Source organism: Bos indicus x Bos taurus, chromosome 24 (assembly GCF_003369695.1).
Source record: "Bos indicus x Bos taurus breed Angus x Brahman F1 hybrid chromosome 24, Bos_hybrid_MaternalHap_v2.0, whole genome shotgun sequence".
Taxonomy (NCBI): domain Eukaryota; kingdom Metazoa; phylum Chordata; class Mammalia; order Artiodactyla; family Bovidae; genus Bos; species Bos indicus x Bos taurus.
The window spans coordinates 12,817,402-12,889,490 of NC_040099.1; the positions used below are offsets into that span (position 1 = coordinate 12,817,402).

The 72,089-nt window shown below is 36.7% G+C and overlaps 1 protein-coding gene across 1 annotated transcript; it reads left to right on the forward strand.

Annotated features, from left to right (window-relative positions):
- The first annotated feature begins 40,122 nt into the window (after positions 1-40,122).
- SYT4 (synaptotagmin 4) lies at positions 40,123-49,960 on the forward strand. The gene is made up of 4 exons (XM_027525809.1): positions 40,123-40,420; positions 43,196-44,010; positions 45,644-45,764; positions 47,277-49,960. Exons 1-4 carry the CDS (start codon positions 40,387-40,389, stop codon positions 47,582-47,584), a joined length of 1,278 nt encoding a protein of 425 aa, XP_027381610.1. The 5' UTR covers positions 40,123-40,386; the 3' UTR covers positions 47,585-49,960.
- The last annotated feature ends 22,129 nt before the right edge of the window (positions 49,961-72,089 follow it).

Below are 72,089 nucleotides of genomic sequence, written 5' to 3' on the forward strand. Positions count from 1 at the left end.
AGCAAATATATGTTGCTGCAAGAGAGTAAATTCTATACACTCCTGTAGCTCAAAGCTTTTTATCAAAAAATTACTTAATTTGAGCATTGGATATTCAAATCAGTTATACTTTCCTTATTTGAATTCCAGAAAGCAGAGCCTTTCAGCCCACAGCTATTTCAGGCAATACTACTTCTCTGCTTCTAAGTTCAGAGGAGGGGCCATATGCACTGCTTGAGGTTTTCTGGTGAGCACATATATTATTACTCTGCTACACCTTTTCTTAGCTAAATGAATTTTCAGATATTGAAGCTAGATATCAGGAAAAACAAAACCAAATAAAATGAGGAAATGCACATTATTATTATTATCATCATTATTATTTAACTCATATTCTGCAACAATATCTTAGATGCAGCCTCAGTATTTTGAACCATCCACCAAAGAGTGCTATCAGCTAAATAAGGATGGAATCATTTATGCTGTATTAAGAGAGTAAGGATAAAAATATTTATGCTGTATTAAGATTGCTGGGAGAAATATCAATAACTTCAGCTATGCAGATGATGCCACCCTTATGGCCAAAAGTGAAGAGGAACTAAAGAGCCTCTTGGTGAAAGTGAAAGGAGAGTTAAAAAGCTGGCTTAAAGCTTAGCATTCAAAAAATAAAGATCATGGTATCTGGTCCCATCAGTTCATGGCAAATAGATGGGGAAACAATGGAAACCATGACAAACTTTATTTTCTTGGGCTCCAAAATCACTGTGGATGGTGATGCAGCCTTGAAATTAAGACAATTGCTACTTGGAAGAAAAGCTCCATGATCAACCTAGATAGTATTAAAAAGCACAGACCTTACTTTTCTGAAAAAGATCCATCTAGTCAAAGCTATGGCTTTTCCAGTAGAAATGTATGGATGTGAGAGTTGGAACATAAAGAAAGCTGAATGCCAAAGAATTGATGTTTTTGAACTGTGGTGTTGGAGAAGATTCTTAAGAATCCCTTGGACTGCAGGGAGATCAAACCAGTCCATCCTAAAGGAATTCGTTCCTGAATATTCATTGGAAGGACTGATGCTGAAGCTGAAGCTCCAATACTTTGGCCACCTGATATGAAGAACTGACTCATTGGAAAAGACCCTGATGCTGGGAAAGATTGAAGGCAGGAGGAAAACAGGATGACAGAAGATGGCATCTCCGACTTGATGGACATGAGTTTGAGCAAGTTCTAGGAGGTGGTGAATCATTGTTTTCAGAAAAATTGTTTGTGTTATAACTTTATGACTTTGGAAGACATACGAGCTTGAATCTTTGTTTTCAGAAAAACTGTGCTTCTCTTACTGTGACCTACAATAATTTGATAAATTATGTCTTTATAAACAAATATAAACATTTATTGATTTATTAAATTTTATCAAGCATTTTCACAGAACAAAATGCTGTGAGACTAATATCATTTACTAGTAAACAACTAGTGTTTGTAAACAACACAAAAAGAAGGAGATTAAACAATACATTTCTAAATAACGAACAGGTTACTGAAGAAATCAAAGGGAAATCAAATGACAATGAAAACACGACAATTCAAAACCTATCATTTCAGTTCAGTTGCTTAGTCGTGTCCTATGCTTTGCGACCCCATATACTGCAACACACTAGGCCTCCCTATCCATCATCAAGTCCAGGAGTTTACTCAAATTCATGTCCATTGAGTCAGTGATGCCATCCAACCATCTCATCCTCTGTCGTCCCCTTCTGCTCCCTCCTTCAATCTTTCACAGCATCAGGGTCTTTTCCAATGAGTCAGTTCTTCACACTAAGTGGCCAAAATATTGGAGTTTCAGCTTCAGCATTAGTCCTTCCAATGAATATTCAGGACTGATTTCCTATGGATGGACTGGTTGGATCTCCTTCCTATCAAAGGGACTCTCAAGAGTCCTCTCCAACACCAAAGTTCAAAAGCATCAATTCTTCAGGGCTCAGCTTTCTTTATAGTTCAACTCTCACATCCATACATGACTGCTGGGAAAACCATAGCTTTCACTAGATGGAATTTGTTGGCAAAGTAACATCTCTGCTTTTTAATATGCTGTACAGGTTGGTCATAACTTGTCTTCCAAGGAGCAAGCATCTTTTAATTTCAGGATATCAGTATCATCTGCAGTGAATTTGGAGCCCCCCCAAAATAAAGTCTGTCACTTTGTCCACTGTTTCCCCATCTATGTCCCATGAAGTGATGGGATCAGATGCCATGATCTTAGTTTTCTGCATGCTGAGTCTTAAGCCAACTTTTTCACTCTCCTCTTTCACTTTTACCAAGAGGCTCTTTACTTCTTCTTTGCTTTCTGCCATAAAGGTGGTATTATCTGAATATCTGAGGTTATTGATATTTCTATTGGCGATCTTGATTCCAGCCTGTGCTTCATCCAGTCCAGCGTTTCTCATGATGTACTCTGCATATAAGTTAAATAAGCAGGCTTACAATATACTAACTTGATGTACTCCTTTCCAGATTTAGAACGGTCTATAGTTCCATGTCCAGTTATAACTGTTGCTTCTTGATCTGCATACAGATTTCTCAGGTGGTCTGGTATTCCCACCTATTGAATAAATTTCCATAGTTTCTTGTGATCTACACAGTCAAAGGCTTTGATATAATAGTCAATAAAGCAGAAGTAGATGTTTTTCTGGAACACTCTTGTTTTTTTTTATGATCCAACAGATGTTGGCAATTTGATCTCTGGTTCCTCTACCTTTTCTAAATCCATCTTGAACATCTGGAAGTTCATGGTTCATGTACTGTTGAAGCCTGGCTTGGAGTAATTTGAGCACTACTTTACTGGCATGTGAGATGAGTGCAACTGTGTGGTTGTTTGAACATTCTTTGATATCGCCTTTGGGATTGGAATGAAAGCTGACCTTTTCCAGTCCTATAACCACTGCTGAGTTTTCCAAATTTGCTGGCATATTGATTGAAGCACTTTTACAGCATCATCTTTTAAGATTTGCAATAGTTCAACTGGCATTCCATCAACCTCCACTAGCTTTGTTCGTAGTGCTGCTTCCTAAGGCCCACTTGACTTCTCATTCCAAGATATCTGGCTCTAGGTGAGTGATCACACAATCGTGATTATCTGGGTTGTGAAGATCTTTTCTGTACAATCCTTCTGTGTATTCTTGACACGTCTTCTTAACATCTTCTGCTTCTGTTAGATCCATATTGCTTCTGTCCTTTATTGAGCCCATCTTTGCGTGAAATGTTCCCTTGGTATCTCTAATTTTCTTGTGGAGATCTCTAGTCTTTCCCATTCTATTGTTTTCCTCTATTTCTTTGCACTGATCACTGAGGAAGGCTTTCTTATCTCTCCTTGCTATTCTTTGGAACTCTGCATTCAAATGGGTATAGCTTTCCTTTTCTTCTTTGCATTTCGCTTCTCTTATTTTCACAGCTATTGTAAGGCCTCCTCAGACAACCATTTTGCTTTTTCACCTTTCTTTTTCTTGGGGATGGTCTTGATCTCTGTCTTCTGTACAGTGTCACAAACCTCCATCCATAGTTTATCAGGCACTCTGTCTATCAGATCTGGTTCCTTAAATCTATTTCTCACTTCCACTGTATAATTGTAAGGTATATAATTTAGGTCATACCTGAATGGTCTCGTGTTTTTCCCTATTATCTTCAATTTAAGTATGAATTTGCCAATAAGGAGCTTGTGATCTGAACCACAGTCAGCTCCTGGTCTTGTTTTTTATGGCTGTATAGAGCTTCTTCATCTTTAGCTGCAAAGAATATAATAAGTCTGATTTTGGTGTTGTCCATCTGGTGATGTCCATGTGTAGAGTCTTCTCTTGTGTTGTTGGAAGAAGGTGTTTGCTATGACCAATGCATTCTCTTGGCAAAACTCTACTAGCCTTTGCCCTGCTTCATTCCGTATTCCAAGGCCAAATTTGCCTGTTAACTCCAGGTGTTTCCTGACTTCCTACTTTTGCATTCCAGTTCCCTATAATGGAAAGGACATCTTTTTCGGGTGTTAGTTCTAAAAGGTCTTGTAGGTCTTCATTGACCGTTTACCTTCAGCTTCTTCAGTGTTACTGGTCAGGGCATAGACTTGGAGTACCGTGATACTGAGTGGTTTGCCCCGGAAATGAACAGAGATCATTCTGTCGTTTTTGAGATTGCATCCAAGTACTGCATTTCAGACTCTTTTGTTGACTAGATGGCTACTCCATTCTTTCCTAAGGGATTCCTGCCCACAGTAGTAGATATAATGGTCATCTGAGTTAAATTCACCCATTCCAGTCCATCTTAGTTTGCTGATTCCTAAAATGTCGACGTTCACTCTTGCCATGTACTGTTTGACTACTTCCAATTTGCCTTGATTCATGGACCATATTCTAACACACATATACGGAATCTAGGAAAACAGTAATGAAGAATTTATTTACAGGGCAGCAATGGAGAAACAGACATAGAGAACAGACTTATGGACATGGGGAAAGGGAAGGAGAGGGTATGAAAAGAATAACATGAAAACTTACATATCATATGTAAAATAGAGAGCCTATGGGGATTTGCTTTATGCCTCAGGAATCTCAAAAAGTGTCTCTAGACCCCACCTAGAGGGGTGGGATGGGAAGGGAGATGGGAGAGAGGTTCCAAAGGGAGGGGATATACGTATACCTGTGGTTGACTCCTGTTGAGGTTTGACGGACAACAAGAGGAAAAAAAAAGAATGAAATAATGGCATTTGCGGCAACATAGATGGACCTAGTGATAGTCATACTAAATGAAGTAAGCCGGAGAATGACAAATATCATATGATGTCACTTATATGTGAAAGATAAGGGAAAATAGATAAAAATAAATTTATTTACCAAACAGAGATAGATTCACACACATAGAAAACAAATTTATGGTTACCAAAGAGAAAATCAGAGGAGGAATAAATTAGGAGTTTGGTGTTAATATGTACACATTATTATATATAAAACAAATGACAAATCAGGGCCACTATAAAAGCAAACAAAAAACAAACAAACAAAACCTCACATATTCTCAAGCTCTGGGTATTAGGATTAGGATGTTTTGGTTGCCATTTTTCTGCCTACCACAGTAAATGATCATCAGACAAATCAACTACAATCGTGTAACTTCATAAGAATGAGCTGTAGCCACAAAACATTAAATGGAAATGATTATCCTGAAAATATTATGCATAACTTGATGTCCTTTTTATAAAGTTAAAAGAATTTAAAATGTATATATTTAAAATACATTGAAGCATTTTAGAAATGTGAGTTTGGAACACTCTAATGGTATTGCCAAAAGAGGTTGATGGGACTGGAATGAGCAAGAAGAAATTTTGGAACCTCTACAATGAAGCTTCATAAATAATTTATTTTGTCTTGCTCATCATGTGAGTTTTAACAGTAAGCTGATGATTCTCTGTGACATGAAACATTTTATACATCTCATAGAAAATTTAAAACAATATTATTGCCATTCAGGACAAAAATACATACATCAAACTTTATATATGCAACTCCATATATGGAAATAATTGTTAGAAAATATAAAAGTAGATTAAGTAATTTGAAAGCAATGATCTGGATTTTCAGAGTCAGGCCATACAGCATCATCTTGGTGAGTGCTCACATTGCATTTTGGTGCTTTTCTCAGTGCAATTAATCTAATTTAGACCTGAGTGGATGGAGTTATAGATAAGATTATTATTGACTGGCTTTCAACTTAGTGTTTTCCCTTTGAATAGTCATACACAGGAGAATATCTCCATATTACAGCGTGAGAGGTAGGATTAAATGGGACCATGTGCTAACTCTCTCTTCAGAATATCTGAACATAGTTTCATCTGTTCAGTTTAGTTCATCTGTACTAGTAAAAATTTCAGAAACTGTGCATGAAATCACTTGCATGTTTAGGAAGCAAGATATTTAGTTCAGAGTGGAGGTATCAATTTAAATTACTGGTCACTTAAGAGTTCTGGGCATCCCCAAATTATTTTATAATTACTTGTACACATAACATATGTCATGCTTTTCAGTGTTTTCTCAGTTCCATTATCTTATTAGGACTATCTAGTGATCTGTTATGATGGCTGACGAAGCATAATTAGTACCATTCTACAAATGAGGATGCTGAGATATGGCAAGACTAAATACTTCATATGAGTTTAAACCTCATCACCATCTGATGATACAGTTCATACTAAAATTCAAGTCTTTCACGTCTTCAAAATTCTAGCTATATTAGTTAATATTTGTTACAACAAATACCAAAATTTATAGTAGTTTGCATATAATAAAAGTCTTTCACTTAGAGTCCAAAGTAGGTCCTCCTAATTGGGCAATTTTCTCCAAGTGTGAATTAAGGACACAGACTTTATCAGTAGTTTTTAAAGAGATCATCCCTATCTGCATCAAGCAAGTATAAGAGAAAAGAATGTGGAAGATTTATACAGTCCAGCCCCAGAAGTGGCATGCATCATTTCCACTCATGTTAAACTTGTAGAGCTCAGTTTAATTCCCCCAAAAGTCTGAGGAATGTCATCTAGTTGTGTCCCCAGGAAGAAAAAACTGCTCATAAGTTTGGTGAACAGGTAGTCTATTTTTGCTCTACTGGCCAAGCACTCTTTCTACTATTCCAAGTTACCACCCAGGTTAATTTATACCCGTCTTCTCCACCAAGGTCATGAAAACCTGAAGACTGATGTTTATTCTTTGTTAGAATCTCTAGTAGGCCTAGTGGTGGTTTAGTTGTTAAGTTGTGTCCAACTCTTGCAGCCCCGTGAACTGTAGTCTACCAGGCTCCTCTGTCCATAGGATTCTCCAGGCAAGAATATTGCATGTTCTTCCTTTTCCAGGAGATCTTCCTCACCCAGGAATTGAACTCGGATCTCTGGCATTACAGACAGATTCTTCACCGACTGAGCTATGAGGGAATAGCCCCAGTGACCATGTTCAATAAGTGGTATTAGTGTGTTTGTTGACACAGATCTAAATGGGGTTCTCCAATAAGCAGACACGGTTAATGTTAACCTTACCATGGTTAACATTGCAATGGCCACCTGAATACAGACATGGATAAGTAGATTGTTCCATTTCTTTTCACAACACTCTGACACCAAATGTGTGGGGGATTTTTTAATTCACGCTAATTGATTCTCCAACTCTCAATACTAACTGGGTGATCGACAATTCAATTCTGCTACTTACTACCCAGAGTAATAGATGCATAGGACAAGGTACGGTGAAAAGAATGCAGGCCTCCCTGTCCTCTCCAGGTGAGTCACTTTCCCAGCACCTAAATGTGATCACCACTCTGCAAGCTCTGCAAATCCCGTTTAGAGTTCTTTTGTTTTTGTTTTTTACAAGGTTACCATTATACAGTTATAGTCAATTTAATCATTGGTCATTGATAATGGAACTCACTGTCCTCCCTAAAGGTCTGGAAATAGGGTTGAAAGTTCCAACCCTCTAATCATATGATTGGACTTTCTGGTGACCAGCCCTCTTCCTGAAGTTATCTAGTAGTTCTTCAGCAAATGAATTCCTCAGCCAAATCTGATTAACTTACCAAGGCACTTATCATGCATTCTAAAAATTTCAGGCACTCCTTTTCAGACACCAGAGGGAAAGTCGAGACTTGTATAACATAGGATGCTCTTAGAGTCTCTATCAATTAGGAAATTCCTAAGGTTTTAGAAGCCTTTTTTGCCAAAAAACATGGACTAAGATTAAATATATATTTCTAATTATATCACAATATCAGATACACACACCAGTTTTATAGATGTTACACATAAATGGTCTCCCTGGGAAGCACAATTGTAAAGAATCTGCCTGCCAATACATGAGATGTAAGAGACGTGGTTTCAATCCCTGAGTTGGGAAGATCCTCTGGAATTGTTGTTATTCAGTCACTAAGTTTAATGAGTTAATATAAGATCTCTGAAGATGGAAGAAGTTTCTTCATGATATTGCATTTAATAACATTGTCCATTTTATTAAGCATATTTTATATGTCAGATAGAGTTCCAATACTTAGCAGTAGGGTGAAACAAGAGGGAAATACAGTGACATGCTATATCACGCACATGGACAGGATGTGTATGTTTGCCCCACTGCAATTATATCATTGATCTTGACTTTTCTTAAGGACCTTATGAACAAATAAATACTTCATGAACTGCTACAGCTACAATTATCTGTGGTTCATGAAGGACAGATAAAGAAAATAGTAAAGTGATCTATGATGTTTTTTGCCCTCTTCATGGAAATTGGATTAAGTCAGGTGATTGGATGAAGAACTCACATACATATTCTTGTAAAATCAGAGTCTAATCAAATCCTCTGCAACTGCAGTGGTCACATATAGAAGTCTGCTCTTCAACCTTAGTTCCTAAAGGCACAACATACATCAGCCCATGTACTCAACCAACTCATCATTCTGCACTGCCTCTATGAGTATTCTGTGTACCTTCTCAGAAGCCCCTATTTGTCCCCTTGCTCTTCTCTTTTCTAGATAGCCACCTCTGAAGAGACTATGTAAGTTCCTAAACCTGTTAAAAAAGCAAGCTTGCTATTCCATCTCATTGAACAGACCAAGATGAGATTCTGTTAGGAAAATACATTTTTCAGTAGCCAATGACAAAGTGTACTCCCATACTACAATTCATCTTTGGAGGTGAACCATGCTGCTCACCTAAACAAGACCTAGGTCTGGCTTCTGATACTGCATTCCCATCAACCTTGTAGACTAATGAAGTATTTTTAGGAGATTTTTCAATGATTGAACTATTACTTCAAATGAAATCTTTAGTGGAAATCTACTATACAAAAAATAAGAAGGTATCTACTAAGCAAGGTGCTTCCCTGTAGCTCAAATGGTAAAGAATCTGATTGTGATGCAGGAAACCAGGGTTTGACCCCTGGGTTGGGAAGATCCTCTGGAGAAGGGAACGGTAATCCACTCCAGTATTCTTGCCTGGAGAATTCCATGGACAGAGAAGCCTGGTGGCCTACAATTCGTGGGGTTGCAAAGAGTTGGACGCAACTGAATGACTAACTTTCACAGACTATGCAAAAGTAAATAAAGTAGATAAAGTTAGTGGCCAGACTTCTACTGACTAGCTACTACCTTTGCAAATGGCCCCAGAGAAATCACTAGACACCCCTAAGGCTTTATGTTTTGGGGTCTAAATCCACTATACTAATCCAGAGACATGGGTTTTGGTCTCCTCCAACCCTCTGGAAATTTATAGGCATTCTTCTTGCTGCCCTAGACCTCCTTCAGACTAGTATTTTATACTGATGCCCAAAATCTTAAATGAGGCTTTTAGGCCTCTGTCATCCCCCTCTTGCCTTGAAAGTAGGCCTTATCCTGAATAGAAAAATTGCCCAAAACTGTGATGCAACTTGGAACTTCCTGCTTCTACACTCTTCCCTGCCTCAGTAGACCATGAAGGTGATTGCTGTTGTTTGATTCAGTGCTCCAGCTTTAACTCTACCTAAGGACATACCAACTTCAAGTGTATAGAAGTAGCCAGTATATGTGTGTCTTGCTGATCCTGTTTGTGATGCCAATTTTCTTGCTGTTCACATTGTTTGCAGTGTTTGCTGAACCTAAGGTAGACAAGGCACAAGCTAAGAGGCTGGAAGAAGAATTGATGAGCTGTAGGAACTGCAGACATGTTTATTCTCTCCTGGCTGACATAGCAGCCATAGCAGCAGCCATAACATAAACATAATGCAGCCACAGCACAGCCATAACACAACTGCATAAAACATAACCTTGATGCAGCTCCAATGTAGCCCCAATGCTGTAGCAGCCAGGGCTTTCACATGAAGCTCAAACAGGCATACCACACAAAGTAACCCATGACCAAGTGAGTATCTTGTGACACACATGTGCAGTGCTATAAGTGGTCCCAGCTGTCACATAAACCTCATGGTGTGCATGTTCAGTGGTATAAGTGATCTCAGCTGTTACATAATCATTATTTACAAAACATGGGGCAAGAGTGAGAGGCCATGGGGTAAGAAAGCCTGACCATGCCAACTTGGCTAATTTTCACTTTCCCTACAACGTGAAGACTGAGATATCCAAATTAGGGATAGTCAGATCTCAGCCTGGGGTCTCTCTCCAGCCCTCATCTTCCACCCTGTTTGTAATTTGGCCTGGGTGTTGTGTTCTTTCACTGGCTCAAAAGTTCTAGAAGTTTCCTAGGCTCCCTGCCCATGAGAGTGCTAAACACTTCAGCACTGGCTACTGAAAAAGGTATTTTCATGACATAGTCCCCTCTTGGATGTACCCTGTTCAGTGAGAAGAAATAGAAAGCCTGATCTTATCCAGTATGTCTGTTGAAGTGGAGACCTTAAGGTGAATTATGAAACCACGTTCTAAGGAGAGGTGGATGAGGCTACATAATGCTGGTGGCTACTGCCCAGAACTTTGGTCTGCCTTAGGTCCAGCATAGCCACCCTGAGTATTGAGAGGAGTGGGTCTTCATAAACATATAGCTTAATTCTTCTGTGTGCATTAAAGAGTTCACAAGTTAGGTTAAAACCCAAGAAGAACAAGGAGGCAAGTGGAGACATCTCTTGTGACATATTTCAATATAGGGTTCAAGCAGATACAATGGATCCCTGTAAGAGTGGACATGGTTGTTTCCTCTACCCATTCACACACTTTAAAAAATTGTATTATGTTGAAGAAGGCTATCTTTCTAAGCCCTATATCAACACACACACACAGGTTCAGATAAGTGTGCACATATGCACCTATTCTTATCCCAATAAAATATTAGTTAATATTTGAAATTTTCTATAGTTTTATGTTGAACATTGATTTTCATTCTGAGTGGCTGACCTTGAGGTTCAACCATTTTAGCACCACTCCTTATTATTCATGACATGCATATAGACTAGGGAGTTCTTACTGAAAAATTTCATCAAGGTCTGATATGACAAGGAAACTTAGTTGACTGCTCTGTAGTTTTGATAGTTTTATTTAAGCCTGAAGAACAATGATTATTGATGCTGTGGAGTTTAAAGGAACTGCATTTTTAGTTGTTAGGGTACAGAAAGAAAGTCAATTTTCTTCTCTAGAGAAACACTATCAATGAACCAGACATGAAAGGGGGATAGATTTAAAACCAATTTTTTTTTTTTTTTTTTGCCACCAGATGGTGTTTGTCTGCTTCTAGTTGCTATCAGTAAGTTAACACAAGATTCTGTATGCACAGAGGCAGTGATTCCTGAACATTTTAGAATCATTATAACATTTTATAGATTCAGCTAGAGGACTCTGGCTGATTATGATTAAACATGCTGATACTAAATTACGTATTGATCTCATGAATATCAATGCACACAAAGAATCAAAGAGAACAATGTCTATAACTAGAAGGCGCATTTTAATTTTTGATGATAATAGGACCAGTTTTTAGTGGAACATTAGGCAGAAGATTGGATTCTCTCAGCTGATTTTCATCATGTAGGAAATAGATTTTTTTTTCCTTTCATAATATTAGACATTAATTATAGAATATGTCTAATTTTCTGACATACATAGCTAGCAAAGGTCTTAAAAATACCTTAAAAAGTATTCAAATGTCTTAAAAATGAAACAAAATATTTTTCTCAGTATTTTTTTAGAACTGTAAACATCACTTAAAATTGTTTCCATTTCTTTGAATGTTTACTGTTCAATAAAAGAGACAGATGAACTGTACTGAATTCATCAAATACAAAACTTATAAAAGTTATTTTGAATAGAAAATATGTTGGATTAGAAAGAAAGACTGTGGGTCAGAATGGATGCTATTGTAATATGTGACTTTGTACCCAAACTCTTAAGTAGCTTGAGTGTTTGTACCCTCACCAATATTTCCAAAGAAGGGGGTAAAGACTTCTGCAGTTTCTTCCAGCTCTAAAAATTATGTGATTCTATTATCTTATTAAAATCCACAGCTATATGAGAGGAAGATGCATTAGTGCAAGTGGGAAATGAGAAGCTCATAGAAGCCAGAAGCTCCATTTGATGATTCACACGTTCCCAGTCATTATGTCTGCAGATCCACTGACTGATGTAGATACTTTATGTATTCTCAAACAGAGCCATCAGATGATGCAACATATATAAAGAACTACCTCTAAATTTTGAGCTGTGTGTTCGACTGATCTTGAGGAGACAATAAATAATAAAAAGATTTGTATTATAAGAGGAAGGACACTGTTCTTTATAAAAATAGAAATAAAGTATTACTTACTATTGCCAAATTGTTAACTAATATGAAAAACATTATGCCCTAGGGTTATTAAATTGATTAGAATTAGAATTGATTTGGAAATTATAGTGTAGAAAATGCATAAAGAATAGATAAGCATTTCTTAGAGCCTCAGATAGCTTCATAGAGCTTTTGTCTTCAAAGAGTTTCAAAAACATCGCAATAGATTTAAATATCACAAGGGATTCATTCTCCTTTCTTCTCCATCATTTGGGTTTGCTACCAGAGTTCTCTGTGCCAAGTTAGAGAGGAAACCAACAAAGTTTATGGTCATAACAAGGTCAAAGAATTAACAAAAATGTAGGCAGTGTAAATAAACATAGCCCAATTGATTCTGAATTACCAGGTTCTTTCAGTGGCCTTATGGGCTTACCAATTACCTCAACTGTGGAATTCACTCTAAAGGTATATTTATAAAAGTAGGTAAATAGCAAAGGGGAAAATGCCTACTACTCTTCATGCTGTGTCTTAATATCCTCATTCAGATCTATTGATATTCTCAGGCAAATACTAAATACATTCAATACTAAGACTTAACTAGTGGAATTATATCAATTTTATATTGTAGCTCACTTTAACCATTGCATTTTATCCTTATTCTTTATTTAGAGATAAACACTGTGCCCACTGTCCTCAGTGGTCTTCACAAACTCTTTCTACTACAGAGCTATAAACATAATGCTTGGGTTTTATGTTTAGGAAATGTTCATTGCTGTACATGAAATGATGCTGTCATTTAGGTTGATAAAAATCATCAAAAATAAATATTTTAGATTACTTGTTCAGAGTTTTGAAGTAACTGAGAAAATGACAGTGTAAGATTTTTAATATATCAATCTCCAACACATTTTTGTTATAAAAAGGCATATTGCATAATGAAATAAAAATTTAAATTAAAACAGAAATAGATCATAAATAAAATGTTTTACATGTTACAGAATTATGGTGTACAGAGGGCCTCTGTACAATTTTGTTGTTGTTGTCATTCATCCTAAGTTGTGTCCAACTGTTTACCACGCTATGGACTGCAGCACACCAGACTTCCCTCTCTTTCACTATGTCCTGGAGTTTGCTCAAATTCATATTCATTGAGTCAATGATGCCATCCAACCATCTCATCCTCTGTTTCCCCCTTCTCCTCTTGCTATCAATCTTTTCCAGAAAAAGGTACTTTCCAGTGAATTGATTATTCACATCAGGTGGCCAAAGTAGTGGAGCTTCAGTTTCAGCATTAGTCCTTCCAGTGAATATCCAGGGTTGATTTCCTTTAGGATTGACTGCTTTGATCTTCTTGTTGTTCAGGGATTGTTGAGAATCTTCTCCAGAAGCACAGTTTGAAAGCATCAGTTCTTTGGTGCTCAACCTTCTTTGTGGTCCAACTCTCACATCCATAGATGACTACTGGAAAAACCATAGCTTTGACAAGATGGAAATTTGTAAGCAATGTGATGTCTCTGCTTTTTAACACCTGCTAAGGTTTGTCATAGCTTTTCTTCCAAGGAGCAAGCATCTTTTAATGTCATGGTTGCAGTTACCATCCACAGTGATTTTGGAGTTCAAGAAAATAGTCTGCCCCTTTTCCCAATTATTCCCCCATCTGTTTGCCATGAAGTGGTGCCAGGTTCCTCTGTCCACTGGTATTCTCCAGGCAAGCATACTGGAGTGGCTTGCCATTTTCTTCTCCAAGGGTCTTCCCAACCCAGAAATCAAACTCAGGTCTCCTGCATTGCAGGTAGATTCTTCACCAACTGAGCTATGAGGGAAGCCCTGAAGTGATGAAACCAGATGCCATAATCTTAGTTTTTGAGTGCTGAGTTTTAAGACAGCTTTTTCACTCTCCTCTTTCACCTTTATCAAGAGATCTTACTCTTTGCTTTCTGTGATTATTGTGGTATTACCTGCATTTCTGAGGTTGTTGATATTTGCCCTGACAATCTTGATTCCAGCTTGTGATTCATCCAGCCTAGCATTTTGAATGATGTACTCTACATATAAGTTAAATAAACTTTTTTCAGAATTTTCCACAGTTTGTTGTCATCCACACAGGCAAATGCTCTTATGTAGTCAATGAAGCAGAAGTAGATTTTTTTTTTAAAGAATTCCCTTGATTTTTCTATGTTTAAACAAATATTGGTAATTTGATCTACAGCCCCTCTGCCTTTTCTAAATTCAGCTTGTATATCTGGAATTTCTCAGTTTATGTATTGTTGAAGCCTAGCTTGAAGCATATTGAGCATTACCTTGCTAACATGGCCAGAATACTGGAGTGGGTAGCCTTTCTCTTCTCCAGGGGATCTTCTCAACCCAGGGATTGAACCCAGGTCTCTTGCATTGCAGGCGGATTCTTTACCAGCTGAGCCACAATAGCATAATCATATTTTAGGGTTTGAAATAGCTCAGCTGGAATTCCATCACCTCCACTTTCTTTGTTCATAATAATGCTTCCTAAGGCTCACTTAACTTCACAGTCCAGAATGTCTTGCTTTAGGTAAGTGATCACACCATTGTGATTATCTGGGTCATTAAAACCTCTTTTTGTGTCATTAAGACCTTTTTTGTGTGTGTGTAATTCTTCTGTGTGTTCTTGCACCTCTTTTTAATTTATTTGGCTTCTGTTAGGTCCTTGCCATTTCTGTCCTTTATTGTGCCTATTTTTTCATGAAATGTTCCCTTGATTTCTTAAAAATCTCTCTGCTGCTGCTGCTAAGTCGCTTCAGTTGTGTCCGACTCTGTGTGACCTCGTAGATGGCAGCCCATCAGGCTCCCCCGTCCCTGGGATTCTCCAGGCAAGAACACTGGAGTGGGTTGCCATTTCCTTCTCCAACGCATGAAAGTGAAAAGTGAACGTGAAGTCGCTCAGTCGTGTGCGACTCTTAGCGATCCCATGGACTACAGCCCACCAGGCTCCTCCGTCCATGGGATTTTCCAGGCAAGAGTACTGGAGTGGGATGCCATTGCATTCTCTCTAGTCTTTATCATTCTATTGCTTTCCTCTATTCCTTTGCATTGTTCTTCACAAGGCTTTCTTATCTCTCCTTGCTATTCTCTGGAATGCTGCATTCAGTTGGCTGTATCTTTCCTTTTCTCCTTTACCTTTTGCTTCTCTTGTTTACTCAGCTATTTGTAAGGTCTCCTCAGAAAATTGCTTTGCCTTCTCGCATTTTTTTTTTTTTCCTTTTGGGATGGTTTTGGTCACTGCCTCCTGTACGATGTTACGAACCTCTGTCCATAGTTCTTTAAGCACTCTTTCTGAGATCTAATCCCTTGAGTCTATTCATCATCTGCACTGCATAATCATAAGGGATTTGATTTAGGCCATACCTGAAAGGTCTTGTGGTTTTCCCCACTTCAATATAAGTCTGAATTTTATAGTAAGGAGCTCATGATCTGAGCCAGAGACTCAAGCTCATTACATGTTTTGTGCATTTTATTTCAATCATTATTACATTATTAGAACAATTTCACCTGATTAGATTCCATAGCTGGGGGACCCATGCTGTAAGGTTAAAAAAAATTGCAATAAGACAATAATGAGGATGTAAAGACATATTTAATCATTAATCTTTTATTTTGAACATTTGTATTGCTATACCTAACTTTTGAGAGTGGAAATGGTGCTTCATCTAGAATGGGTTCCGTAACATGGAGATTGCAGCTATTTTTCCTGGGGTAGTGAATTGTTTCTTAGCATAGAAAAATTGGAAGGAAGCTTAAAGTTCATGAAGTGCTAAATTTCCCCAATTCTACCTTTCCAATTAGATGCTAGGTAATGGTTCCAGCTCTGGAAATGTACCCTAAATGCATTATATATATAAAATAAAGCTTCAAAGTTACTATAAAATTCCTAGAATTGCCAGGTGAAATCTCTGACTTTTATCTGTTAATTTTTTTGGTAATACAATGGGAAAAACATTCAAAATTCATATTAATTTTATGTAGAAGTTCAAAAAGTTTATATTTTCACATATATTTTCTTTTTATAATCTTTTTTCAGAGCCAATTTCTAGTACTGTCAGTTATCATACTAATCACCTATTTTTGTAATATCTGTACCTGGATAAATAAATAGGTCAGAGTTGGTGTCTTACCGTAAATCCAAAGTAACACTGCAAATCTTTCACTCTGAGATAGAACTAAACTGACTGGATAGTTGAAAAGTTAAAGTTTAAAAGAAAACACAGTTTTTTGTAAAACAATTTAAATCATAGGTGCATAATAAGTTATACACAGTCTATCTTTAATTTAATTTACTTTTCTCCTTTAAGTCCAATTGCCAGTTAGTTTCCTTCCTTATATGCATCTACTTGAATATCTACCCTAATTTGTTTGTGTATATATCCTTGAAAATACAATTGCCATGTAAAATATGCAGCAATGTTAAGTGCACAAACACACAGAGTTTTAGGGTAAGCTTTTATTTATTGATTTATTTGACATAAAGCATATAAAGACTTAAACATAAGACATGACACCATAAAACTTCTAGAAGAGATCATAGGCAAAACATTCTCTGACACAAAATCTGTACCAATATTTTCTTAGGTCAGTCTCCATGGCAAATATATATATAAACAAAAATAAAGAATGAAACCTACAAACTTACAAGCTTTTACCCATCAAAGGACACCACAAATAAAATAAAAGGCAACATACAGAATGGAAGAAAATATTTGTAAATTATGTGACTGACAAGGGCTTAATTTACAAAACATACAAACAATTCATAGAACACAACAGCAGCAAACAACCCAATTGAAAAATCAGCATCAGAACAAGTAGATATTTCTCCAAAGGAAAAAATATAAATGGCAAGCAGGCACAGGAAAAGATGCTCAACATAACTAATTATTAGAAAAAAGCAAATCAAAACTATGATGAAGTACAACCTCACAGAGGTCAGAATGGCCATCATTAAAATGTCAACAAATAACAAATGCTAGAGAGAAAGTGGAGAAAAGGAAACACTCTTACACTGTTTTGGGGAATGTAAGTTGGGTACAGTCAGTATGGAAAAGAGTATGAAGTTTTCTCAGAAAACTAAAAGGATAATAGCATATGATTCAGCAACTTCACTGCTGGGCATATATCCAGACAAGGCTAATTCAAAAAGATACATGAACCCTCATTTTCATAGAATAACTATTCACAAGAGCCAAAATAGGGAAACAACCTAAATGTTCATCAATAGATAAATAGATAAAGAAAATTTGGTTCATATATTCAATGGGATACTACTCAGTCATAAAAAAGAACAAAATAACGTAAGTTGTAGCAACATGGATACAATTAATAATGATCATACTAATTGAAGTGAGTCAGAAAGAGAAAAACAAATACTATACGATATCACTTATATTTGGACTCTAAAACATGACACAAATAAACCAATGAAACAAAAATAGACACATGAATATAGAAAACAAACTTCTATAGCAATACAGGCACACCAAAAGAAACAAGAAAAAAGTCAAATAAATAACCTAACTCTACACCTAAAGCAACTAGAAAAGGAAGAAATGAAGAACCCCAGGGTTAGTAGAAGGAAAGAAATCTTAAAAATTAGAGCAGAAATAAATGCAAAAGAAACAAAAGAGACCATAGCAAAAATCAACAAAACCAAAAGCTGGTTCTTTGAAAGGATAAATAATTTGACAAACCATTAGCCAGACTCAAGAAACAAAGGGAGAAAAATCAAATCAATAAAATTAGAAATGAAAATGGAGAGATCACAACAGACAACACAGAAATACAAAGGATCATAAGAGACTACTATCAACAATTATATGCCAATAAAATGGACAACGTGGAAGAAATGGACAAATTCTTAGAAAAATACAACTTTCCAAAACTCGACCAGGAAGAAATAGAAAATCTTAACAGACCCATCACAAGCACGGAAATTGAAACTGTAATCAAAAATCTTCCAGCAAACAAAAGCCCAGGTCCAGATGGCTTCACAGCTGAATTCTACCAAAAATTTAGAGAAGAGCTAACACCTATCCTACTCAAACTCTTCCAGAAAATTGCAGAGGAAGGTAAACTTCCAAACTCATTCTATGAGGCCACCATCACCCTAATACCAAAACCTGACAAAGATCCCACAAAAAAAGAAAACTACAGGCCAATATCACTGATGAACATAGATGCAAAAATCCTTAACAAAATTCTAGCAACAAGAATCCAACAACACATTAAAAAGATCATACACCATGACCAAGTGGGCTTTATCCCAGGGATGCAAGGATTCTTCAATATCCGCAAATCAATCAATGTAATACACCACATTAACAAATTGAAAAATAAAAACCATATGATTATCTCAATAGATGCAGAGAAAGCCTTTGACAAAATTCAACACCCATTTATGATAAAAACTCTCCAGAAAGCAGGAATAGAAGGAACATACCTCAACATAATAAAAGCTATATATGACAAACCCACAGCAAACATTATCCTCAATGGTGAAAAATTGAAAGCATTTCCTCTAAAGTCAGGAACAAGACAAGGGTGCCCACTTTCACCATTACTATTCAACATCGTTTTGGAAGTTTTGGCCACAGCAATCAGAGCAGAAAAAGAAATAAAAGGAATCCAAATTGGAAAAGAAGAAGTAAAACTCTCACTATTTGCAGATGACATGATCCTCTACATAGAAAACCCTAAAGACTCCACCAGAAAATTAATAGAACTAATCAATGACTATAGTAAAGTTGCAGGATATAAAATCAACACACAGAAATCCCTTGCATTCCTATACACTAATAATGAGAAAACAGAAAGAGAAATTAAGGAAACAATTCCATTCACCATTGCAACGGAAAGAATAAAATACTTAGGAATATATCTACCTAAAGAAACTAAAGACCTATATATAGAAAACTATAAAACACTGGTGAAAGAAATCAAAGAGGACACTAATAGATGGAGAAATATACCACGCGCATGGATTGGAAGAATCAATATAGTGAAAATGAGTATACTACCCAAAGCAATCTATAGATTCAATGCAATCCCTATCAAGCTACCAACAGTATTCTTCACAGAGCTAGAACAAATAATTTCACAATTTGTATGGAAATACAAAAAACCTCGAATAGCCAAAGCGATCTTGAGAAAGAAGAATGGAACTGGAGGAATCAACCTACCTGACTTCAGGCTCTACTACAAAGCCACAGTTATCAAGACAGTATGGTACTAGCACAAAGACAGAAATATAGATCAATGGAACAAAATAGAAAGCCCAGAGATAAATCCACGCACATATGGACACCTTATCTTTGACAAAGGAGGCAAGAATATACAATGAATTAAAGACAATCTCTTTAACAAGTGGTGCTGGGAAAACTGGTCAACCACTTGTAAAAGAATGAAACTAGAACACTTTCTAACACCATACACAAAAATAAACTCAAAATGGATTAAAGATCTAAACGTAAGACCAGAAACTATAAAACTCCTAGAGGAGAACATAGGCAAAACACTCTCTGACATACATAACAGCAGGATCTTCTATGACCCACCTCCCAGAATGTCGGAAATAAAAGCAAAAATAAACAAATGGGACCTAATTAACCTTAAAAGCTTCTGCACATCAAAGGAAATTATCAGCAAGGTGAAAAGACAGCCTTCAGAATGGGAGAAAATAATAGCAAATGAAGCAACTGACAAACAACTAATCTCAAAAATATACAAGCAACTCCTACAGCTCAACTCCAGAAAAATAAATGACCCAATCAAAAATGGGCCAAAGAACTAAATAGACATTTCTCCAAAGAAGACATACAGATGGCTAACAAACACATGAAAAGATGCTCAACATCACTCATTATCAGAGAAATGCAAATCAAGACCACTATGAGGTACCATTTCACACCAGTCAGAATGGCTGTGATCCAAAAGTCTACAAATAATAAATGTTGGAGAGGGTGTGGAGGAAAGGGAACCCTCTTACACTGTTGGTGGGAATGCAAACTAGTACAGCCACTATGGAGAACAGTGTGGAGATTCCTTAAAAAACTGGAAATAGAACTGCCTTATGATCCAGCAATCCCACTGCTGGGCATACACACTGAGGAAACCAGAAGGGAAAGAGACACGTGTACCCCAGTGTTCATCGCAGCACTGTTTATAATAGCCAAGACATGGAAGCAACCTAGATGTCCATCAGCAGATGAATGGATAAGAAAGCTGTGGTACATATACACAATGGAGTATTACTCAGCCATTAAAAAGAATACATTTGAATCAGTTCTAAAGAGGTGGATGAAACTGGAGCCTATTATACAGACTGAAGTAAGCCAGAAGGAAAAACACCAATACAGTATACTAACGCATATATATGGAATTTAGAAAGATGATTAACAATAACCCTGTGTACGAGACAGCAAAAGTGACGCTGATGTATGGAACAGTCTTATGGACTCGGGAGAGGGAGAGGGTGGGAAGATTTGGGAGAATGGCATTGAAACATGTAAAATATCATGTATGAAACGAGATGCCAGTCCAGGTTCAATGCACGATACTGGATGCTTGGGGCTGGTGCACTGGGACGACCTGGAGGGATGGTATGGGGAGGGAGGAGGGAGGAGGGTTCAGGACGGGGAGCACATGTATACCTGTGATGGATTCATTTTGATGTTTGGCAAAACTAATACAATTACGTAAAGTTTAAAAATAAAATAAAATTAAAAAAAAAAAAAAGAAAGAAAATTAGAGATCCTAAAAGGTGTCAGGCTACAAGTCAAAAAAAAAAAAAAAGAAAACAAACTTCTGTTGCAAGGCAGAAAGATAGCATGGGAGGGTGGTATTGGAAGATGCAATCTAGGATGTATAGAATGGATAAACAATAAGATCCTTTCTACTGTATAGCACAGAAAACTATATTCAATATCCCATGATAAGTCATAGTGAAAAATAATATATATATAACAAAATATGTATATATATATATATATATGTATAACTGAATCACCACAGCAGAAATTAGCACATTATAAATCAACTGCATGGCAAATAGATAGGGAAACAGTGGAAACAGTGGCTGACTTTATTTTTCTGGGCTCCAAAATCACTGCAGATGGTGATTGCAGCCATGAAATTAAAAGACGCTTACTCCTTGGAAGGAAAGATATGACCAACCTAGACAGCATATTAAAAAGCAGAGACATAACTTTGTCAACAAAGGTCCATCTAGTTAAGGCTATGGTTTTTCCAGTAGTCATGTATGGATGTGAGAGTTGGACTATAAAGAAAGCTGAGTGCTGAAGAATTTATGCTTTTGAACTGTGGTGTTGAAGAAGACTCTTGAGAGTCCCTTGGACTGCAAGGAGATCCAACCAGTCCATCCTAAAGGAGATCAGCCCTGGGTGTTCATCAGTAGGACTGATGCTGAAGCTGAAACTCCAATACTTTGGCCACCTGATGCAAAGAGCTGACTCATTTGAAAAGACCCTGATGCTGGGAAAGATTGAAGGCAGGAGGAAAAGGGGACGACAGAGGATGAGATGGTTGGATGGCATCACTGACTCAATGGACATGGGTTTGGGTGTACTCCAGCTGTTGGTGATGGACAGGGAGGCCTGGCGTGCTGCAGTTCATGGCATCGGAAAGAGTCAGACATGACTGAGCGACTGAACTGAACTGAAATCAACTACAATACAATAATAAAAAAAGAATACAGATCTGCTGCGTTCCAACTCTTTATTGCTTCCTACATAGATAATCACCATATGATTTTTGTTAACATCGGTTACCTTTTATCTTTTTAAATTGCATAGGTAGATGCTATAGAATTTACACTTTTGTATCTGGTTTCCTTCATTCAACATAAGGTTTACAAGATTTGTCTTTGCTACATGTAGCATGACTCTTGGTCACCTTCATTTCTATATAATATTCTAGTGTATGTGCTTGTACAAAGAAATAGAGACAACTAATAGAATAGGAAAGACTAGAGATCTATTTAAGAAAATTAGAGGTACCAAGGGAACATTTCAATCGAAGATGGGCACAATGAAGGACAGAAATGGTATGGACCTAACAGAAAGATATTAGGAAGAGGTGGCAAGAGTAAGCAGAACTATAAAAAAAAAAAATGATCCAGATTACCACGATGGTGTGATCAGTCACCTAGAGCAAGACAACCTGGTGTGCGAAGTCAACTGGGCCTTAGCAAGCATCACTAAAAACAAAGATAGTGGAGGTGATAGAATTTCAGCTCTTCTATTTCAAATCCTAAAAGATAATGCTGTGAAAGTGCTGTACTCAGCAAATTTGGAAAACTCAGCGGTGGCCATAGGACTTGGAAAGGTCAGTTTTCATTCCAATCCCAAAGAAAGGCAACGCCAAGGAATGTTCAACCTACTGCACAATTGCACTCATCTCACACTCTCACAAAGTAATGCTCAAAATTCTCCAAGCTAAGCTTCAGCAGTATATGAACTGAGAAATTCCAGATGTTCAAACTGGATTTAGAAAAGGCAGATGAACAAGAGGTCAAATTGCCAACATCCATTGGATCATCAAAAAAGCGAGAGAATTCCAGGAAACCATCCACTTCTGCTTCACTGACTATGGTAAAGCCTTTGACTGTGTGGATCACAACAAACTGGGAAATTCTTAAAGAGATGGGAATACCAGACCACCATACCTGTCTCCTAAGAAATCTGTTTGCAGATCAAGAAACAACAGTTAGAACTGCACATGGAAATTGACTGGTTCCAATTTGGGAAAGGAGTACATCAAGGCTGTATATTGTCACCCTGCTTATTTAATTTATATGCAGAGTACATCATGAAAAATGCCAGGCTGGATGAAGCATAAGCTGTAATCAAGATTGCTGGGAGAAATATCAATAACCTCAGCTATGCAGATGACACCATCCTTATGGCAGAAAGTGAGGAGGAACTAAAGAGGCTCTTGATGAAAGTGAAAGAGGAAAGTGAAAAAGGTGGCTTTAAGCTCAACATTCAAAAGACTAAGATTGTGACATCCAGTCCCATCACTTCTTGGCAAGTAGATGGGGAAACAATTGAAACAGTGAGAATCTTTGTTTTCTTGTGCTCCAAAATCACTTCAGATGGTGACCACAGCCATGAAATTAAGACATTTACTCCTTCAAAGGAAAGCTATGACCAACCTAGATAGCATATTAAAAAGCAGAGACATTACTTTGCTAGTAAAAGGGCTGTCTTGTCAAAGCTATGGTTTTTACAGTAGTCATGTATGGAGAGTTGGACCATAAAGAAGGCTGAGTGTTGAAGGATTGATGTTTTTGAATTGTATTGTTGGAGAAGACTCTTAAGAGTCCTTTGTACTGAAGTGACATCAAACCAATCAATCCTAAATCAGTCCTGAATATTGGTTGGAAGTACTGATGCTGAAGCTGAAACTCCAATATTTTGGCCACCTGATGGGAGGAGCTGACTCATTAAAAAAATACCCTGATGCTGGGAAAGATTGAAGGCAGGTGGAGCAGGGGATGACAGAGAATGAGATGGTTGGATGGCATTACTAGATCAGTGGATATGAGTTTGAGCAAACTCTGGGAGATGGTGAAGGACAAAGAAGCCTGTCGTGCTATAGTCCATGAGGTTACAATGAAGTGGACATGACTGAGGAAATAAACAACAACAGTGTTTGTCTGCTTAGTTACTCAGTCATGTCCAACTGTTAGAAACCCTACTGAACTGTAGCCCACTAGGTTCCTCTCTCCATGGGATTTCCCAGGCAAGAATACTGGAGTCAGTTGTCGCTTCCTTCTCCAAGGATTCTTTCCAGTCCAGGGATTGAACCCATGGCTCCTGTGTCTCTTCCATTGCATGCAGATACTTTACCTGCTGAGTATTGAGGAAGCCCATTTATTCTAATTTATAAATTATTCAATTCAGTATTACAGGAAAAGAGAGTCATTTCCAGTTTTTGGCTACTGAAAATAATGTTGCTAATGAATATTCTGGGATTTGTGTGTAATAATTTCATTTTAGAATTTAACAAGGGGTGGAATAGCAGGGACATAGTACATTTCTATGTTCTGTTTTAATAAATATTGTCAAACAGTTTTCCAATATATTTGTAACAATATAAAAGCCAAGAAACAGTGAATAAATTTCTTGCCCCACATCCTTATCAATATTTTGTATCAACTTCCCCTACTATTTTAGGCCTTTTGGTGGGTATGTAGTACTATCCCTTCTTCTTGTTTTTCAGTTGCTAAGTTGTGTCTGATTCTTTGGGACCCCTGTACTGCAGCATACCAGGGTCCTCTGTCTTCTATCTCCCAGAGTTTTCTCAAATTCATGTCCACTGAGACGGTGATGTTATCTCATCATCTCATCCTCTGCCACTCTCTTCTCTTTTTGCCTTCAATCCTTCTCAGCATCAAGGTCTTTTCCAGTAAGTCAGCTCTTCCAATCAGGTGGCCAAAGTACTGGAGCTTCAAGTTCGGCAACAGTCCTTCTAGTTAATATTCAGGGTTGATTTCCTTTAGGATTGATTGGTTTGATCTCCTTGTAATCCAAGGGTCTCTCAAGAGTTTTTCCTCTATTCCTTGTGGGAGATTTTAATTTTTTAACATATGGCAATCTTAGTCCCATGGCCACTAATCAAACTAGTGTCCCCTGCAGTGGAAACATGGAGTCTTACCAGTGTATTGCCAGAGAATTTCTTTGTATTTCTTTTTTTCTTTTTCTCTGATGACTGCTGCTACAGCAAAACTCTTTCCGTTGATAATTAGCCATTAAGATGTATCTTTTTTAGTGACATGCTTATAAGTGGGCTGATGTCCATTTTCAATTGGAATGTTTGTTTTTTAAAAATTGATATTTCTTTACAAATTTCTGGATGTAATTCCTATATCAGAAATATATATTGCAAATATATTCTCTAAATCCTGGTCCATGGCTTGTCTTTTTTGCTCTGTTGTTTCATTTGTAATATTTATGTTTCTCTCCTTTATTTCCTGTCAATATTGCCAGAAATTATCAATAAGATTAATCTTAAATTATTTTTTGTTTGTTAATTCTCTTTATGTACTGTTTTAAAATGGTATTAATTTTCTATCATTTTCCTTCTCAACATTTCTTACATAGAATTTTTTTCTTTTCTGTTTTTCACAATGAATAAATTATTGTTTTCCAGAAGACTTTCTACTTTAGCACATGCCTTTAAGAACACATACTCTCTTAGCATATTTTAAGCAATTCCACAAACTTTATTATGACATGTTGTCATTATCACTCAATTCACTTTTTTTTTTTTCCCCTAACTTCTACTGAGATTTCTTCCATGACTCATGGGTTATTTACATGTGTTTTGCTTAGTCTTCAAATAACAGGAGGCTTTCTAGATAGTTTACTGTACTTTTTACTGCTTAATATCTCTGTGATTTAAGATTTAAGAACAAACTGAGTTATTTCAATCCTTTGAGGTGTTTTGAAATTTATTTAATGGCTACCTCATGATCAATTTTGCTAAATGTTCCATATTTTAAAAATTACTAGGTATTTTGAACTAGCTCAAATTTATTAATTTGTTTAGATATTGTGCATCTGTGCTGATTTTTATATTTCTTTCAGTTATGAAAAAGTTTTGAAAAAAATTTCCTCTGTATGTGGATTTGTCTATTTCTCACATTGTTTCACCAACTTTGGCTTTATAGATTTTTGAAACTGTACTAATGAGCATGTAGAAATGTAGAAGCTTCATATCTTCCTAGTATAGTTATAAATTTATAATTTTTAAATATCCTGTATTATCTTCCAAATACCTTTTTGTTGGACTTAAAAATATACTTATCTGAAATAGATAAGTAGAAAAATAAATACCTACCATTTTTCTGTATATTGTCACCCTGCTTATTTAGCTTACATGCACAGTACATTATGTGAAATGCAGAGTTGAATGAAGCACAAGCTGGAATCAAGATTACTGGGAGAAATAGCAATAACCTCAGATATGTAGATTACACCACCTTTAAGGCAGAAAGTGAAGAGGAACTGAAGAGCCTCTTGATGAAAGAGAAAGAGGAGAGTAAAAAAAAAAAAAAACTGGTTTAAAACTCAACATTCAAAAAACTAAGTTTGGGAGACTAAGATGGCGGAAGGATAGGTGGATGTGGAATACATCTCTCTCCATGGATACATCAGGAATATACCTTCAGACACAGAAATGCATGCAGAACACCAGCTGAAAGCATACAGGAGTGCCTGGTCAGTGGAAAAGAATATACAGAGTCATGCAAAACCCCGTAGGATGAAGGAACTAGGGGGCAAAACCAGAGTGTTATTAGGACTGGACCTGCCCTCACTGGGTGGAAAAACTGATGCAGCGGTCCTATCCCGACAGCGGGGCAATTGTCTGAGTCAGAGGAAAAACATTTAAGGCTGAGAGTGAAACAGCTGATCTGTGGCAACCTAAGTGGAACCGAGAATCAGACAGTCCTTGCTGCAGCCATATGTACCCTGGACAGTGACACAAGTCCCCTAGAAGGCACAGTGGCTAGGAGCAGGAGTTTGGGATTGTGGAGCAATTTCAGGGCAAGGGCTGCTGTTGACTGTGGAGAGATGGACAGAGGGGATGTGAGGGAGGAGACTGTGGTGGGAAATGCCTGTGGAGGAAAGCCAGGCAGCCAAGGAAGCAAGGTGATGCTGCTGAGTCATGCGTAGGGGGTGGAGCCATCACCATTGCCTCTCTCTCCCCACACACCAGCATCAGCAGCTGAACAATAGAGAGGCTGGCCCATCAAGTGCTTGACACACTGAACCACACCACCCACCCAGGGTGACCCTTTAAATGACTGATGGACCAATCTACAGAGTAGGAACCTAGCCAGGGTGCCCCTTTAAGTGCCTGACACACCAGTCTACAGAGTAGGACCCCACCCAGGGTGACCCTTTAAGTGACTAACACGCCAATCTAGAGAGTAGGACCCCAGTCAGGGGGGCCCGTCTATGTGCCTAACATGCCAAACAACAGATAAGGACCCCAGGCAATGGAACCCTCTAAGTGCCTGTAACCAGCAGAGCTATGGAGAAAGACTAGCCAAAGAGGCCTTCTGATGGCCAGCTACCAGGGACTCGAAAAAATACTCTGATAGGGCCATAACTCCTATGGCTGAGGCAGTCCATATCCCTGCACACTTGGCACCACCAGAGTCCCTGAAACCCAAGCAGCTGCACCACCTTTATGCTAAATCCTCACTGGGGCAGAGCTGCCATAGCAAAAAAAAAAACCAAAAAAAAAAAAAAAAAAAACCAGTTTTGTATCTATGCGTGCGGGGTCGCTTCAGTCATATTCAACTCTTTGCTACCCTATGGATGGTGGCCTGCCAGGTTTCTCTGTCAGGGGGTTCTCTAGGCAAGAATACTGGAGTGTATTGGGCAATACTGGTTGCCATACCATTCTACAGCACTGTATTTCCTGCTTTCCTAGCCACCAACTCTCCTTAATACCTAGTGGTGCCAGAACCCCTGCGACCCAAGCAGCTACACCACCTCCACACTTGGCCCTCCCTGAGGCAGACCCAAGTCCTCCCAGGCAGCCTCAGGAGCAAACCCGAGTGGATGACCCACATGCAGAGGTGGAAATAAAACCACAATTGAAACCCAGAGGCACTATGGCTAAGGAAGAAGACCCAAAACTTTCCCACTAGCTATACAAGCTGCAGATTAAATCCACACAGTCAACTTCGCAGATTCTGTGTCTGCAAAATATATAAAAGGACATTGAAAGCTCCCACAAAAGAAAACATGATAGTTCTGATAGCTGTGGACATTGGAGACAATAACACACAGGAGTAGGACCAGATTAGAATATGAGCTGCCGCCACAGCAGGTCCAGAGACCAGCACAGTGTTGGAGGGCATCCTAGGGAGGTGTGGTGGACTATGACTCCCAGTGAGGGAAAGGACCCTGACAGCAGTGACTCAAGATAAACATTTATTATTCTTATGTTTTAATTTGTTCTGTATTTTCTTTTGGATTTTTTCATTTTTTAAAAATTTTCCTTCCTCCACCCTATTGTAGTTGTCACTTTTATTGGCACTATGAAATCTAATTAAGCTTTTGAGTTTCTTTTTTTAAATCACAATTTGTATTGTTATAAACCTATGCCCTACATTGGGCTTTTGCAGTTCTGTGGTTTTCCTTTTTTTATTTTCTCATTTTTAATTTTTTAAACCTATTATTATTTTTTCTCCATTTATTCATTTATTTGATTTTCCTACTGTTCTTTTCCCTTGCAGTTAATTTTTAATGTATATAAATCTTTATCTAACTCTGTTTAACTTTGCCTTTCTATTTTTGCTTTCTTTTCTTTCTTTCCTTTCCTGTCAACTTATTTGTTAGTTTTGTTTTCATTACTTTATTCCCCACTTGGCATCTTACTTTAGTTTTGCTTTCCAGTTTGTGCTTTAGTTAGTCTTGTTCTTAACTGGTAGATGTTATTTTTGGTTTCCTTTGCTCACCAGATCAATCCATTGTACTTTATTTTTGTTGGACTGTTTTGATTTTGCTTATGGATGTCTATGTATACGGATATATTTAATTATTTTAATTATTATTTGCCTAATTTTGTAACTGCCATTTGTCTGGAGTTCATCTTTGGTGTCTCGTTTTTGGGTATGTGTTTAATCTCACTTAGTGCCATAACAAACCACCTGTGGAATCTTCATTCCTGACCAGAGATCAAGCCCTGAGCCTTTGGAGAGAGAGCACTGACTCAAAGAGCCTAGACTACCAGAGAACTAACCCTAGGGAGTATCAAACAGTGAGAGCTCCCAAAAGGAAACCACTTGAATACAAGACTCATCATCGCCCAACCACCAGTAGCACCCTGTGCAGGATGCTGCATCCAAACAACAAAAAAAAACAAAAATACAAACCCAATCATCAACAGACAGGATTACCACCTCACTCAGCCTTGCCCATCAGAGGAAAAATAAAACAAAACTCAGCAAAAATCTCACCCTATACGAAGCTTACATAAACCAGTGGACCAGACATAGGAGGGCAGAAAACAAAAGGAATAAAGAATTCAACCTTAAAGCCTGGGAAAAGGAGGTCTCAAACACAGGAAGTTAAAAAAAAAAAAAAGGAAAGGCAGAGAAATACTACACAAATGAAGGAATAATCTAGAAACACAGAAGTCCACATAAATGAAGTGGAAATAGGCAAACTACCTGAAAAAGAATTCAGAATAATGATAGTAAAGATCAAAACCCTTGAAAACAAAATGTAAGAATCAATTACAAATAGAAGAATTAAAGAATAAACACACAGAGACAACATAATTACTGAATCTAAAAATAGTCTAGAATGAATCAATAGCAGAATATCTGAAGCAGAAGAACGAATCAGTGAGCTGGAAGATAACATGGTGGAAATAACTTCTGAAGAGCAGAATAAAGTAAAAAGAATGAAAAGAACTGAGGATAGTCTCAGAGACCTCTGGGACAGTATCAAACACATCAACTTTTGAAGTATAGGGGTCCCAGAAGAAAAAGAAAAAGAAAGCATATGAGAAACATTTTGAAGAAATTATAGTTGAAAATTTCCCCAACATGGAAAAGGAAATAGTCAATCAAGTTCAAGAGGTGCAAAGAGTCCCATACAGGATAAACCCAAGGAGAAACACGCCAATACACATGCTAGTCAAAAATGACAAGGATTAAACTCAAAGAGAGGATATTAAAAGCAGCAGGGAAAAGCAACAAGTAACATACAAGGGAAACCCCATACATTTAACAACTGATCTTTCAGCAGAAATTCTTCAGGCCAGAAGGGAATGGCAGGATATATTTAAAGTACTGAAAGAGAAAAATCTACAACCAAGATTACTCTACCTGGCAAGGATCTCATTCAAAATTGATGGAGAAATCAAAAGCTTTTCAGACAAGCAAAAGTTAAGAGAATTTGGTACCACCAAACCAGCTTTACAACAAACGTTAAAGGGATTTATATAGTCAGGAAATACAAGAGAAGGAAAAAGGTCTACAAAATCAAACCCCAACCAATTAAGAAAATGGCAATATGAACATATATATCAATAATTACTTTAAAAGTAAACGGATTAAATGCTCAAGCCAAAAGACACAGACTGGCTGAATGGATATAAAAACAAGACTCATATATATGCTATCTACAAGAAACCCACGTCAGACCTAAAGACACTTGGACACTTTAGAAGATGGAAAAAAACATATTCCATACAAATTGAAAGCAAGTGAATCCTGGAGTAGCAATCCTCATATCAGACAAGATAGACCTTAAAATAAAGAATATTACAAGAGACAAGGAAGGACGCTACATAATGATCAAAGGATCAATCCAAGAGGAAGACATGACAATTGTAATCATCTATGCACCCAAGATAGCATCCAACCTCAATACATAAGACAAACACTAACAGACACAAAAGGAGAATTTGACAGTAACACAATAATAGTAGGAGACTTTAACACCCCACTCACACCAATGGACAGACCATTGAAGCAGAAAATTAATAAGGAAACACAAGTCTTAAGTGATACATTAGATGAGATGGATCTCATTGATATATTCAGGACATTCCATCCAATGCAGAAGAATACACCTTCTCAAGTGCCCATGGAACATTCTCCAGGATAGACTACATCTTGCATCACAAATCAAACCTCAGTAAGTTGAAGAAAATTGAAATCGTTATCAAGCATCTTTTCCGACTACAATGCTATGAGACTAGATATGAACTACAAGAAAAAAAACTGTAAAAAATACAAACACAAGGAGGTTAAACAATACGTTTCTAAATAACCAACAGGTTACTGAAAAAATCAACAGGGAAATCAAAAAAAATTCTAGAAACAAATGACAATGAAAACATGGCAACTCAAAACCTATGGGATGCAGCAAAAGAAGTTCTAAGAGGAAAGTTTATAGCAATACAATATTACCTCAAGAAACAAGAAAAACAACAAATATACAACATAACTTTATACTTAAAACAACTGGAAAATGAAGAACAAAAAATTCAAAAATTAGCAGAAGGAAAGAAATCATGAAGACCAGAGCAGAAATAAATGAAAAAGAAAAAGTTGTAAAGATTAATAAAACTTAAAGCTGGTTCTTTGAGAAGATAAACAAAATTGACAAAACTTTAGCCAGACTCATTAAGAAAATAAGAGAGAAGAATCAAATCTACAAAATTAGAAGTGAAAAAGGAGAGGTTACAAAAGACAATGCAGAAATACAAAGGATTATAAGAGACTATTATGAACAACTTCATGGCAATAAAACAGATAACCTGGAAGAAATGGGCAGATTCTTAGAATAGTTAAGTCTTCCAAGACTGAACCAGGAAGATCTAGAAATAATGAACAACTCAATTATAAGAATTGAAATTTAAGCTGTGATCAAAAATCTCCCCCAAAGCAGAAGTCCAGGCCCAGATGGCTTCGCAGGAGAATTCTATCAAACATTTAGAGAAGAGCTAATGCCTATCCTTCTAAAACTCTTCCAAAAAACTGCAGATGAAGGAACACTTCCAAACACATTCTATGAGGCCACCATCACCGTGACACCAAAACCAGACAAACACAACAACAAAAAAATAAAACTACAGGCCAATATAACTGATGAACATAGATGCAAATATCCTCAACAAAAGTTTAGCAAACAGTATTCAACGACACTTTAAAAAGCTCATACACCATCAAGTTGGGCTTATTCCAAGGATGCAAGGATTCTTCAATATATTCAAATCAATCAATGTGATACACCATATTAACAAATTGAAAGATAAAAACCATATGAGAAACTCAATAGATGCAGAAAAAGCCTTTAAAAAATTCAGCCCCCATTTATGGTTAAAACTCTTCAAAATATGGGCATAGAAGAAACCTACCTCAAATTGTAAAGCCCATATATGATGAGCCTACAGCAAACATTATTCTCAATGGTGGAGAAAATTAAAGCATTCCCCCCAAGATCAGGAGCAAGACAAGGGGGTCCACTTTCACCACCATTATTCAACATAATTTTCGAAGTCCTAGCTACAGCAATCATGGAAGAAAAATAAATAAAAGGAATCTAGATTGGAAAAGAAGTCAAACTCTCATTGTTTGCAGATGACATGATACTGTACATAGCAAACCATAAAGATAGTATAAGAAAATTACTAGAGCTAATCAGTGAATTTAGCAAAGTTGCAGAATACAAAATCAATACATAGAAATCACTTGCATTTCTACATATCAAAAATGAAAAATCAGAAAGGGAAATTAAGGAATCAATCCCATTCACCAAGAAGAAGAATAAAATATCTAGGAATAAACTTATCTAAGGAGACAATAGAACTATACATAGAAAATTATAAGACACTGATGAAAGAAATAAAAGAGAACATAAACAGATGGAGAGATATTTCATGTTCCTGGGTAGGAAGAATCAATAGTGTGAAAAATGACTATACTACCAAACACAATCTACAGATTCAACGTGATCCCTGTCAAATTACCAGTGAAAAATTTCCACAGAACTAGAACAAAAAATTTCACAATTAATATGGAAATATAAAAGACCCTGAATAGCCAAAGCAGTCTTGAAAAAGAAGAATAGAGCTGGAGGAATCAACCTTCCTGACTTCAGATTATACTACAAAGCTTCAGTCATCAAGACAGTATTCAGTTCAGTTCAGTTCAGTTCAGTCGCTCAGTCATGTCTGACTCTTTGCGACCCCATGAATCACAGCACGCCAGGCCTCCCTGTCCATCACCAACTCCCGGAGTTCACTCAGACTCATGTCCATCAAGTCAGTGATGCCATCCAGCCATCTCATCCTCTGTCGTCCCCTTCTCCTCCTGCCCCCAATCCCTCCCAGCATCAGAGTCTTTTCTGATGAGTCAACTCTTCACATAAGGTGGCCAAAGTACTGGAGTTTCAGCTTTAGCATCAGTCCTTCCAAAGAAATCCCAGGGCTGATCTCCTTCAGAATGGACTGGTTGGGTCTCCTTGCAGTCCTAGGGACTCTCAAGAGTCTTCTCCAACACCACAGTTCAAAAGCATCAATTCTTCAGCGCTCCGCTTTCTTCACCGTCCAACTCTCACATCCATACATGACCACTGGAAAAACCATAGCCTTGACTAGATGGACATTTGTTGGCAAAGTAATGTCTCTGCTTTTCAATATGCTATCTAGGTTGGTCATAACTTTCCTTCCAAGGAGTAAGCATCTTTAATTTCATGGCTGCAGTCACCATCTGCAGTGATTTTGGAGCCCCCCAAAATAAAGTCTGACACTGTTTCCACTGTTTCCCCATTTCCCATGAAGTGATGGGACCAGATGCAATGATCTTAGTTTTCGTAATGTTGAGCTTTAAGCCAACTTTTTAACTCTCCTCTTTCACTTTCATCAAGAGGCTTTTTAGTTCCTCTTCACTTTCTGCCATAAGGGAAAGACAGTATAGTACTGCACAAAAACAGAAATACAGACCAACTGAACAAGATAGAAAGCCCAGAAATAAACCCATGCATCTATGGGTACCTTATTTTTGACAAAAGAGGCAAGAATAAAGAATGGAGCAAAGATAGCCTCTTCAATAAAATGCTGCTGGGAAAACTGGACAGCTACATGTAAAAGAATGAAATGAGAACACTTCCTAACACCATACACAAAGATAAACTCAAAATGGATTTAAGACCTACATATAAGATCAGAAACTATAAAACTCTTAGAGGGAAAAATAGGTAGAACACTCGGTGACATAAATCAAAGTAAGGTCTCCTATGACCCACCTCCTAGAGTAATGGAAGTAAAAACAAAAGTAAAGAAGTAGGACCTGATTAAGCTTAAAAGCTTTTGCACAGCAAAGGAAACTATAAGCAAGGTGAGAATAGAACCATCAGAATGGGAGAAAATAATAGAAAATGAGACAACTGACAAAGGATCAGTTTCTTAAATATACACACAGCTCATACAAATAAATACCAGAAAGGAAAAAACCCAATCAAAAAGTGGGAAAAAGACCTAAACAGACATTTCTCCAAAGAAGACATAGAGATAACAAACACATGAAAGGATGCTCAGCATCAGTCATTATTAGAGAAATGCAAATCAAAACCACAATGAGTTATCACCTCACAGCAGCCAGAATGGCCATCACCAAAAAGTCTACAAACAAATGCTGGAGAGGGTGTGGAAAAAAGGGAACGCTCTTGCACTGTTGGTGAGGACGTAAGTTGATACAGCCGCTATGGAAGACAGTATGGAGATTCCTTAAAAACTAGAAATAAAACCACCATATGACTCAGCAATCCCACTCCTAAGCATATACTCTGAGGAAACCAAAATTGAAAAAGACACATGTATCCCATTGTTCATTGCAGCACTATTTACAATGGGTAGAACGTGGAACCAATCTAGATGTTCATCAACAGTTGAATGGATAAAGAAATTTTGGTACATATACACAATGGAATATTACTCAGTCATGAAAAAGAAACACACTTGAGTCAGTTCTAATGAGGTGGATGAACCTAGAGCCTATCATACAGAGTGAAGTAAGTCAGAAAGAGAAAGATAAATATCATATATTAACGCATGTATACTGAATCTAGAAAAATGGTACTGAAGAATTTATTTACAGGGCAGCAATGAAGAAACGGACATAGAGAATAGACTTATGGATTTGGGGAGAGAGGAGAGGGTGAGATGTATGGAGAGAGTAACATGGAAACTTATATTACCATATGTAAAATAGAGACCCAATAGGAATTTTCTGTATGTCTCAGGAACCTCAAACAGGGGTTCTGTATCAACCTAGAGGGGTGGGATGGGGAGGGAGATGGGAGGGAGGTTCAAAACGGAGGGGATATATGTATACCTATGGCTGATTCATGTTGAGGTTTGACAGAAAACAACAAAATTCTATAAAGCAATTATACTTCAATTAAAAAATAAATTAATTAAATAAAAAACAAACAAGATCATGGCATCCGGTCCCATCACTTCATGGCAAATAGATAGCGAAACAATGGAAACAGTGACAAACTTTATTTTCTTGAGCTCCAAAATCACTGCAGATGGTGACTGCTGCCATGAAATTGAAATAAGCTTGTTCCTTGGAAGAAAAGCTATGACCAATCTAGACAGCATATTAAAAGCAAAGACATTACTTTGCTGACAAAAATGAAGTCAAGGGAAATGAAAACATTGGTGCCAGGAAGATAATGAATAAACATAAAACTTGTGGAATATTTGGAGGGAGCATTAGTGGAAGGCTTTGGTTTATCTCTTTTGGGAATTGTTGGCATGTAACCAAGGATATGTCAACCTGACTTAAAGGATTTAATTAGAGATAGTGGTATAAAATTTTAAATTAATATGAATGCATGAGTGCTGTTGTCAGAAACTTCGTAGTTAAAAATGAAACTCTCTTAAATAGGAGAGAAGTTGTGGACAGCTCATAGGAGAAGGAAGAATGCAAACCTGAGTATATCATACTGAATCTGCAGTTATGAAGAAGAGGATAGATAAAGATGGCATGAAAGGGATAGAGAGTGATGGCTATGGAATAGTGCTGACCAAGCTTGGTAGAAAATACCAAGGAAAATAAATAAGATTGTAATTATGATTTTAAAAGTTTCTTCCCAGTTCTAAATGAAGGGCTGTCTATTTCTTCTATAGTCTGTAAGCATCATGAGAGCAACGCTCTTTTCTATCATCTTTACTAGCATAGATTCCCTACCTAGGTAAAACTTAAAAGGTATGACATCTTTAAGAAGGATGCATTGAAAGAAAGAAAAGAAGAGAGTTTATAAGATTTTATTTTGGTTTAAGCTAAACAGTTAGAACTGGACATGGAACAACAAACTGGTTCCAAATAGGAAAAGGAGTATGTCAAGGCTGTATATTGTCACCCTGCTTATTTAACTTATATGCAGAGTACATCATGAGAAACGCTGGGCTGGAAGAAGCACAAGCTGGAATCAAATTGCCGGGAGAAATATCAATAACCTCAGATATGCAGATGACACCAGCCTTATGGCAGAAAGTGAAGAGGAACTCAAAAGCCTCTTGATGAAAGTGAAAGTGGAGAGTTAAAAAGTTGGCTTAAAGCTCAACATTCTGAAAACTAAGATCATGGCATCTGGTCCCATCACTTCATTGGAAATAGATGGGGAAACAGTGGAAACAGTGTCAGACTTTATTTTTTTGGGCTCCAAAATCACTACAGATGGTGACTGCAGCCATGAAATTAAAAGACACTTACTCCTTGGAAAAAAAGTTATGACCAACCTAGATAGCATATTGAAAAGTAGAGACATTTCTTTGCCAACAAATGTCCATCTAGTCAAGGCTATGGTTTTTCCTGTGGTCAAGTATGGATGTGAGAGTTGGACTGTGAAGAAGGCTGAGCGCAGAAGAATTGATGCTTTTGAACTGTTGGAGAAGACTCTTGAGAGTCCCTTAACTGCAAGAAGATACAACCAGTCTATCCTAAAGGAGATCAGTCCTGGGTGTTCATTGGAAGGACTGATGCTGAAGCTGAATCTCCAGTACTTTGGCCACCTCATGCGAAGAGTTGACTTATTGGAAAAGACCCTGATGCTGGGAGGGATTGAGGTCAGGAGGAGAAGGGGACGACAGAGGATGAGATGGCTGGATGGCATCACCTAGTCGATGGACATGAGTTTGGGTAAACTCCGGGAGTTGGTGATGGACAAGGAGGCCTGGCGTGCTGCGATTCATGGGGTAGCAAAGAGTCGGACATGACTGAGCTACTGAAATGAACTGAACTGAATGAGCTTTTCCATCATGAGCTATCAGAGACCAGTTTAAGTTGGCACATAGTAAGTGCTGAAGAGTTTGAAGAAAAACACATATAGAAATGATTTATATGAAGGAATTTCTGCAATACTAATTGGGAAAGCATTTGTCTTGTAGGATGCTTAACTTGGGTGTGCTTGGAATACAAACCTATCCCGTTAACATTAGAGCTAGTATTCTTAAGAGAATGATGTGAAACATTAAAATAATTATCCATTATCAATTACTTCATTTTACTCTACCTGCAGACCAGTAAAATGCCTTTGTATTATTAATCTGAGTACTATGAAAAATTACTGAATGCTGACAATCATTGAAACATTTTCACAACCTTTTGAAATTTTCTTTTGCTTAGCAGGAATTTCTGAACACATCTACCAATAATATTTTTAAGGAAAGGAATGGAAAAATATAGACTTATTTATATAATTAATAAACCATACAAAGTTTATAAATTAATCTAAAATAAAAAAGTAGATAAAGTGAACTAAAAATCTTATAATCATTTAATTATTTATCTTTAAAATCAACTAGATTTCTTAAAACCAAATTGAATTCAAATGTTTTATTCACTGCTTATCAAAGTATATATACATGCATGCTAAATTGCTTTAGTCATGTCCAATTTTTTTTTGACCCTATGAACTGTAGCCTGCCAGGCTCCTCTGTCCATGAGATTTTCCAGGCAAGAACACTGGAGTGGGTTGCTATTTCCTTCTCCAGAGCATCTTCCTGACCCAGGGACCAAACCTGTGTCTCTTATGTCTCCTGCATTGGCAGGCAGATTCTTTACCACTAGAGCCACCTGGGAAGCCCCATATATACATATCCGTATACATATTCATAATCAGAAATAAGGTAGGGTAAACACTGAAGCACTTTATCAGTCAAAGAATCACTCTGAAGTAAACAATGCCACTTGTACAGATAGGTTTGCCTTACTCAGGGCAGCGACTTACTTGAGACTGTGTGTTTTGGGTAGCAATTAGGTGGTTACCTAGCAACAGCCCCTCCTTTCAAATCAATGCTGCAAGAATGGTATTGTTTATGTCAGAGAATTGATTACTTGTTTGCTGGATATAAAGAGAACAATGTAATATGGTGGTAGGGTGTGAATCTTAATCATAAGAAACTTACAGGGTTTCCTCTAAATTGGTTCAGCTTCCACTCCTCATCTGATGCTACTGGAAATTTGTTTGAAGAGATTAGATAATGGTTAATATGCTGCTTATCAAATGAAAATGAAGAAAACATCTGATATTTAGTTAATAACATTGATTTTCAGTTTGCTTTTAAAGCAAACAATGAAAGAGTTACTACATTCACAATAGCATTAGCTCTGGGCAAGATGTAATTTTATCACATTGTGTCCTCAGAAATGAGACAACCCAGGGTAGGGTGGGGTTCTGTTTAAAGAGAGCTCTGGGGTCATTTAAGGAGAGTTTGAACAATCTAGACAGGTTTTAGATGGTAGCATTTTACCACCAGAAGGTAAAATTACAGAGATATTAACTTGCGGCCAACATATACATAAAGTACTCATGTTTACAAGTGAGTATAACCATTTGGTATTAATAACTTAGATAGAAAACATATTTTAATAAACCTCATACCATAAATGTATCACAAATAAATGCCACTCTTTCATCTATCTAATGGATATTTATTCATAGGGACAATCTCACCAGTTGCATGCAAAGTCAAGGAAGCAAGTAATCTAAATGAAATGGAACAATAAGGCCAGAAAACACAGACTTTGATAATGGAAAAATTGAATACAGTAAATTAGCTTGTATGTTTTCATAGGAAGAAGATATAAAGTAAAGAAAAAAATCTGTTAGGAGAATGTTAAAATGCCAAGTATGTGGGCGTGAGTAGAAAAGGAAAGAAGAGGGACTTAGGTTTATAAAATTTTCCATGATGCAAAAGTACTGAGCCAATTTCTCCCCAGACACAGTCCTGACGTTCAGAGCCAGCTGCTTGCCAGTACGCAGCAACCTGTCATGTTTACAGTAGCTTTCTGAGACTCACCCGATACTCATTCCTCCCCCATCCCACAGCACACTGAATGTCATTTTCTCACTGAGTCCCAGAGCAGAGAAATTCCTTGTGGAGCAATAATTGACAGTTGAAGTTACAGCCTGAGTTCTCTTCTTTGGAAAATTGTTAACATTTGCTTTAAAAAGGCACACTCTTCAGATTAAAATTAATCAGAATCTAACAACATATTTTCCCAGTTCCTCAACTCTGGGGATATCAGTAGTTTAGAAAAGTAATATGTTTTCCTTTGAAAATAACCGATAATTATTGTTGTCATTTTAGATTGTGATGTTATTCTTGTAGCTATTTTGAATAAACCTGTTAGAAGTCAGGGATTTTAACCAGAAATATCCTTTCCAAAACAATCTCAATACATGCAAAAGTCATAACAGAGTGAGTCTGAATACAGAAGAGATTATTCCCATATGTTCCTAAGTAATTTAGCTGGTCAAAAGTCAAATATTAAAGGAAGAGAGCTGAGAGAAAGATTGAGCAACAGAATCATCAAAATGTTCAGACTAATAATTTATTAGAAAATAAGTGATAATGATAGGAAAATTTATTCCAAATGAATCAATATGCAGTAAATTTTCTAATATAGGTGTAATATATCAAAGAAAAATTTAAATAGCAAGAAAGTATAGATTTTCATTTTATAAGGGATCATTTATGTAGAAATTTATCTTCTTACTCTTCCCTCAAATCGCTTCTGTAAATTATATTATTCTGATAACACAGACATATTTTTTCACTGATCTAGATGATCAGGAGATTTTTACGTTAGGAATTGACATTGATGAGTTTCAGGACTCATCTCTATGTGTCTCTGAGCCCCCACAGAACAGCAAACTAATCTCCAGTAGTCCAACAGTTAAAATAATTGATGAAGTGTGTGTTGAAATCCCGGGAGAGAAGGGAGGAAGAAAGAATGAAGGGGCAGAGGAGTGGCTTGGAGAGAGGAGGGGAGGTGCTGATTTCACCCTGTAGCGTCAGGATTGCGTCAATTCGTGTTTCAGCCACGTCTAGAGTCTCGGAGACAAGCTTCTCTAACGAGCCAAAACAGGAACAGGGCTGGAAAATCACTGTGTGAGGGCGAGTGGACCTCTCTCGCTGCCTCTTCCCCACTCCCGGCTTAGGTCCCCTGAGCTTTGCACTGTTGTTTCCAGCGCTAGGAAAAGCCCCCATCCCTTCAGATCGAGGCAAGTGAACCAAGCCAGAGGGTTTCCGTTCAGCACCTCGGACAGAATACGCAACAAAAAATGGCTCCGATCTCTACCAGCCGGGAAGAATTTGGTAAGCAAGTTACTCAACTTACAACTGCGATTGTTCCTTAAATACGCTGGTGTGTGTGTGTGTGTGTATGTGTGTGTTTCCGTGGGATGTTGATAATAGATTCCCCAGGTAAACTGAAAGCAACATGAGAACTGTAAAACGGCAATAGTGGCTTACCTCTGTGGTTTCTCTCTTGATTATTTTTCTCCTTAAAATTGCTTTATGCTAGCGCGATTTTACATCCAAGAAGTTCCTAGTTATCCAGGTATCCCTGTAAATTGCAGCACGTGCTAAGTAAAGAAAAGAGATCTGTTTGCTTGCTGGTTTCATTAATTCTGTAGGTGATTTTTATTTGCATGAAAACCTGTATTTAACTAATTAGGGGAAGCCAAATGGTTCTGTGATTACAAAGGGTTTGATCTCAATATAAAATAGCTTGACTAATAGGGCATTTAGAATGTATGTTTTATTGCAGAATGTACCATAAGGTATTTTTTCTCTGCTGTTTTTCTTGTATACTTGAAATATGCTGCTAGTGAAAGACAGAATCCTATGATGCTAGGGTTAAATAGAGTATTCAAAATTAATTAGCTGAGCCCATTCTATTTCACAGGTAACCAGAGGCCAGAGAAATAAGGAAAAATTTGCAGGTCTGTTAGCTAAAAACTACTGGGAACTATACTTAAGACTTACATTTTCCCGTTCAGTTTCCCTTTTCCTATATCTGTGCTTAACACCCTTACTCTCCTTCTCTGTTTTAGTGAAAAAAGAAGAAGAGAAAATATCAGAGATATTTCTTCAAATAGAAAAGTGTTATTTTAGGTTTCATTATATTCCAAAGGCAATATTTTGCTTTACGTATATTCAGAAATATCAGGAAATTTATAGAAGTTTGTTATGAGACTGAGTGAAATGACAGATCTTTGCTTTCAAAAGTTTAGGGTCTTATTATTAGAGAATACATGGGGAGTAGATGAATCTGTGTATATTAAATATTTTGCCTTTTGACATTAATATTAAATGAGACAATATGTGATATATTCAGGAAGGAATTTCTTTCACAGCTATCCATTTGACTGATTGAGTTTATATTGTTGTAATATGAGATGTATTCCCAGTTTCTGATTGAAAATTAGAAATATTTGAATACTGAGGAATTTTCAGATGCTGTGCTAGTTAAAAATATGTTCTGGTATGGGCCATAAGTCTATTTAGAAAAAAAAAATTACTATTCCTTTTTAAAAAATTTTTCTTTCTTCATTGTTTAAAGAATAAAGAATAGTTTGCTTTTGCTCCTTAGACTTGGATGATTAGAAAGTCCAGAAGTGTTTTGTTTGTATGTTTGTTTTTTCTCCCCACAAAGACTTAAACAGAAGGTAAAACTGAAAAGCTGATAGTAAGTTTAGCTAATGATCTTTAGGTCTCACCTCATTTTCTTTCTGTAGCATCCACTGGTTTTTCTATCTCGTGAATTCAAAGTATATTTTTCATCTCTACACAATTCAGTTTATTGATATAATTAAACTACAGAGTATTTTTCATTAATGTGTTTCCTGTTTTATCTTCTTTGGTATCTTTGCTGTTGTCATTTCCTAATTATATATTATTTGAGTTCAGTTTTGTGATTATGAAATAGAAGTTTGAGGGATTGAGGAGCAGAAAAACAAAAGACTATTCTTTCAGGGATTAGTTAAGCAAGCCTTAGCCTTTTCCTTACTGGGACTTTTAACTTTATTATTCACTACTTGGGATGAAAAAATAGAATGCAATGGAGCCAAAAGCAGATATTATTACATTAGTTATATTAATTTTGATCATATTAAACATTGACTCAATTCACTGTATCCGTATATAGTAACACCGCTTTTACTTACACAGTGATATTAATCATTTGTTGGAGAATACGCTTACATATGGAACATGATAGGCTTCATGAATAATCAATGTTACATAATGCCAGTAATTAATGTGCCCTCATTCAAGGAATGAATGCCAATTTCAATTTGATCACCATTTGCCATGTGGAAATGTGCTAGGAAAAAAATCAGTTATGGATAAAATTGAACTCTAAATTATCTCTACCCACTCTTTTCATTACATTTTAAGGGATGATGATTCATCTATAACCATTCTTTGAGTTTTATCCTATCTAGATAATCAATTTGTAATTTGGATAATTCAGTATTTATTTGAAGAATTTGGGGTAAGTATACGAGTTTGTAGTCTTACAAGTTGTATAATATTAATATTCTGTTGTTCACCTTTTTGTTCTTTTCCCCCTAATATGTGTACATTTCTTTCACTGTAATTTGGATAGAAATTATTAATGTTTGTGATAATTGCAGATAATGTTCCATCATTTCTCTCAGCATTTGAAGAATGTGGCTTAGAATTACATAGTAAGAACTGATGCTTCTGGAAAGCCTCAAAATATCAATGAAAATATTATGAGTACTGATTCATGTATTTGACTCTATTTGTCTCATGTTAAGTGTGAAAACAAAGGTAGGTCATGATCATTTAGTATTCCCCCATCCTTAGCCTCAACCAAGTTTCATCCTTTCATTTTATTTATGAAAATTACTACAAGGAAGGATTTTCTGTTTATTCTCTATGTGGCACATCTGAGTTTTTTCCTGAAAGTTATATGAAATAGGCACATAATTCACCCAGAACAGTTGGAAAGCAATTCAATCTGTGCAACATACAGCAATTGCCAGCTTTAGGATGCTTTTCAAATAGGGTGTTTCCAACTCTGCTCCTTTAATGCATGTTATCGGTCATTTGATTTTTCAGATGAAATTCCCACAGTGGTGGGGATCTTCAGTGCGTTTGGCCTGGTCTTCACAGTCTCTCTGTTTGCGTGGATATGCTGTCAGAGAAAGTCATCCAAGCCTAGCAAGACTCCTCCGTATAAGTTTGTGCATGTGCTAAAGGGAGTTGACATTTACCCTGAAAGCCTGGACAGCAAAAAGAAGTTTGGAGCCGATGAGAAAAATGAAGTAAAGAATAAATCAGCAGTGCCAAAGAATTCATTGCATCTTGATCTTGAGAAGCGAGATCTAAATGGCAATTTTCCCAAAACAAATTTCAAAGCTGGCAGTTCTTCTGACCTGGAGAGCGTGACCCCAAAACTCTCTTCAGAAGGGGGAAAAGAGGCAGTTTCCCCCGATAGCTTAAAGTCCAGCACTTCTCTTACTTCAGATGAGAAACAGGAGAAACTGGGAACCCTCTTCTTCTCCTTAGAGTACAACTTTGAGAAGAAAGCATTTGTGGTAAATATTAAGGAAGCCCGTGGCTTGCCAGCCATGGATGACCAGTCAATGACCTCTGACCCATACATCAAAATGATGATTCTTCCAGAGAAGAAGCATAAAGTAAAAACCAGAGTTCTGAGAAAGACCTTGGACCCGGCTTTCGATGAGACCTTCACATTCTATGGGATACCCTACACCCAGATCCAGGAGCTGGCCTTGCACTTCACAGTCTTGAGTTTTGACAGGTTTTCAAGAGATGATGTCATTGGAGAAGTCCTGATTCCTCTGGCAGGAATTGAATTAACTAATGGAGAAATGTTAATGAACAGAGAGATTACCAAGAGAAATGTTAGGGTAATTAATTTTTAGTCTTTAAACATATTTATAAATAATCTTTTCTGTATCAAAAGGATTTTTATTAAAATGATGTCTTGTACATATCATCTTTGCCATGTTTAACTAGTATTGATCATAATCAAATGGGAGGAGGGAGACAGATAGATGAAAGCAAATTTAACCCACTACTGAAATGCTTAAAATATATCAATGATATAAAATAAATAGGGACACTTTATAGATTTATTTAATATTTATATAACTTTAATGAATTTCTATCACAAGTATTTTGACTAAGACTGCCACTAAAATGCAGACAAATATTTCTTACTCATTGCAAGTTAAAAAATATGTATCAATGTTAGCATAATTGAAATTGAAAATTAAATCAATTTATCCTGAGTATTTGAAGTTGTATTGACTTTTCATAGAATTGCTTCTTGAGGAAGAGGTACATCATTATATTGAATTATATTCACCCTTGTGTTGTATAACAGGAGTTACTCTGCTTTTGTAGTTACACTACTTTTGTAGTTCTAGAATTATTAGAAAATGATAAGACATCAATTAATCAAATTTAGTTGTATTTTTCCCTTAAATATGGAACTGACTCGATTCCAGCTGTGGTATTCTATAGAATACCATAAAGTTTGTTTTGACCACATCCTCACCTTTGTCTGTTCAAGTTAATGACAGTCAATATATAGAATTATTAAGTAGTTTGATACACCAGGCTGCTTAGTAGCACAATGGGAATAAAGATTTGTTTCCTATTCTTTTTCTTGGAGTGCTCATTCACACAGTTACCCCATAGTAGCTTTTTTTTTTAATAAATATGTATTGCAGTTTTAGGAGCTCTAGTCAGCCATCATTCTTAGCTATAATCAAACCCCAAGTTACTTTTTGTTACTTTCAGTTAGAAATTGTACTTTGAGTTCTTGGTCATCTTATCTAATGTTAAAGTAAAAACAAGATCTAAATCTTATGTAAAAAATAAATTCTATGATATTATTCAAAGACAAAGCATGAAAAATTCCGAGTCAATTCTCTCCAATATTTAGCTCATTCCTTGGATTAAAGAAGGATTTGGGGTAGGGTTGGGGAAGAGAGTTCTAACTCCATTAGCCCTCTGGGCCAAGAGAACTGTGGGTGTCAGATTAAATTTCAGGTTTTCTGAATTCAAATTTTAATAATGTCTGTTCTAAAGGATTTGAAATAAAATCAAACTGAACAGGAATCAATTGCCCATATACAGATATATTAAAATAATTAGATAATATTCATTACCATTAACAACTTAATTAAAGTGGAGAGTTAATTAAAAAGCAAAAAATTAAAAATACCTCTCTGTAAGCTATATTCTAAATATCCCCCTTAAAAACGTTTCTAGTGATGAGTGTGGCCAACTCATGAATTTTGACATTCTGCAGTACCCAAAAAGTCCACAAGATGGCAGATAGTTGTTCTTAGGAGGTGATGGCACTGCGTACATACTTTTAGTTACTCTGATTCTTTAGCACATTAAAGTAAACTAAGGAATTGTACATTTAAATAACAGTGCTATTATACCACTTCAAATGTTGACAAAAGTATATATTTCAAAACTAAAGAATACTAAAAACATTTTTATATCTTACCTCTTTTTGTTTAGAAATCTTCAGGACGGGGTGAGTTATTGATCTCTCTCTGCTACCAGTCCACCACAAATACTCTTACTGTGGTTGTTTTAAAAGCTCGGCACCTGCCTAAATCTGATGTGTCTGGACTTTCAGGTAAGAATACTTTGAAAAACATAGGCTCAATGAAAAATGAGCTATGTATTGGGGAAAACAGTTAACAACACTGGCCTATGATTTTTATTTACCCTTTATTCACAATTACAAATGATGTGATCGTTCTTCTGTTTCTCATTTTATGGAATAAAAGTGTGAGTCAATGCCATTAACAAAAAGAAGAAAACTAAGTAGTTCTAAAATACAAGACTCAGTTTGTATGTGATAGATGTCTGATTGAATAAAATTGAAGCATAAGGCAAAAAAAATGAGCTATTAAGGAAAAGTTCTTAATTTTAATATTTTAAATGAGCCTGCTTAACCTTACACTTCTATTACTTTTATCTTTCCTTCAATTCATTATGTATCGATTGTCTGTTTTAAGAATTAGCTTTTAGTTTTGCGACTAGCTTTCACACACAAAAAAAACTTTGCTATATGAGAAAGAACACGTGACCTATGGGTTAAAATGATCTGAGTTCAAACCCTAACTCTTCTGTTTCTTAGCACAGTAATCTTGGTTATGTTTCTTAAACTCTATACAAACTGGACATAATAGTACTTACGTTGAAGGGGATTGTAAAGACTGGATATATACATATATGTGTATATATGTATATATATTTTATTCATATATATATATTAATTCATATATATATTAATTCATATATATGTATTTATTCATATATATAATGAAATATATATATTTCATTCAATATCACCTAGAGCTATTATTAGTTATAATTTTATAATTAAGTAATGGAAGCTGAAAACATGATCTTAAAGATATAGGTTAGGAAGCTAAAATGAACTCATGCAACCAGAATAGGGCAAAATAATGTAATTAAATATTTGACAAAGTAGCATTATCTTAAAATCCACAGGACACATGTGACGCAAGGAATATAAATACAGGGTAACAGGAAACAAACACAGCAGGTGATTAAAGGACCACAGAAAAATTAAAACTGAAAAGGCATTGCCATTGTGAACTATAAACGCCCATTGCCCCATCCAAAGGAGAAAGCAGAGAGGTAGAGAGACTTACCCAAAGTCAGACAACTGAGTAAGGTTCAGTTCAGCTCAGTTCAGTCGCTCAGTCGTGTCCGATTCTTTACAACCACATGAATCGCAGCATGCCAGGCCTCCTTGTCCATTATCAGTAAGGTTAGATGCTGTGTAATGTTTTTTCTTTCTATTCTGTTCTTGCAAATGAGTTATTAGTAATCAGAATGTGTTAGAACATTCTCTTTCCTTCCCCTTTATGTCATCTCTTCATCCGGCTATTACAGTTCTTTCCTATCCTCTGTTATCTCTCATGTTTTGCATTCTTATTTTCAACTTGTTGACAAAAAAGAAGCCAAGCTTCATCCATATTTTCACTTCATTCTGACTCATTTTCATTATAATCACATTTTGCCGGTATGCAGTAATATCTAAGGGCACCGTTATCTTGAGATCAGAGTTCCTGCCACGTTCTGCCAGTACATTGTCTATTGTGTATCATTGCAGATCCCTATGTCAAAGTGAACCTGTACCATGCCAAAAAGAGAATCTCTAAAAAGAAGACACATGTGAAGAAATGCACGCCCAATGCAGTGTTCAATGAACTCTTTGTCTTTGACATTCCTTGTGAGGGTCTAGAAGAGATAAGTGTTGAATTTCTGGTTTTGGATTCTGAAAGGGGATCCCGAAATGAGGTGATTGGGCGGTTGGTCCTGGGAGCAGCAGCAGAAGGAGCTGGTGGAGAGCACTGGAAGGAGATCTGTGACTATCCCAGGAGGCAAATCGCCAAGTGGCACGCACTCTGTGATGGTTAGCACCCTAGCCGTGATGAATTGGAACTTAACGATTTTTACTAGGCAAGGAGAAATTTTCCTTTTTTTCCCCTGACATGTGAGTGCAAACTTTTTGTTGTTGTTGTTAGAAATGGATTGAATTAGCAGAAAGTAACTGTAAATGTGTATCATGATCATTTCCTCTTTATTAGAGAATCTGGATAAATTTTCATAAGATATTCAATTTCCCCTGCAGGTTAGCAGAGATATAAATAAACAAGTACTTGAGCATTTTAGGAATACTGCTCTGTAGTCTCAAATTATGGATGTGGTGATGATCTCATTGAACCACATCACTAAAAATCAATGTGATTATCAGGATTTAGAAATGAAAAGCATGCCTTCTCTTATGAAAATTCACCCATTGTTTATCAAGTGGAGAAATAAATTTTTCTTTAAACCCAAAGATATTAAAGAAATGTTCTAGATTGCTTTATTAATTATTGATATGTAATTTACAAATAGCTTTCCTGATTATAAAAGTATATGATTATTGTTCTTTGGTCTGTAATAATTTGACACAACTTTATCATAAGAGAGGTAACTTGGGTTTGTTGGGGGAGGGAAAAAAAAAGCAGTGAACAAAATGAGAAATCATTTTATTAAAGGGCTGAGTTGAGGACACTGTAGCCAAAATAGGACTTCCTCCCTCTGTGATTACATGTGAGTCAGATGTAAAATATAATCTCACATAAGACTCATGGCCTTGCATTATTCTCTTCTTGTGACAAGACTCCATGTGGCCTAAGAAAGCCCTATATATTTTTGTGAAGTTGTTGAGTTGGCTAATGAGTAAAGAAATACACTTCAGCTACAAATCCAGTTAGAAATGCAGTTTTCTTAGAGGAAATACGTATAGTTTCTAAGGGTACATTCAAGTGTATCCCTTGAACACAGAGAGGTCATGGGTGACCAAGTCTTCATTTGCTTGTTCTCTCCCAGAGAGGACTAAGTTACTATTTCAAAAGAAATGAAGACAAAAAGTCAAAAAGTTTCAGTCATTGCTAGTTAGAAAATTTTACTTTAACCAACAAATTATAGAAAAGAGTCATACGGCAAGCCTAATATACTTAACACATGTTCATACATAACAAATGTATGCTGCCGAATTAACACAGCAAAGTACGTTTCACTATCTTTTCTAGGCGAATTTGTCTTCAGCTCTTGTCTGTGGACCAGTTTATAAACTTGTGTCTTGTACTGCTTTCCAGTACCAGGGCTCTGTGATTACTTGGAAAGAATTTACTTGAGGTAATGTCACTGTATTTGAGTGTTTAGACAAGTAAGAGTGAAACTCAGGTACAGTTGAATTTTAAATATGCAAGTTAGAAATGAAGTCTACTGAAAAATTTACATTTTGAGTCAGGTTTTGTGTCAGTGCTCTAGCAGTTTTTGAGAATGTGTTTGATATCGCAGTGTTTGTAAAATCTATGACGGTACATTTTCCAAACAACATATACATACCTTTAATGATTATGCTGAAAGTAGAAAATGTTTTACACTCTGTATACAAAAATTGAAATCAACCCCTCTTTTGTGCTTTAAGATGATTTTGGAATTAAACGAGATTATTCTCCAATCATTGTTTTCATGCCATCACAAAGTCATGTCACAGCATCTTGGTCCACTCAGCATTTCTGTGAAATGAATTGTAGTCAGTATATGGTTTGAGTAAATCCTATGGCCTTTTTATGTTTGTATATTTGGTATCATGGGCCAAGAAATATAATATATTTTGAAGCCCTGAAACATTAAAAAATGTAAATCCTAAGTATCCTTCACAGTTGCCAGAGGTTAATGGTGGTACCAAGCAAAGTATGGTCATTGGAGGAGGGACAATAAAGCCAATGGAAAATAATTACAAAATGACAATAACTAACTTGTAAATAGTTTTTAGTTTTTTTTTTTAAAATTTAAAGTGTTTTTCACTGTGAAAAGTCAAGTAAAACTATTTGCAGTTACTGTTAAGTAAAGAGAAGAAAAACTAGAACAGAATTGAAGCAGGCAGAGGCACAGTGATCGCGTTATCTTCTGAAAATTCTGTTTTATATGGTATTACAATATCAGTGTGATCTTGAATTCTGTTACAAATTCTGCACTGTATTAAACATATAAATTAATTGTTTGTCTTATTAGCCAATCTAACCACTCTAGTGGGGAGATGTCCATGTTTGAAGAACTGTGTAACTTAGTAACTGATTCGTTCTGATGCTGTAACTTAATCGAAGTGGTTTGGAAGGAAGCATGGTGTATGAGATGGTGTCTGTGCTTTTGTGCCAGCTCTGTATGATGTTTGTAAGATCATGTTTATAAAACATGAATAAATGGCTGCTTTTGCCCAACACATTTCAACTCAAACTTTTCTGTCAGTGGATTCTCTTCTTTCTTTCTAAGTTCTCAAGTTTCCCTAACAGGTCATCTGGCACAGATTAAGGAACATAATGACTTGGCACCAGGATCTCCACATATCTTGCTGTATTTTGGTTAATCTTCATAAAACTCATTCAGAACAAATACCATTATCTATCTACAGGAGAAAACCTTGAAGCTAAAGGAGCTTTGGCAGTTGACTCAAGTTCAAATGGATGGTATGTGAAAAGATTTCCTCATATCTTTCACTCTTCTTGCTATGGCAGGCCAATCTCCTCCAGGAATCCTCATAAACTGGCTCTGTTATATCCTTAAAATGGTTCATGCCCACATTCTTTAACTATTTCTTTATGTATTTTGTTCCCTTCATCGTTTTCTATCACAATTTTTAAATTTAATCTTCCTTTTACTGTCTTTTATGATTTTATTTCTCACTTTAGTCTCTTTCATTACCTGTTTTGTTTTGGGGCTTCCCAAGTGGTACTCGTTACCACTTCCCAGGTGGTAAAGAATCTGCTTGCTAATGCAGGAGACATAAGTGACTTGGATTTGATCCCTGGGTCTGGAAGTTCCCCTGCAAGAGGGCATAGCAACCCACTCCAGTATTCTTGCCTGGAAAGTCCCTGGGTGGTTATAGTCCATATGGTTGCATAGAGTAGGACATGACCGAAGTGACTTAGCACACATTTTATATTACTATCTTTTACTTGCTTTTTAATTTTTCCTACATCTTTTCATTGGATAGATTTATTTAGTAAAATGGTATTGAAATGGAAGTCTTTATCTCTTCCAAAGAAAGGTAAGAAAAAACCTGAGGACATATGCAGCGCTTCCTTTAGACACCAGCTAAAGTAAATGGAGCTATGGGATTAATCACAAGGAGGATCAGCCTTTTTTTTTTTTTTAAACAGCACTAGTCTATATGGAGGTGTTCTGTATTATCATACTTGGATAAACAGCTTTGTAAATGTAATACAACCAAAATATGCTTCCATTATATTTTTGTTCTAAAGCACATTAATTGTATTGAGTGCGCCCATATATGTCAAAAGACTTAGTTGATAATTGCATTTAAGTGCTCAAATATATTTTAGGCCCACTTAGCAAAAGCAACCAGGGACACTGAGGAGATTTTCTGTGAAATTAGTCATTAGAAAAATGCTGATTAAAACCACAATGAGATATCAACCACACCTTACTAGAGTGTCTAAAATCAAAGAGTTTGAACATGCCGAGTGTTGGTGAGAATTTTTTTGAAATTATAGCAGGTTTTTAATAGAAATTGATAATCTGATTCTAAAATTGATACAAATATACAAGTACCTAGAATACATGAAACAACTTTGAAATAAAGAACAAATGGTACAGGGCGATGGTGGCCTCATAGAACAAGTTGGGGAGCTTTCCTTCCTCTGCTACTTTCTGAAAGAGTTTGAACAGGATAGGTGTTAGCTCTTCTCTAAACTTTAGGTAGAATTTGCCTGTGAAGCCATCTGGCCCTGGGCTTTTGTTTGTTGGAAGATATTTTATCGTACTTAAGATTTTTGTGCTTGTGATTTATCTGTTCATATTTTCTCTTTTTTCATGGTTTACTTTTGGAAGGTTACACTTTTCTAAGGATTTGTCCATTAATTCCAAGTTGTCAATGTTATTGGCATATAGTTGCTCATAATAGTCTCTTATGGTTCTTTGTATTTCTGTGTTGTCCATTGTATCGTCTCCTTTTTCATTGCTAATTTTATTGATTTGAGTCTCTTCCTTTTATTTCTTGATGAGTCTAGCTAATGGTTTGTCAGTGTTATCTATTCAGAGAAACAGCTTTTAATTTTATTGATCTTTGTTATCAGTTCAGTTCAGTCACTCAGTTGTGTCTGACACTTTGTAACCCCATGGACTGCAGCACACCAAGCTTCCCTGTCTATCATCAACTCCCAGAGCTTGCTCAAACTCCTGTCCATTGAGTCAGTGATACCATCCAACCATCTCATCCTCTGTCATCCCTTTCTCCTCCTGTCTTCAAATTTTCCAGGATCAGGGTCTTTTCCAATGAGTCAGTACTTCGCAGCAGGTGACCAAAGTATTTGAGCTTCAGCTTCAGCATCAGTCCTTCCAATGAATATTCAGGACTGATTTCCTTTAGGATGGACTGGTTGGATCTCCTTGCTGTCCAAGGGACTCTCAAGAATCTTCTCCAACAACACAATTCAAAAGAATCAATTCTTCAGCGCTCACTCTCACATCCATACATGACTACTGGAAAATCTATAGCTTTGACTAGATGAACCATTGTTGGCAAAGGAATATCTCTGCTTTTTAATATGCTATCTAGGTTTGTCTTAACTTTTCTTCCAGGGATCAAGTGTCTTTTAATTTCATGGCTGCAGTCACCATCCACTGTAATTTTGGAGCCCAAGAAATTAAAGTCTGTCACTGTTTCCCTTATTTCCCCACCTGTTTTCCCATGAAGTGATGGGACCGGATGCCATAATCTTAGTTATTTGAATGTTGAGTTTTAAGCCAGTCTTTTCACTCTTCTTTTTCACTTTTATCAAGAGGCTCTTTAGTTCCTCTTCACTTTCTGCCTTAAGGATGGTGTCATTTGCTTATCTGAGGTTATTGATATTTCTCCCAGCAATCTTGATTCTAGCTTGTGCTTCATTCAGCCTGGCATTTCACATGATGTATTCTGCATAGAAATTTAATAAGCAGGGTGACAATATACACCTTGATGTACTCATTTCCCAGTTTGGAACCAGTATGTTTTGCCACATCCAGCTCCAACTGTTGCTTCTTGACCTACATACAGATTTCTCTGGAGGCAGGTAAGGTGCTCTGGTATTCCCATTTCTTTCAGAGTTTTCCAGAGTTTGTTGTGATCCACACAGTCAAATGTTTTGGTATAGTCAATAAAGCAGAAGTACATGTTTGTCTGAAATTCTCTTGCTTTTTTCTATGACCTTCGCTATAGTCTACTTCATTTATTTTCATATTTTTGCTCTGATCTTTATTATTATTATTATTTTTTTTACTTTTACTAACTTTGAGGGTTTTTTTTTTTTATTGTTTGTCTTCTTTTTTTCTAGTTGCTTTAGGTGTAAATTTTATTTGATGTTTCTCTTGCATCTTGTAGTAGGTGTGTATTGCTATTAACTTCCCTCTTAACACTGCTTTTACTGCATTCTATAGGTTTTGAATTGTCATATTTTCATTATCAATTTTTCTAGGTATATTTTGCTTTCTTTTTTGATTTTTTCAGTGGTCTGTTCATTATTCAGAAGTATGTTTTTAGGCTTCATGTTTTTGTGTTTTTTATAGTTTTTTTCCCATGTAGTTGATATATAATCTAATAACATTGTGATCAGAAAAGATGGTTGAAATGATATCAATTTTTAAAAATTTACCAAGGCTTGATTAATGGCCCAAGATGGGGTCTATCCTGGAGAATGTTCCATGTGCATTTGAAAAAAAAAAGTAAAATCTATTATTTTTGGATGAAATACCATGAAGATATCTGTTAGGTCCAACTGGTCCAATGTACTGTTTTAAGCTTGTATTTCCTTGTTAATTTTCTGTCTGCATGATCTGTCCATTGGTGTGATTAGGGTATTAAAATCCCTAAGTATTATTATGTTATTATTGATTTCCCTTTATTAGTTGTTAGCATTTGTCTTATGTATTGATGTGCTCCTATATTGGATATATATATTTATAATTGTCATGTCTTCTTCTTGGATTGATCCCTTGATCATTATGTAGTGCCCTTTGTCTTTTATAATGGTCTTTATTTTGAAGTCTATTTTTTCTGATATAAATATTGCTACTCCTGCTTTCTTTGGTCTCTGTTTGCATGGAACGTCTTTTTCCAGTCCCTCTGTGTGTGTGTCTTATGTTTGAAGTGAATCTCTTGTTCACAGCATTATAGCAGTCCTATTTTGCATCCATTCAGCCAATATATGTCTGACAAAGTAGAAAGATGTGTGTTTATCTTCTCCTACAAGAACCCCAAAATTACAACTAGCTGGTGCACAATCATTGACAGGAGAATGTTGGAACCCACCAAAAGAAGATAAGCTTCTTAGTCTCATCCATCAGAGGGCAGACAGAATGAAAAGCACAATCACAGAAAACTAATCAAAATGATCACATGGATCACAGCTTTGTGTAACAATGTAACAATGAGCCATACATGTAGAGCCACCCAGGATGGACAGATCATGGTGGAGAGTTAGGACAAAATTCTGTCCATGGGAGAAGGAATGGCAAACCACTTCAGCATTCTTGCCTTAAGAACCCCATGAACAGCATGAAAAGGCAAAATGATATAAAATTGAAAGATGAACCCCCCAGGTCTGTAGGTGGCCAATACGCCACCACAGAAGACAAGAGAAATAGCTCTAGCAGGAATGAAGAGGCCAAGCCAAAATGGAAATGATGTCCAACTGTGGATGTGTCTGGTGGTGAAAGTAAAACCCAATGCTGTAAAGAACAATACTGCATAGGAACCAGGAATATTAGGCTCATGAATCAAGGTAAATTAGACATGGCCAAATAGGAGATGGCAACAGTGAACATCAATATTTTAGGAATCAGTGAACTAAAATGGATGGGAAAGGATGAATTTAATTCAGATGATCATTATATCTACAACTGTCAGAAAAAATCCCTTAGAAGAAATGGAGTAGGCCTTGCAATACAATACAAAATGCAGTACTTGGGTGCAATCTCAAAAATGACAGAATGATCTTGATATGTTTCCAAGGCAAACCACTCAGTGTGACAGTAATTCAAGTCTATGCCCCAACACTGAGGCTGAAGAAGTTGAAGTTGAATCATTCTATGAAGCACTATAAGACCTGCTAGAACTAACACCAAAAAAAAAAAAAAAGAAAAGAAAAGAAAAAAATGTCCATTGCACCATATGGGACTGGAAGGCAAAAGTAGGAAGTAAAGAGAGACCTGGAGTAACAGTCAAGTTTGGCCTTGGAGTACAAAGGCTAACAGAGGGGCAAAGTCTAACGGAGTTTTACCAAGAGAACAAACTGGTCATAGCAGACATTTTCTTCCAATAACATAAGAGATGACTCTACACATGGATATCACCAAATGGTCAATATTGAAATTAGTTTGATTATATTCTTTGCAGACAAAAATCAAGATGCTGTATACAGGCAGCAAAAACAACATGTGGAGCTGACTGTGGCTCAGATCATGAGCTCTTTGTTGGAAAATTCAGACTTATATTTAGAAAGTAGGGAAAACCACTAGGCCATTCAGGTATGACCTAAATCAAATCCCTTATGATTACACAGTGGAAGTAACAAATAGATTCAAGGGATTAGATCTGATAGACAGATGCCTGAAGAACAATGGACAGAGGTTCATAACTTTGTATAGCAGGGGGTGATAAAAACCATCTCCCTAAAAAATAAATGCACAAATGCAAAATGGTTGTCTGAAGAAGGCTTACAAATAACAGAGAAAAGAAGAGAAGAGAAAGACAAAGGACAAAAGGAAAGATATATTTATCTGAATGCAGAGTTGCAAAGAATACCAAGGAGAGATGAGAAAGCCTTCTTAAGTAAACAGTGAAAATGAGAGAGAGAGAAACAATAGAATGGGAAAGACTAGTGATCTCTTCAAGAAAATTAGAGATACCAATGGAACATTCCATGCAAAGATGGGCACAATAAAGGACAGAAACAGTATGAATCTAACAGAAGCAGAAGATAGTAAGAAGTGGGAAGGATATACAGAAAAACTGTACAAAAAAAAGGTCTTAATGACCCAGATAACTGTGATGGTGTGATCACTTACCTAGAGCACTCATCAGGAAGTGTGAAGTCAAGTGGGCCTTACGAAGCATTACTATAAACAAACCTAGTGAAGGAGATGGAATTCCAGCTGAGATACTTCAAATACTAAACGATGATGCTATTAAAGTGTTGCACTCAATATGCCAGGAAATTTGGAAAACTCAACAGAGTCTACAGGACTGGAAAATATCAGTTATCAATCCAATCCCAAAGAAGAGCAATGCCAAAGAATATTCAAACTCCTACACAATTACCCTCTTTTCACATGCTAGCACAGAAATGCTCAAAATTGTTCAAGCTAGGCTTCAACAATACATGCATTGAGAATTTCCAGATGTACAGGTTGGATTTAGAAAAGACGGAGGATCCAGAGATAAAGATGCCAACATATGTTGGGTCATAGAAAAAGCAAGGGAATTCCAGAAAAAAACAACTTCTGTTTCATCGACTACACTAAAGCCTTTGACTGTGCAGATAAAAGCAAAGTGTGGAAAATTCTGAAAGAGATGGTGATACAAGGCCACCTTCCTTGCCTCCTGAGAAAACTATATGCAGGTCAAGAAGCAACAGTTACAACCAGACACGGAAGAATGAACTGGTTTAAAATTGAGAAAGGAGTACATCAAAACTGTATATTGTCTCCCTGCTTATTTAATTTATCATATAAAATGCTGGGCTAGATGAAGCTCAATCTGGAATCAAAATTGCCAAGAGAAATATCAATAACTTCAGACATGCAGATGACACCACCTTAATGGCAGAAAGCAGAGAGGAACTGATGAGCCTCTTGGTGAAGATGAAAGAAGAGAGTGAAAAAGCTGACCAGAAACTCAATATTCAAAAAGCTAAGGTCATGACATCCAGTCCCATCACTTCATGGCAAACAGATGGGCGAAAAAATGGAAACAGCAACAGACTATTTCCTTCAGCTCCAAAATCACTGTGGATGATGACTTCAGCCATGAAATTAAAAGACACCTGCTCTTCGGAAGAAAAACTGTGACAAACCTAGACAGTGTATTAAAAAGCGGAGATATCACTTGCCGACAAAAGTCTGTCTACTCAAAGCTATGGTTTTTCCAGTAGTCATGTATGGATGTGAGAGCTGGACCATAAAGAAGACTGAGCACCAAAGAATTGATGCTTTTGAACTGTAATATTGGAAAATACTCTTGAAAGTCCCTGGACAGCAAACATATCAAACCAGTCAATCCTAAAGGAAATCAAGCATGAATATTCATTAGAAAGACTGATGCTAGAGCTGAAGTTTCTATACTTTGGCCACCTGAAGCAAAGAGCAGACCCATTGGAAAAGACCTTGATGTTTGGAAAGATTGAAGGCAGGAGAAGGGGACGACAGAGGATGAGATGGCTGGATGGCATCATTGACTCAATGCATATGAGTTTGAGCAAACTCTGGGAAATAATGGACAGTGAAGCCTGGCATGCTGCAGTTCATGCAGTCCCAAATAGTTGGACATGGCTGAGTGACAAAACAACAAATGTCTTTCATTGGAGCATTTAGCCTATTTATGTTTACAGTAATTTTTATATGATCCCATTACCATTTACTTTATTGTTCTGGGTTTGTTTTTATAGGCCTTTGCTGTGTTTCCTGTGTAGAGAAACTTCTTTAGCATTTGTTCAAGAGCTGATTTGGCTGTGGTGAATTCTCTTAATTTTTGCTTGTCAGTAACACTTTTGATTTCTCCTCAAATCTGAAAATGGTCCTATGTGGATAGAGTATTCTTAGTTATAGGTTTTTCCTTTTCCTCACTTTATAAATATTCCTGACATTTCCTTTTGGTTGAAATGTTTCTGTTGAAATATCAGGTGTTAGCCTTATGGGCATCCGTTGCACATGTTGCTTTTCCTCTGCTGCTTTTATCATTTGTTCCTTGTATTTAATTTTTTTTTAGTTTGATTAATATGTGTCTTGATGAGTTTCTCTTTGTATTTATCCTGTATTAGACTCTCGGCTTCCTGGACTTTGGTGGCTATTTCCTTCCCCATTTTAGGGAAGTTTTTGGTTATCTCCTCAAATACCTTTTCTTGCCCTTTCCTTTTGTCTTCTTCTGGGACTCCTATAATTTGAATGTTGGGGTGTTTTATGTTGTTCTAGAGGTCTCTGAGACTGTCCTCATTTTTTACCCTTTTTCCTTTATTCTTCTCTGCTTCAGTTACTTCCAGCATTCTATCTCTCAGCTCATTTATCCATTCTTCTGCCTCAGTTACTCTACTGTTGGTTTCCTCTAGAACATTTTTATTCTCAGTTATTACGCTGTTCATTATTGACCATTTATTCTTTAATTCTTCCAAGTCCTTGTCAAATTTTTCCTGTACACCTCTATTCATGCCTCCAGTTTATTTATCCATGACTTTATTTTGTTTGCAAGATTTTGGAGCATCTTTACTATCATTGGCATCACAAAGAGTTGCATACAACTGAGTGACTAACACTTTCACACTTCCTACTGTCATTATTCTGAATTATTTTTCAGGTAGACTCCTTATCTCTTCTTCATTTGTCTGGTCTGGTGGGTTTTACCATGTTCCTTCACCTGCTGCATATTTCTATATCTTTTCATTTTGTTTATTTTATTGTGCTTGGATCTCCCTTCTGCAGGCTGGATGATTGTAGTTTCTCTTAGTTGTGGAGTCTGCCCTCCATGGGTTGGGTTTGACCAGGGCCTTGTGAAAATTTCTTGGTTGGTGGGCTGTGTTCCTGTGTCCTGGTGGATGGAGCTGGATCTCATCTCTCTGAAGGGCAGTGCTGTGTCCAATAGTATGTCTTGGGGGTGTCTATGGGTTTGGTATGGCTTTATGCTGCCTGTCTGCTGCTGTGCAGAGTTGTGTTCCTGTTTTGCTGAAGGACTGGTGTGAGGGATATTGTACTGGGGCTTCCTGACTCTTTCATGAGCTTGGTCTAAGTGTAGAAATGGAGGCCTTTGTGCAGGCTCCCCTCTATTAATGTTCCATTGAGTTTGGAGTTATCTGATGGTCCAGAGTCCTGGAGTTGAGTCTCCTGCCTCTGGAGTTCAGTCCTTACCTCTTACAGTAGCATTAAGATTTCTCAGGCCACACAGCACATAAGACACAAACCACTAGATTAATAGTGAAACAATTCTCACCATCCAGGAAAACCCAAAGATATTCACAGAATTATATGAGAACAGAAGAGGAAGAAAGGAGAAATAGGAAAAAAAGGAGAATTGAAAGAGAAGAAAGTAATCAAGTCAACTGTCAAATCCCTAAGTGAATATGGGTACTAAAATTAGACTCTCAAAGATACAAAATTAATAACAAAATATCAGAAAGCAAAAATTAAAAACCAAGAATAAAAATTAAACTCTTAAAAGTACAATGTCAAAACAAAATATTGAACACAAAAATACGGAATTTATTTAAAAATAAGGTGTCTTTTTTTAAAAAGACAAAAGTAGGTGATAAAACATAAAAATGAAAGGAGTAATAATGGACCATATTAGGGCAATATGAAAAAAAGGGAAGGGGAGGTTAAAAAATAAAATTAAAAAATAACAAAAATTAAAATAGGGGGCGGGAACTATTTATAGGTGGGTAGTGAGAGGAATGTCCATATGGTTCCTCTACTTTCCTGTTTCAGTCAATTTGCCTACTTAGAAGGTCCTCCAATATATCTCAGAACGTCTCTGGACATGTTGTGGGCAGTGTGGGGTCAGTTCAAACTCAAATCTTTTCTTGCTCCAGCTTGTACTTACTCTCAAAATCTACAGTATCCCCTAAAGAACATAGTGTCATATTAATTACAGGATTTTGATCTACCACAGCTGTCATTTTTGGGGTGATTCTCCCTTCTCTCCTTTGCTTAAGATTCCACTTGGATTTTTGACCCAACTCTGCTTAGATTTTTGACCAGTCTGCTTAGACTGGTGGCTCAGATGGTAAAGAATCTGCCAGCAAAGTGGGAGACCTGGGTTTGATCCCTGGGTTTGGAAGATGCCCTGGGGGAGGGCATGGCAACCCAGTCCAATATTCTTGCCTGGAGAATCCCGTGGACAGAGGAGCCTGGTGGGCTACAGTCTGTGAGGTCACAAAGAGTTGGACACAACTGAGCAACTAACACTTTCATTTTCTGGTTTTAAGTCTCTCTCCAGTGTTTGATCACCTCCATGACATGAGAGGGTGAGAGTGGCTGCTTATTAGGGCTCATTTGCTCAGTTATGCTGTGGAGAGGGAGGGAATGCTACAAATGCCACTGGCATGTGTGGGAAGCACTCTCCGTCTGGACCATACAGCGTGGTCACCACAGCCCAAATGGGGCCATGCACCTCCCAAGGGAGTTGGTTCCAGTTTGTGGGGCCCTTGGCAGAGACAAACCTCTTGGGCTCCAAGCTGCAACATGTGGGGGGTGCCAGTCTTAGGCAGGTTGTGCACTTCCCTAGTGGAGCTGTCTTGGGCTGTGACACACTTATCAGATTTGAGTCGCTCAGAATCCCAGGAAGACGTGGGTGGTAACACACAGCCCCTCATGGCTTCATGGTAGATGCATCCTTGCCTTCCACCTCCACCAGGCGCATGCCTGCTTCTCTGCCTCTTGGGCCATAGACCAGAGCCAGCTTGCCCCATTTCATTATTCACCAGGGCATGGTCCTTTGTTCTGTGAATTCACCAGAAGTGAGCATTAGAGCCTTGTCATGGGAGTGCTCCTTTGTTTCTCTGGTTGTTCCAGGATTTTCCCTGTTCTACCTGTGTGGTGTCACATTAGCCCTGTATCTTCACAGTATTCAACACTCATCCTTTCCCTGAGGACTGACACCTGCAACTCAAGTCTCCTCACTGAACCCCCACTCACTGTGGGCTGATGTGAGCATGTGAGTTGCTTCTCGGCTGAAAATTGCCATTATGCACAATGTCTCTGGTGAATTTCCCCCATTTTGTCTCATTTTACTTCCTTCTGATGTTCCTAAGCTTCCCCCGACCCTACCTGTGAAGGGGTTTCCTATTGTGCAGAAGCTTCTCCTACTTCAGGGACCCCTCCCCAGGACAGGGCTCCACATTTTGAAATCCTTTGTCTCTGTTTTTGTCTATATCTTTTGTCCTATCTTATTCCAGGGAGTTTGATTTACCTTTCTGGACATCTGGGTTCCTCTGCCAGCCTTCAAAAGTTGTTCTGTGGGAATTGTTCCACATGCAGATGATCTTTTGATGTATTTGTAGGGGAGAAGGTGGTCTCCCTCTCCTATTCCTCCGCCATCTTGAAGCCACCACCATTGGTGAGAATTTGAAGGAAGTAGTTGGTTCCTACACTGCTCATTGAAATATAAAATGCATATTTTCTTTGAGAACCAGTTTCTTAAGTCATCAGTTTCTTAAAAAGTTAAAAATACAACTGCCAAATGACCCAGTCATTCCACTTCCAGGTATTTACCTAAGAGAGAAGAAATCATGTGTTTGCACAGAGACTCACATATTAATTTTTGTAGAAGCTTTTTCTGTAATAGCCCCAAATTGGATGCAATCTAATTGTTCAGCAACAAGTGAATGAATAAATAGTGTTGTATCCACACAATAGAATGTTACTGCACAATGAACATGAATGAACAATTGATACATGCAATACCATATATGAATCTTAAGAAACTAGTTATTTCCCCATGGAGTCCTCAACAAGGTAGAGTGTATAATGTATGATTTAATTAATAGGAAATATTTGAAAATACAAACTTATTTGTAGTGATAAAAGGCAGATAAGTGTTTGCTTGGGATTTTAAGAGGTAATCTGGACTTGTGAGAATGAAAGAGATTAAAAGAGAATAGGAAGACATTTGAGGGATGATGAATGTGTTCATTTTCTTCATTGTGATAATGTTTCCATGAGTATATACATATATAAAAATTTTACAGTTTACTATATGTCTCAATTATACTTCAATAAAGCTGTTAAAAATGTGTAAGATAGAACCCATTAATAACTTTAAGAAAAATAAATAGCAATATTATTGTTATTACCAGCAATAGGTTTCTGAAAATTCGTATTTAACATGTTTTGAGATAATTTTTTTTCCATAATGTGCATTTCCCCAGAAATATGTAATTAGAGAACTGCTTTTTAAGTCTTTTGTGATGTTTTCTGTCTAGTCATACTGCCTATTCAGTAATTTAAACAGATTTTAAAATTTTCTTCTACTTTTAGGAAATTTATTTTTGAGTTTAATTTTGCTTATAGTTATATAAAATATTATATTTTATGAAGATATATTTACAAATAAAACAATTAACAAAAACCTATCTATTCCTACAATCCCTTCTCTCCCATACATAATGAATTTTAAACTTTGGGTTAATTCTTCCAGTTTTTAATATATACAAATATGTACATGCATTCACATTTTTCTGTTTATCAGATGAACAAAAGCATGCTAACAATCAGTAGCCAGACTAAAAAAAAAAATAAGAGATAATTACAATTGAAAGCTATAATGAGAACATGATTAATTTAACAATATAAAATTATCACATATAATTGGGGGGGGATGGTCAAGCAGAGTGATGTGGTAAGTGGAAGTGCATACAAGCACATATTTTCATCCACCCAGCCAAGAAACATCTTTTACTATTGTGATTATGTAACTATTACTCACATAAATACATTGTATCATGATTGTTCAACAGAAAAATAGTAGAACTCTATATCATCAAAACTAGGATTTAATGGAAAAACCTGTAATCACTTTTTAAAATCCAGATGCCTATCAGAATTATCTTGAAAATTCTTGAAAAATATAAATGCCCAATTTAAAACATAAATTGCCTATTTCTGAAATTTTCCATTTAATATTTTTGAACTGTGCTTGACAGAGGGTAATTGAAATCGAAGAAAGTGAAATGGAAGGTAAAGGGATCCACTGTAATCCATTAGAAGCTATATGCATATAGTAGACATCCCAAACATTTTCAAATTAATTTTGTGGTGAATTGTGTTTTACCATTTGTTTCTTAGCATTGGATTTACACTCCCAACTTCTAGTATTAAGCTAGTACTAAAGTGATTCTATATTCCTTTATAAGACATTATCTGAGGTCAAGGAACATAATTTAAAAAAGCGTCTGCCTGCAATGCAGGGGACCTGGGTTCGATCCCTGGGTCAGGAAGATCCCCTGGAGAAGGAAATAGCAACCCACTCCAGTACTCTTGCCTGGAAAATCCCATAGACAGAGAAGCCTAGTAGACTACAGTCCATGGGATCGCAAAGAGTTGGACACCACTGAGTGACTTCACAAGAGAAATGTATATTTAAGTCTTCCACTCATTTTTTGATTGGGTTGTTTGTTTTGATGATATTAAGTTGCATGAGCTGTTTGTAAATTTTGGAAAATAATCCTTTGTTTTTCATTCTTTGAAAACATTTTCTCCCACTCTGTGGGTTGACTTTCATTTTGTTTATGGTTTCCTCTGATATGCAAAAACTTTTAAGAGTAAGTAGATCTCATTCATTTATTTTTCTTTTTTATTTCCATTACTCTGGGAGATGAAACAGATCATGCTGTGATTTATGTCAGAGAGTATTCTGCCTATGCTTTCCTCTAGGAATCTTATAATATCTGGTCTTACATTTAGGTGTTTAATCCATTTTGAGTTTATTTTTGAAGCTGGTTTTAAAAATGTTCTAATTTAATTTTTTGCATGTAGCTGTCCTGTTTTCCAAGCACTGCATTTTGAAGAGACTGTCTTTTCACCATTTTGTAATTCTACCTGCTTTGTTGTATATTACTGACATAGTCCCCCTCTCCCAGGTTTTCTAACATGTTCCATTGATTTATATGTCTGTTTTTGTGCAAGTACCATACTGTTTTGGTGAATATAGCTTTGTAGTATAGTCTTTAGTCAGGGAGCCTGATTGCTCCAGCTCTGTTTTTCTTTCTCAGGATTGCTTTGCCTATTCAGGTTCCTTTGGGTCTTCATGAAAATTTTAAGATTTTTTTGTTTTAGTTCTGTGAAAAATGCCATTAGCAATTTGATAGGAATTGTATTTAATCTGTAGATTGCCTTGAACAGTATAGTCATTTTGACAATACTGATTCTTCCAATTCAAGAACATGGCATATCATTCCATCTGTTTGTGTCATCTTCAATTTCTTTCATTAGTATCTTATAGTTTTTGAAGTACAGGTGTTTTGTCTCTTTAGGTAGGTTTATTCCTAGGTAGGAGAAGGCAATGGCACCCCACTCCAGTACTCTTGCCTGGAAAATCCCATGGGTGGAGGAGCCTGGAAGGCTGCAGTCCATGGGGTCGCTGAGGGTTGGACACGACTGAGCAACTTTACTTTCACTTTTCACTTTCATGCATTGGAGAAGGAAATGGCAACCCACTCCAGTGATCTTGCCTGGAGAATCCCAGGGATGGGGGAACCTGGTGGGCTGCCATCTATGGGGTCGCACAGAGTCGGACACAACTGAAGTGACTTAGCAGCAGCAGCAGCTGCAGCAGCATTCCTAAGTAGTTTATTCTGTTTGATGCAATAGCAAATGGAATTGTTTCCTGAATTTCTCTTTCTGATCTTTTGTTGTTGATATATAGAAATGCAACAGATTTCTGTTTATTGATAAAGAGAAATATTGTATGATATCACCTATATGTAAAATCTAAACACAAATGACACAAATGTATTATTTACAAAACAAAAACAGACTCACAGAATTGGAGAACAAACTATGTTTACTGGGGGCAAGAGTAGGGAGAAGGGATAGTTATGGAGCTTGGGATTGATATGTATATCATAGCAATGTGTATATGTATATCATATCAAAACTGCTATATTTAAAATGGATAACTGAAAGCGACCTACTACATAGCAAAAGGAACTCTGCTCTATATTCTGTAACAACCTGAATAGGAAAATAATTTGAAAAAGAATAGATACATGGATATGTGAAACTGAATCACTTTGCTGTACACCTGAAACTAATACAACATTGTTAATCAACTGTACTGCAATAAAAAATAAAAAGTTAAAAGGATAAAAATAAAAGCAACTAAGACATGAATTTGGCTTGAAAATTTACTGTGGATGGTTTGAAATTCTAATATTGAGATCATACAGCACACATGAAATATGACCCACTGAAGTGCTAAGGTTCATCTAAGCAAAACATTTTAAGAGCATGGAATTACCAAAGTACCTACTTAGGTGGCCTGTACAAAGTCATTTAGAGAGCGACTCAGAAATCAAAGCAAGCAAGTAGATCCCCAGGCCTCAAATGTCAGCATGGCTCAGGCAAAGGCCAAAGAACACTTAAAGTATTGCTTCAGTCTCTGCTACATTCGTAGGTCACTTATAATTCAACAGAACATCCATGAAAGCTAATGATTTTTATGAAGTATGTTTAGTTCTCAACCCAAAATTGCTCCCCTGATCTAGGTTGCAGATAATACTGACAATGTGAGTGATGCTACTGTTCTATTACCTCTAGTACTAAAAAGTAGCACCTTGGAATTACTTGTCTAAAGTTTATATTCCCTCTTCATGGGGAGTCTTTCTGTAATAGGCATTGCTGTATAATATTGAAAGGTTGTTGCTGAATCATGCAAAGACACCGGGATCCTTCACCTCCGGAGGAGAAGAATTCAATCCGGGGCCAGAGATGATGCCTGATTGCTCAGAGCTTTTGTGTAATAAAGTTTTATTAAAGTATAAAGGAGATAGAGAAAGCTTCTGACATAGAAATCAGAAGGGGGTAGAAAGAGTATCCGCTAGCTAGTGTTAGCAATGGAATTATATTCTCTCCAATGAATCCAAAGCATGTCTGGAGGTTGTAAAGATCTCACCAGACCTACTCCCATAATTTACATTTTAAGATAACATGATTAGCCAGGTTTAATCCAGAGACTGTCCTCAGGCAGGATACATAATCCTAAGGAATGTAGAGGAATAAAAATTGTCTTTTCTTCCTCCTTGAGAATTCCAGACCCCTCTTTTCTTGGGGACCCCTAGACTTCTTATCAACCTGCCTAGGAAATGACCCTCTCAATATCTGTGCATGGCAGAAGGTAATTCATACATTTATTAGGTTGAAATTGAAAATTTAATAATATAATGTGTTTTCTAGCTTACCGTATCTCACTTAATGTGCAGCACAACCCAAAATGTGTGTAATATTCCTCTAGTTCAGTTGATGATAAAGATAAATTTCAGATTTTGATCTCATTTAAAAGCATACAGTTGAAATGGGATGGAATTTAGCACCTCTTAAATACAAAGTCCCTACTGTGTGTATAGCATCACGTTGACCTTTTTTTAAACTGGCACAGAATCATGTATTTTTTTCTTTCACTCAGTCTTCATGATAATGTCAGACCTATGGCAAATACTGAAAATACTAGGAAATATGGACTAACCCCTCAAGTTTGTTCTTTTTTTTTTTTCCAATACAGATCATAAAACAAGTAAATAGTAACAAAAGTTTCTTCCTTGACCAAACTTTAGTCAGGCTTCTATGAACCCTCTTTTTCTAGGCCTCAACTTTAGCCTTCCAAGGCTAAATTGACTTATCAAGAATCTTCCCTCACTCTTGATATCTGATTAAGTTTCTTATCCCCCAACCCGCCCCTAATATCTAACTTCTTGGTCTGCTTTTAGTAAAAATCCATTAAGCCAGTTAATCAAGAATCTCTACCCATGATATCTAATGAATTTCCTCTTGAAAATATTTGATCCACTGACCCCCTCACTCATCTGATTGGTTATAAATCCCCAGTTATCTTTGCCATATTCTGAGTTGTGTTCTCTATGGCTCTCCCTTATTGCAAAATGTTTTAATAAAATCTTTCTTGCTATATTTAATGTGTCAGAATAATTTTTATTTAATAGTGGTAGCACTTGGAACTGAATATGTATAAATTTTCCACTAAAAGTTTTTAAGAACTACAGCTTACTTCTCTGAACATTCAGGTTTAAAAGAGTTTGGTACAGAAATGACAATTTGATGTCATCTTGAATACCAATCCAATGGTACTAACTATGTGGAAAATCATGCTGAAGTGGGTTATGAAGCCAAATTATGGCTTAACAGGAAACTGAAGAATTTGATTAATCTATGTACTGGGGAGTGATTTCCCTAGCTTAAAGGAAATGTTTCCATTTAGTCTCTGATAAGTAAAATCTCATGGTTCTTGATTTTGGGTTGCTAAAATGTGAACTGATTAAATTACCTTATGTCAACTTCTTTCTTACATAAAATGATATTTTCATTGTCCCTCTATCTTACTGAGCTTCCCTGGTGGCTCATATAGGAAAGAATCCACCTGCAATGTGGGAGACCTGGGTTTGATCCCTGGGTTGGGAGGATCCCCTGGTGAAGGGATTGGCTACCCACTCCAGTGTTCTGGCCTGGAGAATTTCATGGAATTCCATGGCAGGCTACAATCCATGGGTCACAAAGAGTCAGGCATGACAAAGCAACTTTCACTTTTCTGTCTTACTGGATTAAAAAATGAAATATGAGTTTTATTTTATTATTTCTTATTATTACATTATTTTTATTTTTTGAAAAAGAAAGTTTGCTTTATTCTGGATGTCAGCAACAAGGTTGGGGGAGGGCAGATGCCTGTACAAAGGCTGACTCACACTGCCACCCTTGACAGTCAGAGACAAAGGAGGGGGCTACCTGCAGAACAACACAGTCATCTCTGACATTCATCTTCAGATTGGTCATCCGTGGTCTGATCAACATCATCTTGATTATTTTAAGTACAGCTAATCTTTATTTCCAGGGTCGGTTTTTATTTAGTCACCCTGGTTTGAATTTTTACTTCATCTCTTGTTAGCCTTGTGAGGATTTTTTGTTATTAGATATTTGTCTCAATTTCTTCCCCTAAAGAAATCATGGATAACAATTCCTCCATTAAAAAAAAAAAAAAAAAAGTCAAGATTGCATGGAAGGGTAGTGGGAAGAGTGAATAATTTTGTATGGTGATGTTTTATCAGAAAATGTGCCTTGTAAGATTTTCAAAATAGATATTAGTATTTTAACTGCTTCTAGAAATCTAGTTATATTTTACAGTGTGTTGCTATATTTATTTTAAAATTTAATCCTTACAACAAATTCATGACAATGATAAGAAAAATATAACTTTTTTTTTTTCCATTGTGAATTTGGCAGTTTATTAGGGGTGAAATTTTGTATATTACCAATAGAAGCAATTAGGAATGGAAAAAGAAATAACAGGACGAAAGAAAGACAGCATTTCAGACAGAGTTTGTGTTTAAGACAGGGCAGAGCCAAAACACAGAGAAAACAGTAAAAATGTATTTTGAGTTAGGAAAATTCCAAATGATTCATGATGGGAATGTACTATGAATGATGAAAAGATTAGATGGAACACAGGGACAAGTAGACAATGTCAGATGTATGAAAAATGCTTTGTTAAAAAATAATATTAGAAAAATGTTTTCTTTAGGAGTAATTGAAACCACATTTGGGGAGGGGTTAACTTATTTATTGCTTTCTGCAATAAGAGTGGTGTCATCACGTATCTGAGGTTATTGATATTTCTCCCAGCAGTCTTGATTCCAGCTTGCACTTCATCCAGCCCCACATTTAGCATAATGTACTCTGCATATAAGCTAAATAAGCAGAGTCACAATATATATACTTGACATACTCCTTTCCCAATTCAGAACCCGTCCATTGCTCCATGTCCAGTTCTAAGTGCTGCTTCTTGACTTTCATACAGATTTCTCAGGAGGCAGGTAAGGTAGTCTGGCATTCCTATCTCTTGAAGAATTTTCCACAGTTTGCTGTGATCCACACAGTCAAAGGCTTTTGCATAAATAAATAAATAAAACAATAAAATAAATAAAGTAAGCAGAAGTAGATGTTTTTCTGGAACTCTTTCACTTTTTCAATGATCCGATGGCTGTTGGCAATTTGATCTCTGGTTCCTCTGCCTTTTCTAAAACCAGCTTGAAGATCTGAAAGTTCTCGGTTCACGTACTGTTGAAGCCTCACTTGGAGAATTTTGAACATTACTTCGCTACTGCATGAGATGAGTGCAATTGTGCAGTAGTTTGAACATTCTTTGGCATTGCCTTTCTTTGGTAATGGAATGAAAACTGACCTTTTCCAGTCCTGTGGCCACTGCTGCATTTTCCAAGTTTGTTGGCATATCAATATTGTTGGCATATCATTTAGAGCATATAATTTCATTTTAACAATTATGATGAAAGCAACAATGCAACTTAAAAGTTATTCAGTGACAAAATATAATTTTCACTCAGAAATATTTTTAAAAAGATGGATGTTATAGAATATTACTTTTCTAAGGCTGCTGTAATAAATGCCACAACTTGAATGTCTTAATTGTTATTATTATTATTTTTTTTGTCTCATAACTTTGAAGGCTTGCTGTTGTTATTGCTATTCAGTCACACAGTCATTTCTGACTCTTTGAGACCCCATGGACTGCAGGATGCCAGGCTTCCCTGCCTTTCATCATCTCCAAGAGCTTGCTCAAACTCATGTCCATTGAATCAGTGATGTCATCCAAACATATTGTCCTCTGTTGCCCCCTTCTCCTCCTGACTTCTGTCTTTCCTAGCATCGGGATCTTTTCCAATGAGTCGACTTTTTACAGTAGGTGGTCAAAGTGTTGGAGCTTCAGTTTTGGCATCAATTCTTCCAATGCGTATTCAGAGTTGATTTCCTTTAGTACTCCATTGATATCCATTTGATTTCCTTGCTTTTTATCTCCTTGCTGTCCAAGGTTTGATCTCCTTGCTGTGCAAGGGACTCTCAAATTTAATTACGTCCCATCTGTTTATTTTTGTTTTTACTTCCATTACTGTAGGAGGTGGGTCATAGGGGATCTTGCTTTGATTCCTGTCATTGCAAGTCATTTTTCTCATTCTAGTTCTGTGAAAAATGTCACTGGTAATTTGATAGGGATAGCAATGAATCTGTAAACTGCATTTGGTGTGTGTGTGTTAGTCACTGAGTTGCGTGAGATTCTTTGTGACTCCATGGACTATAGCCCACCAGGCTCCTCTGTCCATGGAATTCTCCAGGCAAAAATATTGAAGTGGGTTGCCATTCCCTTCTCCAGGGGTTCTTACCCATCCAGGAATTGAACTGAGGTCTCCTGTATTGCAGGCAGATTCTTTACCATTTGAGGCACAAGGGAAGACATTCGGTAATATAGTAATTTTGGTAATATTGATTCTTCCAACCAGGAACATGGAATATCTCCCCATTTTTTTTTATTGTAGTCTTTAATTTCTTTCATCAGTGTCTTATACTTTTCTGTATACAGTTTTTTTTTTATGTCTCATTAGGTAGGTTTATCCCTAGATATTTTATTCTTGTTGTTGTAGTGGTGAATGGGATTTATTTCTTAATTTGTCTTTCTGATTTTTCATTGTTAGTATATAAGAGTGAAAGTGATTTCTGTGTATTTATTTTGTATCATGTGACTTTGCTAAATTCACTGATTAGCTCCAGTAATTTTCAGATGGTATCTGTAGGGTTTTCTACCTATAGTATGTCATCTGCAAATAATGAGAGTTTATACTTCTTTTCCAATATGGATTCCTTTTATTTAGTTTTCTTATTTAATTGCTGTAGCTAAAACTTCCAAAACTATGCTGAATAAAGTGGTGAAAGTGGACACCCTTGTCTTGTTCCTGTTCTTAGAGGGAATGTTTTCCATTTTTTCACCATTGAGAATAATGTTTGCTGAAGGCTTGTCATATATGGCCTTTATTATGTTGAGGTAGGTTCCTTCTATGCCCATTTTCTGGGGTGTTTTTTTTATCATAAATGGGTGCTGAATCAAAGACTTTTTCTGCATCTATTGAGATTATTATATGGCTTTTATCTATCAATTTGTTAATATGATGTATCACATTGATTGATTTGTGTATATTGAATACTTGTATCCCTGGAGTAAACCCAACTTGACCATGGTGTATGTGATTTTAAATGTGTTTTTAATTCTGTTTGCAAGAATTTTGTTGAAGATTTTGCATTTATGTTCATGAGTGATATTGACCTGCAATTTTCCTTGTGTGTGTGTGTGTGTGTGTGTGTGTTGTCTTTGTCTGGTTTTGGCATCAGGGTGATGGTGATCTCATAGAATGAGTTTGGAAATGTTCCTTGCTCTGAAATTTTTTGAAAAAGTTTTAGAAAGAGAGGCATTAGCTCTTCTCTAAATGTTTGACAGAATTCCCCTGTGAAGCCAACTGGCCCCGAACTTTTGCTTTCTGGGAGATTTTTGATCACAGTTTTTATTTCAGTGCTTGTAATAGGGTGGTTAATAATTTCTATTTCTATCTAGTTTAGACCTAGAAGGTTGAACTTTTCTAAGAATCTGTCCATTTCTTCCAGGTTGCTTATCTTATTGCCATATAGTTGCTCATAACAGCCTCTTATAATCCTTTGTATTTCTGTATTGTCTGTTGTAACCTTTCCATTTTCATTTCTACTTTCTTAATTTGAGTCTTCTCTTTTTTTCTTGATGAGTCTGGCTAAAGGTTTGTTATTATTATTTTTTTTTACCTTTTCTAATAACCAGCTTTTAGTTTTATTAATCTTTACTATTGTTTCTTTGATTCTTTTTCATTTTTTTCTGCTCTGGTTTTCATGATTTCTTTCCTTCTTATAACTTTGAGGGGGCTTTGTACTCCTTTTCCCAGCTGTTTTAGGTTTAAAGACAGGTTGTCTATTCAATGTTGTTCTTGTTTCTTGGGACAATAGACCAGTTCCAAAATGGGAAAGGAGTACATCAAGGCTGCATATTGTCACCCTGCTTATTTAACTTGCATGTAGAGTGCATCATACAAAATGCCAGGCTGGATGAAGCACAAACTGGAATCAAGATTGCCAGGAGAAATATCAATAACCTTAATATGCAGATGACACCAACCTTACGGCAGAAAGCAAAGAAGAACTAAAGAGCCTCTTGATGAAAGTGAAAGAGAAGAGTGAAAAAGTTGGCTTAAAACTCAACATTCAGAAAACTAAGATTGTGGCATGTGGTCCCACCACTTCATGTCAAATAGATAGAGAAACGATGGAAACAGTGAGAACTTTAATTTGGGGGGATCCCAAATTACTGCAGATGGTGACTGCAGCCATGAAATTAAAAGATGCTTGCTCCTTGGAAGAAAAGCTATGACCAACGTAGACAGCATATTAAAAAGCAGAGACATTACTTTGCCAACAAAGGTCCATCTGGTCAAAGCTACGGTTTTTCCAGTAGTCATGTATGATGTGAGATTTGGACTATAAAGAAAGCTGACTGCCAAAGAATTAATGCTTTTGAACT

Excerpts from the sequence above, each read along its gene's own strand:
- SYT4 (XM_027525809.1), top strand. The coding sequence starts at position 40,387 with ATGGCTCCGATCTCTACCAGCCGGGAAGAATTTG. Across the intron at positions 40,421-43,195 it reads TACCAGCCGGGAAGAATTTG|ATGAAATTCCCACAGTGGTG; the intron begins GTAAGCAAGTTA and ends TTGATTTTTCAG. Across the intron at positions 44,011-45,643 it reads TTACCAAGAGAAATGTTAGG|AAATCTTCAGGACGGGGTGA; the intron begins GTAATTAATTTT and ends CTTTTTGTTTAG.